Source organism: Haliotis rufescens, unplaced genomic scaffold (genome assembly GCF_023055435.1).
Source record: "Haliotis rufescens isolate VD_foot unplaced genomic scaffold, xgHalRufe1.0.p SCAF_16, whole genome shotgun sequence".
Taxonomy (NCBI): Eukaryota; Metazoa; Mollusca; class Gastropoda; order Lepetellida; family Haliotidae; genus Haliotis; species Haliotis rufescens.
In genome coordinates this window covers 20,364,658-20,436,746 of record NW_025963846.1, presented here as the reverse complement: position 1 = coordinate 20,436,746, position 72,089 = coordinate 20,364,658, and the positions used below count along the sequence as shown (strand labels likewise).

Sequence of the window (72,089 nt, the reverse complement as noted above, 5' to 3'; positions counted from 1 at the left end):
TGACATGCTCGCAGTCGTTGATCCAGTGCATCCCATAAAATTCGACTGGGTTTAAATCTGGAGACCTGGAGGGCCATGGCAGGACCTAGCCAGAGAAACAACAAGTACAATCTTTTCACGTCTTTTGGTATGACGCGGCCGGGGATCGAACCTCGGACCTTCCGCTCTCCGGGCGGACACTCTACCATTAGACCACGGAGGCGTCCTTTTAGTGTCGGAGTGTCGCTTCCCACATCATCGCACTACCACCACCAAATCATTTTATTTCCTGCATGTAGTTTCGTGCACAACGTTCCCCGCGACGTCTGTAAACACGACGTCTACCACCCAAACGTGTCTCCATCGCTGTTGTGGCCATATACATTGGACCTTGATGTAGGTCCGTCAAAATCACACCTCGAACTGGTCGTCTAGCGCAAAAAACATCAGCGCGAAAACGGTTCCTCACTCTCTGGGCTTATATCCTACTATATATTTTAGAGGTGGTCGTGATGGGTCTATCACGTGAATGACGTAACCGTTTGAATCTGTCCTGTGCTGATACGTGGTCGATACGTGGTCGACCGAATCTGGGAAGGACAGACACACACAGACAGACACGGAGACACACACAAACACTCACAGACACACACAGACACACACACTCAAACAGACAGACAGACAAAGACACACAGACACAGAAAGACATGGACACAACCGCCTCCGTGGTCTAGTGGTAGAGCGTCCATCCGGAGAGCGGAAGGTTCCGGGGTTTGATCCCCGGCCGCGTCATACCAAAAGACGTTTAAAGATTGTACTTGTTGTTACCCTGCCTGGCGCTCGGCATAAGGGGGCTAAAACAAGGAATGGTCTACCCGGAGTCAATATACTGTGTCTGAGAGGGGTATTCATGTTAAACTGCGGCACGGTATCAAGCACTATAAAGTCGGGATTGGTCCGGACTAGTGCATGCACACACACACACGTATGTACATAAGTGCAATAATCTTGGACGCGACCTTAAAACCCATTTCACCTCACCACACCCACACCCACACAGGCACTGAGACAGACATACGCATCCACACATAGACACACACATACACACTCAAACACACACACACACACACACACACTCAGACACACACATTCACACAACATAGAGACACACACACACATACACGCACAAACATACACATACACTCAGACTCAGACAAACACATACACACATAGAGACACACACAAACATACACGCACAAACATACACATACACTCAGACTCAGACAAACACATACACACATGGAGACACACACATACACACACAAACATACACATACACCAAACACACACACATACACGCACTCAGACACACAGACTCAGACACACACATACACACATAGAGACACACACATACACACACAAACATACACATAACCAAACACACACACATAACCAAACACACACAGACACACGTAACAAATCATCACAGTAACAATACATAGAGACACACACATACACACACAAACATACACATAACCAAACACACACATACACGCACAAACATACACATACACACAGACTCAGACACACACATAGACACACACATACACACACAAACATACACATACACCAAACACACACACATACACGCACAAACATACACATACACACAGACTCAGACACACACATACACACATAGAGACACACATACACACATAGAGACACACACATACACACATCGAGACACACACATACACACACAAACATACACATAACCAAACACACACACATAACCAAACACACACAGACACACGTAACAAATCATCACAGTAACAATACGTATCGTTTGTTTGTTTTCATCGTAACTACGTACGCAACGTACGCCCAGTAGATACGAGTGCGACACGCGACAAGGTAACCGAAACGTTAATAGCTATCCACGTAACATACGCCCAGTAGATAGTAGCCGAAAATGACTTAACATAAAGGTAACAAAACGTATCGTTGCTACACACGTAACGTACGTGTGTACGCCAAGCAAACACGAGGAGCGTGACATGACACCAGGCAAGCAAAAGCTGCTGTAATTACACGTATAATATAACTACGCCCAGTTGATACCAGCACGGCACATCGTCGTAACCATCTCACAGCACCTAACGCCCTGTGCAAGCAATCAATCCGCCCCGCCCAGTAGCGCTAACCCAGCCTGTCGCAGATACCCTGGTTGTGACACGCGTGTGGCTGAAGCTGTCGTCTATACAAATCAATGCTTTTGAGCCAGATAGTTAAGAGCGTACACCACGTGACAACTTGTCAGCATCAGAATCAATATGTAACCAGTGTTGTTTATAATACAAACACTTATTATTTCCCCTTTCATGTCATGTGCCCTCTATAATATATGCTCTTAATTAACACTCGGTGAAAAGGGATACTTATAAAAGAACAACAGTAGAATGTTTGTGTTCGTCGGCTAAACGGCGTAGAACAGGTAAGACAGGATACAGCGTCGTAATATAAATGCTTGTTATGGGCCGTAGATGAGAGCCATGTGGCCCTTCTCCGGCATTGCACTAAGGCGGAGGCGTGGATATTTTATGTTCATTAACCTGTTCCAGCTGTTGCTTCGTGGCTGGTCACGTAAAGATGACGAATGGAAGCGGAGTTCCTGTCGCTAATAACCAGCCCGATTCCAGGTGGCGAGGGTGGGCCAGGTGGGGCCGACTGGCGCTTTATATATTTTGTATTTTTTTGCTTTTAAATAAACCGTTGCGTACAATATTTTAACAAAGCCCAAGAATTGATATTTCAAAATGAAAATACTGAAACAAAGGAGTTGAAAGAAAACATAAATTACTAAAGTGTTACTAAACTAATAATATTAGTGATTCTGTTTTAACCGGTTTTAACCCTCACCCGTATATTGAATGTTATTTGCTCAGCAAGTGGCCATAACATTATCCATTATGTAACTATTCAATATGAAAATCTGTGATGTTTATCGTAAAGTTTAATAGGACAAGGAAAAAAGCTGATACTCTGATTTCAACGTGTTTGTAGATGAACATGAACATCTCATACGTATTCGAATTGGAATTGTAATTAAAAGTGACTTTTACTTTTTAATGAATATCCAAGTTCCGGGTAGCGGAGTTTGTTTTCAACTCTGACGGATGACGTGTCGTGGTTAGCATTGGTTTTTGTTAAACAGTGTCTTATAGGAATGGCCTAGTGGTTAAAACGTTCGCTCGTCACGCCGAAGACCCGGGTTCGAATCCCGACATGGGTACAATGTGTATTGCCCATTTCTGGTGTCCCCCGCCGTGATATTGCTGGAATATTGCTAAAAGCGTCGTAAAACCAAACTCACTCACTCACTCACTCTTATGGGAATGATGGCAGGTTCTCGTACACCAAACTTAGTTCTTGTGTTATACAAAATTGACATGTTGCCATGGAAACAGAAAGAATTTTTTTTATATCTAGTGACAATACAATGCAACTTTACACAATTCCTTTTACGTTTGAAATTAAATTGTAAAATATTTTCAGACGCGTAAAAACTGAAATATATAACGTCAACGCCAGAGAATAATCGGTCTCGAATGTCTGTCGATACATGGTATCAATCACTGGATTGTCTGTCCCAGACTCGATTATTTACAGACCGCCGTCATATAGCTGGAATATTGCTGAGTGCGGCGTTAAAGAACAAACATTTACCATTGTAGAAACAAGATAATTTTTATGGATGAGAACTTGTTTATTCTATAAAGATGCTATCATTCATAAACTTATCTTTACTGTTACTTACCAACTTCTAAAAATGCCAAACAAACAGTTCATATTCAACTGGGCGCAAAAGGCAAAATAGTGGGGAAAGTTATATGAGATTAAGTGAATATGATTTTACTCCGCTTTTAGCAATATTCAAGCAATATCACGTTGGGGGACGCCAGAAATGAGTAATTGTATGAGAAATTCCACAATGCCTTTTTGGCATAATAATAAGAGAGATGGTTTTATCATCGTTTTGAATTCTCAGGAATAGTCCACCTCTGCAGTCTCCGACTTCCGGCAATTACATCCATCGAATACTTCTCATGAGTTGTAGGTTACCCCTGAAGAAGATACTAGGATCAGCTCTACAAAGGAAACTGGTCCCCTGATCTGTGTGCATGATCAGCTCTTTAAAGGAGGTGGTACCCTGATCTGTGTGCAGGACCAACTCTATAAAGGAAACTGGTCCCCTGATCTGTGTGCATGATCAGCTCTCTAAAAGAGGTTGTACCCTGGTCTGTGTGCAGGATCAGCTCTATAAAGGAAACTGGTCCCCTGATCTGTGTGCATGATCAGCTCTATAAAGGAAACTGGTCCCCTGATCTGTGTGCAGGATCAGCTCTATAAGGGAAACTGGTCCCCTGATCTGTGTGCAGGACCAGCTCTTTAAAGGAAACTGATCCCCTGATCTGTGTGCATGATCAGCTCTTTAAAGGAGGTGGTACCCTGATCTGTGTGCAGGACCAACTCTATAAAGGAAACTGGTCCCCTGATCTGTGCAGGACCAACTCTATAAAGGAAACTGGTCCCCTGATCTGTGTGCATGATCAGCTCTCTAAAAGAGGTTGTACCCTGGTCTGTGTGCAGGATCAGCTCTATAAAGGAAACTGGTCCCCTGATCTGTGTGCATGATCAGCTCTATAAAGGAAACTGGTCCCCTGATCTGTGTGCAGGATCAGCTCTATAAGGGAAACTGGTCCCCTGATCTGTGTGCAGGACCAGCTCTTTAAAGGAAACTGATCCCCTGATTTGTGTGCATGATCAGCTCTTTAAAGGAGGTGGTACCCTGATCTGTGTGCAGGATCAGCTCTTAAAAGGAGGTGGTACCAAGATCTATGTGCAGGATCAGCTCTTAAAAGGAGGTGGTACCAAGATCTATGTGCAGGATCAGCTCTTTAAAGGAGGTGGTCCCCTGATCTGTGTGCAGGATCAGCTCTATAAAGGAAACTGGTCCCATGATATATGTGCAGGATCAGCTCTATAAAGGACGCTGGTCCCCTGATATATGTGCAGGATCAGCTCTATAAAGGACGCTGGTCCTCTGATCTATGTGAATCATCAGCTCTATAATGGACGCTGGTCCCCTGATATATGTGCAGGATCAGCTCTATAAAGGACGCTGGTCCCCTGATCTGTGTGTATGATCAGCTCTATAAAGGACGCTGGTCCTCTGATCTATGTGTAGGATCAGCTCTACAAAGGACTCTGGTCCTCTGATCTATGTGCAGGATCAGCCATACCAAAGGACGCTGGTCCCCTGATCTGTGTGTATGATCAGCTTTATAAAGGACGCTGGACCAATGATCTGTGTGTATGATCAGCTCTATAAAGGACGACGGTCATCATTGTTTATGCAAGACAAGTGTCATTGTGCTGAATCACACCACAAGCTTCAACAAACGGGACATATAAGGATTTCATTCTGCGTATGGTGATTTGTTAACAACATTATTTGAGATTGAATGGCGCTTCTCCTACGTGTAACCCGAAGCACTGAATCGATACTTTTATATCCACCAGCGTATGCATCCGGAATGACATATTGACGATTTACACAGCACGACTCAATTACAAAGCCTGTCGTACACGGCCCTATCTACCCCTAGTGTAACGTTAATGAATAATGGGTGTTTATATTGTGCAAACGATGTGAAGTGCTAAACATACCCTGTGATGTGTGAACAGCGTTAAATAAAATATTACACGATGATAATATGGGGATGCAGTTGATGCAGTGGAAGCTGGAAATCCCAGGTACTGAGACTATTGACACAAGGTGTACACTTAAAGCGCATGTCTCATGGGTATATTCAACTTCACAGATGCGGATAGACCGTAACATCGTTAATGCAATTATCGCATTAAAAAAATCGAAAGTAGCGCGTAAATAAGATTTATGTGCACGTTTGTCCTGTCTATTAAAGGCTGAAACGAAAATACAGCGGAGGTGGAGCCTTTATATACAGCGGCTCCATATATGGTCATGTAGGAGGAATTACCTCCAAAATTACACGCTTGATCGCACACTCGTCACGATATGGCTGAAATATTGCCGATGTGACGTAAAGCATAAACTCACTCACTCACTTGATCGCACAAGCCCGCCCCTCCAATGGCACACGAGCAGGCGAGTCTCCGTTCATGATCGGCTGCACACAGGTCTTTCCTTTCCTATGAATGGGATTAAAGGATTGAAACAAACTTCTCTTTCTTTCAACAACGGATATGAGAAAGGCCATTAACATCACAAAACGAGTTCACTTTTCGGTGAGAAAACAATGTGCGAATCATACTACTATTTTTTCAGTTTATTGTTCGCGTGTCGGTACTTTCATTTATTTTGCTACAGGCAACGACACAAGGCTACAGGTAACGATTGTATTGACACGGGGCTACAGGCAACGATTGTCTTGATACAAGGCTACAGGTAACGCTTGTACTGAAACCAAGCTACAGGCAACGATTGTATTGATACAAGGCTACAGGCAAGGATTGTATTGACACAAGGCTACAGATAACGATTGTATTGACACGGGGCTACAGGAAACGATTGTACTGACACGAAGCTACAGGCAACGATTGTATTGATACAAAGCTACAGGCAACGATTGTCTTGACACAAAGCTACAGGCAACGATTGTATTGACACAAAGCTACAGGTAACGATTGTATTGACACGGGGCTACAGGCAACGATTGTATTAACACAAGGCTACAGGCAACGATTGTATTGATACAAGGCTACAGGCAAGGATTGTATTGACACAAGGCTACAGATAACGATTGCATAGACACGGGGCTACAGGAAACGATTGTACTGACACGAAGCTACAGGCAACGATTGTATTGATACAAAGCTACAGGCAACGATTGTCTTGACACGGGGCTACAGGCAACGATTGCATGGACACAAAGCTACAGGCAACGATTGTCTTGAGACGGGGCTACAGGCAACGATTGTCTTGACACGGGGCTACAGGCAACGATTGTACTGACACCAGGCTACAGGCAACGATTGTATTGACACGGGGTTACAGGCAACGATTGTTCTCACACAAGGCTACAGGTAACGATTGTACTGACACAAGACTACAGGCAATAACTGTATTGACACGGGGCTACAGGCAACGATTGTACTGACACCAGGCTACAGGCAACGATTGTATTGACACGGGGTTACAGGCAACGATTGTTCTCACACAAAGCTACAGGTAACGATTGTACTGACACAAGACTACAGGCAATAACTGTATTGACACGGGGCTACAGGCAACGATTGTACTGACACCAAGCTACAGGCAACGATTGTACTGACACAAAGCTACAGGCAACGATTGTATTGACACAAGGCTAAAGGCAAGGATTGTATAGACACGGGGCTACAGGTAACGATTGTATTGACACAAAGCTACAGGCAACGATTGTACTGACACAAAGCTACAGGCAACGATTGTACTGACACAAGACTACAGGCAACGATTGTACTGACACAAAGATACAGGCAACGATTGTATTGACACAAGGCTACAGGCAAGGATTGTATTGACACAAGGCTACAGGCAACGATTGTATTGATACAAGGCTACAGGCAAAGATTGTATTAACACAATGCTTCAGGCAACGATTGTATTGACACAAAGCTATAGGCAAGGATTGTATTGACACGGGGCTAGAGGCAACGATTGTATTAACACAAGGCTACAGGCAACGATTGTATTGTCACAAAGCTATAGGCAAGGATTGTATTGACACCAGCTGTTCACGTAACGATTGTATTGGACGTGTTAGGTTATCTTAAGAAATATCTGCTACAGTGCACTGGGGTTAATCTTTGAGACGGTGATTTGCTGGCATGATGTAAATAAACATGCTGTAAATAGAAAACAGATAACATGGCTACACATCAAGATGTTTTCGATAAAAAGACGATATTATAATTCGTATTTCACTTCCACCCAGCGAACACCCTGTACCCAAAATATCCGTCCATCAAGACAAGGACAAAAGTCATTGTACTGACAGGGAAATAGCATAGTTAACACCAGTTCCCGCGCAACGAGATTGCAGTACAAGGGAGATAACTCAACCACTGTCCCTGACCTGACGATGCCAGGTATTGATCGGTGTGGCGGAATGCACGGAAATGCCAAGCTAAGCGTGTCAGCCCCTGCTGAAATGTAATGTGTAAAGATGTAAGCCGATTTACTTCTCAACAGGAGGTTCTGACAACACAGAGGAGAGGGGTCGTCACCGGTAGTTCAGAACATTCTGACATCAAAACATGCACGTTTTCTTCCTTCATCTGTATCGATCGGCCCCTTCTCTTTGTCCAGATTTAGATTAATTCAATGTGGTAAAAGGACCAGTTACTAAAAAAGTAAAAGTACTATCTTTTAGTTTTAATTACTCTCGCCTGAATTTTTATTGTCTTTTGATATTTTGATATTTTGGAGCGTTTTCGACTGTCCTTGAATGATGGATTTAATGAAACAGATTTCTCATAAAACTACTGTCTTCCACTGGAGTTATCGAGTGCGGGGATTAAGAGACATCTCCTTGGAGATATCGCCAAAACGTAATAGCCTCATAGTGCTTTGAAGACCATTTTCACGACATCGGTTACCATAAGATGATATGACGTCACTATCTCTCTGCCTCTGAAGTTGTAAATCTGTCCTGTTTACAGTGAGGGCACTGGGTGGGTACAATGCGTGAGTGAGTGAGTTGTGTTTAACGCCGCTTTTAACAGTATTCCAGTTATATCGCGGCGTGTCAGCTTAATGTGGGAGGAAAGCCCGAAGTGATGCAGGTCTCAGACGTTTATCATTTCGGTGAAACCCACGAGCAGGGGTTTGGTGCTGACAAACCTAGAAACATAATTTAGGCGAACCGGGATTCGAACCTACAATCATAGGTTTCTGGCGTGTCCACGGGACGCAACTCTGCACAGCGAATCGCGGCGCCCTAGACGACTGGGCCACCCGTACCCCCGGGTGGCAACAAGAAGCCTCCGAGAAATTTTATCAGCTCGTGTTGATATATTTGATATAAAAAGACAGTGGTGTCGGATTCTCTGTTTCTACTCCATGTTATGACTGGGTCAGACCACGGTGCAGCCTACATACGGTGTGGGTTTTGGAACAGTACTTCAGTTGCACGAGGGCGTGTCTGTTTACTGTAAGAGTGAGTGCGTTGGTGTTGGGTTTGATGCCGCTTTGAACAGTATTCCAGCTTAATGTGTGAGGAAAGCCCGAAGTGAAACCAACGAGTACAGGTATTGTGCTGACGAACCTAGAAACATAATCGAGGCGAAACGGGATTTGAACACACGATCGTAGGTTTCTGGCATGCCAAGGGAAGCAACTCTGCACAGCGAACGGCCAGAGAAGCGATATTGACACGGGTCGTAGATTTATTTCGCTTTGGTGAAATGTACCTGCCTATGTATAGTGCTGAGGGAAATACCTGGGTCATATGTCATACGTGGACTGAACGACAAATGATCAATAAATCCTGGCACTTCTAAGGGGCGCGACACCAATAGGAAAGTATAATTATAATAGGGAATGACATATATATCTCTACATTGACACTGGTCACATGATATATCTGTACATTGACACTGGTCACGTGATATATCTGTACATTGACACTGGTCACCTGATATATCTGTCCATTGACACTGATCACGTGATATATCTGTACATTGACACTGGTCACGTGATGTATCTGTCCATTGACACTGGTCACATGATATATCTGTACATTGACACTGGTCACATGATATATCTGTACATTGACACTGGTCACGTGATATATCTGTACATTGACACTGGTCACGTGATATATCTGTATATTGACAGGTCACCCTGATATATCTGTACATTGACAGGTCACCGTAATATATCTGTACATTGATAGGTCACCGTGATACATCTGTACATTGACAGGTCACCGTGATACATCTGTACATTGACACAGGTCACCGTGATACATCTGTACATTGACAGGTCATCCTGATACATCTGTACATTGACATGTCATCCTGATACATCTGTACATTGACATGTCATCCTGATACATCTGTACATTGACAGGTCACCGTGATACATCTGTACATTGACATGTCATCCTGATACATCTGTACATTGACAGGTCACCGTGATACATCTGTACATTGACAGGTCACCGTGATACATCTGTACATTGACCCAGGTCACCCTGATACATCTGTACATTGACAGGTCACCGTAATACATCTGTACATTGGCACAGGTCACCGTGATATATCTGTACATTGACAGGTCATCCTGATACATCTATACGTTGAGAGGTCATCCTGATACATCTGTACATTGACAGGTCACAGTGATACATCTGTACATTGACATGTCATCCTGATACATCTGTACATTGACACATGTCACCGTTATACATCTGTACATTGACACAGGTCACCGTAATACATCTGTACATTGACACAGGTCACCGTGATACATCTGTACATTGACAGGTCACCGTGTTACATCTGTACATTGACAGGTCATCATTATACATCTGTACATTGACACATGTCACCGTAATACACCTGTACATTGACACAGGTCACCGTAATACATCTGTACATTGACACAGGTCACCGTGATACATCTGTACATTGACAGGTCACCGTGATACATCTGTACATTGACATGTCATCCTGATACATCTGTACATTGACAGGTCACCGTGATACATCTGTACATTGACATGTCATCCTGATACATCTGTACATTGACAGGTCACCGTGATATATCTGTACATTGACAGGTCACCGTGATACATCTGTACATTGAAAGGTCACCGTGATACATCTGTACATTGACCCAGGTCACCCTGATACATCTGTACATTGACAGGTCACCGTAATACATCTGTACATTGGCACAGGTCACCGTGATATATCTGTACATTGACAGGTCATCCTGATACATCTATACGTTGACAGGTCATCCTGATACATCTGTACGTTGACAGGTCACAGTGATACATCTGTACATTGACATGTCATCCTGATACATCTGTACATTGACACATGTCACCGTAATACATCTGTACATTGACACAGGTCACCGTAATACATCTGTACATTGACACAGGTCACCGTGATACATCTGTACATTGACAGGTCACCGTGATACATCTGTACATTGACAGGTCATCCTAATACATCTGTACATTGACACATGTCACCGTAATACATCTGTACATTGACACAGGTCACCGTAATACATCTGTACATTGACACAGGTCACCGTAATACATCTGTACATTGACACAGGTCACCGTGATACATCTGTACATTGACAGGTCACCGTGATACATCTGTACATTGACATGTCATCCTGATACATCTGTACATTGACACATGTCACCGTGATACATCTGTACATTGACATGTCATCCTGATACATCTGTACATTGACAGGTCACCGTGATACATCTGTACATTGACAGGTCACCCTGATACATCTGTACATTGACAGCTCACCGTGATACATCTGTACATTGACAGGTCACCGTGATACATCTTTACATTGACACAGGTCACCGTGACACATCTATACATTGACAGGTCACCGTGATACATCTGTACATTGACAGGTCACCGTGATACATCTGTACATTGACAGGTCACCCTGATACATCTGTACATTGACATGTTATCCTGATACATCTGTACATTGACAGATCACCGTGATACATCTGTACATTGACACAGGTCACCGTAATACATCTTTACATTGACAGGTCACCGTGATACATCTGTACATTGACAGGTCACCGTAATACATCTTTACATTGACAGGTCACCCTGATACATCTGTACATTGACATGTTATCCTGATACATCCGTACATTGACAGGTCACGTGATATATCTGTACATTGACACAGGTCACCGTGTTACATCTGTACATTGACAGGTCACCGTGATACATCTGTACATTGCCGCTGACGACGATGCTGCTGCTGTTGCTGAACACTGCCAGAAGCATGCCCCATGAGCTACATTATTACCCCAGTCAATGGATCAGCTCTTTGGAGAGTTGACACTGATGGTCAACGTTTGACATTTGATAAACTCAGTCCTGTTGCAGCAACAAGCAGATTACTCTCCATGTTTAATCACATTTATTCAATGCTCCTGGAGAAGGAGATATTTTTGAGCACTCAGACAGATAACAGTCTGATGGAGAGAGCTGTATCTAAATCTTTCAAGTGATCAATATCTGGCGAATATCACTCCTTGTTGCCGTATAATGTTCATCGTGTCACGAGCTTTCATCGGGGGTGAAATGTGTGTTTGAAACTGGTCTGGTCAGAGGGTATATACAATCATTAGTCCCAAACCTACACACATCGCCCCCATATAGTACTTATGAACACCCGGATATTTGTCCCCCATATAGTACTTATGAACACCCGGATATTTGTCCCCCATATAGTACTTATGAACACCCGGATATTTGTCCCCCATATAGTACTTATGAACACCCGGATATTTGTCCCCCATATAGTACTTATGAACACCCGGATATTTGTCCCCCATATAGTACTTATGAACACCCGGATATTTGTCCCCCATATAGTACTTATGAACACCCGGATATTTGTCCCCCATATAGTACTTATGAACACCCGGATATTTGTCCCCCATATAGTACTTATGAACACCCGGATATTTGTCCCCCATATAGTACTTATGAACACCCGGATATTTGTCCCCCATATAGTACTTATGAACACCCGGATATTTGTCCCCCATATAGTACTTATGAACACCCGGATATTTGTCCCCCATATAGTACTTCTGAACACCCGGATATTTGTCCCCCATATAGTACTTATGAACACCCGGATATTTGTCCCCCATATAGTACTTATGAACACCCGGATATTTGTCCCCCATATAGTACTTATGAACACCCGGATATTTGTCCCCCATATAGTACTTCTGAACACCCGGATATTTGTCCCCCATATAGTACTTATGAACACCCGGATATTTGTCCCCCATATAGTACTTCTGAACACCCGGATATTTGTCCCCCATATAGTACTTCTGAACACCCGGATATTTGTCCCCCATATAGTACTTATGAACACCCGGATATTTGTCCCCCATATAGTACTTCTGAACACCCGGATATTTGTCCCCCATATAGTACTTCTGAACACCCGAATATTTGTCCCCCATATAGTACTTCTGAACACCCGGATATTTGTCCCCCATATAGTACTTCTGAACACCCGGATATTTGTCCCCCATATAGTACTTCTGAACACCCGGATATTTGTCCCCCATATAGTACTTATGAACACCCGGATATTTGTCCCCCATATAGTACTTATGAACACCCGGATATTTGTCCCCCATATAGTACTTCTGAACACCCAGATATTTGTCCCCCATATAGTACTTATGAACACCCGGATATTTGTCCCCCATATAGTACTTATGAACACCCGGATATTTGTCCCCCATATAGTACTTATGAACACCCGGATATTTGTCCCCCATATAGTACTTCTGAACACCCAGATATTTGTCCCCCATATAGTACTTATGAACACCCGGATATTTGTCCCCCATATAGTACTTATGAACACCCGGATATTTGTCCCCCATATAGTACTTCTGAACACCCAGATATTTGTCCCCCATATAGTACTTATGAACACCCGGATATTTGTCCCCCATATAGTACTTATGAACACCCGGATATTTGTCCCCCATATAGTACTTATGAACACCCGGATATTTGTCCCCCATATAGTACTTCTGAACACCCGGATATTTGTCCCCCATATAGTACTTATGAACACCCGGATATTTGTCCCCCATATAGTACTTATGAACACCCGGATATTTGTCCCCCATATAGTACTTATGAACACCCGGATATTTGTCCCCCATATAGTACTTATGAACACCCGGATATTTGTCCCCCATATAGTACTTCTGAACACCCGGATATTTGTCCCCCATATAGTACTTCTGAACACCCGGATATTTGTCCCCCATATAGTACTTCTGAACACCCAGATATTTGTCCCCCATATAGTACTTATGAACACCCGGATATTTGTCCCCCATATAGTACTTATGAACACCCGGATATTTGTCCCCCATATAGTACTTATGAACACCCGGATATTTGTCCCCCATATAGTACTTATGAACACCCGGATATTTGTCCCCCATATTGTACTTCTGAACACCCAGATATTTGTCCCCCATATAGTACTTATGAACACCCGGATATTTGTCCCCCATATAGTACTTATGAACACCCGGATATTTGTCCCCCATATAGTACTTCTGAACACCCGGATATTTGTCCCCCATATAGTACTTATGAACACCCGGATATTTGTCCCCCATATAGTACTTATGAACACCCGGATATTTGTCCCCCATATAGTACTTATGAACACCCAGATATTTGTCCCCCATATAGTACTTATGAACACCCGGATATTTGTCCCCCATATAGTACTTATGAACACCCGGATATTTGTCCCCCATATAGTACTTATGAACACCCGGATATTTGTCCCCCATATAGTACTTCTGAACACCCAGATATTTGTCCCCCATATAGTACTTATGAACACCCAGATATTTGTCCCCCATATAGTACTTATGAACACCCGGATATTTGTCCCCCATATAGTACTTATGAACACCCGGATATTTGTCCCCCATATAGTACTTCTGAACACCCGGATATTTGTCCCCCATATAGTACTTCTGAACACCCGGATATTTGTCCCCCATATAGTACTTCTGAACACCCAGATATTTGTCCCCCATATAGTACTTATGAACACCCGGATATTTGTCCCCCATATAGTACTTATGAACACCCGGATATTTGTCCCCCATATAGTACTTATGAACACCCGGATATTTGTCCCCCATATAGTACTTATGAACACCCGGATATTTGTCCCCCATATAGTACTTCTGAACACCCAGATATTTGTCCCCCATATAGTACTTATGAACACCCAGATATTTGTCCCCCATATAGTACTTATGAACACCCGGATATTTGTCCCCCATATAGTACTTCTGAACACCCGGATATTTGTCCCCCATATAGTACTTATGAACACCCGGATATTTGTCCCCCATATAGTACTTATGAACACCCGGATATTTGTCCCCCATATAGTACTTCTGAACACCCGGATATTTGTCCCCCATATAGTACTTCTGAACACCCAGATATTTGTCCCCCATATAGTACTTATGAACACCCAGATATTTGTCCCCCATATAGTACTTATGAACACCCGGATATTTGTCCCCCATATAGTACTTCTGAACACCCGGATATTTGTCCCCCATATAGTACTTATGAACACCCGGATATTTGTCCCCCATATAGTACTTATGAACACCCGGATATTTGTCCCCCATATAGTACTTATGAACACCCGGATATTTGTCCCCCATATAGTACTTATGAACACCCGGATATTTGTCCCCCATATAGTACTTCTGAACACCCGGATATTTGTCCCCCATATAGTACTTATGAACACCCGGATATTTGTCCCCCATATAGTACTTATGAACACCCGGATATTTGTCCCCCATATAGTACTTATGAACACCCGGATATTTGTCCCCCATATAGTACTTATGAACACCCGGATATTTGTCCCCCATATAGTACTTCTGAACACCCGGATATTTGTCCCCCATATAGTACTTATGAACACCCGGATATTTGTCCCCCATATAGTACTTATGAACACCCGGATATTTGTCCCCCATATAGTACTTATGAACACCCGGATATTTGTCCCCCATATAGTACTTATGAACACCCGGATATTTGTCCCCCATATAGTACTTATGAACACCCGGATATTTGTCCCCCATATAGTACTTATGAACACCCGGATATTTGTCCCCCATATAGTACTTATGAACACCCGGATATTTGTCCCCCATATAGTACTTATGAACACCCGGATATTTGTCCCCCATATAGTACTTATGAACACCCGGATATTTGTCCCCCATATAGTACTTATGAACACCCGGATATTTGTCCCCCATATAGTACTTATGAACACCCGGATATTTGTCCCCCATATAGTACTTATGAACACCCGGATATTTGTCCCCCATATAGTACTTATGAACACCCGGATATTTGTCCCCCATATAGTACTTATGAACACCCGGATATTTGTCCCCCATATAGTACTTATGAACACCCGGATATTTGTCCCCCATATAGTACTTATGAACACCCGGATATTTGTCCCCCATATAGTACTTATGAACACCCGGATATTTGTCCCCCATATAGTACTTATGAACACCCGGATATTTGTCCCCCATATAGTACTTATGAACACCCGGATATTTGTCCCCCATATAGTACTTATGAACACCCGGATATTTGTCCCCCATATAGTACTTATGAACACCCGGATATTTGTCCCCCATATAGTACTTATGAACACCCGGATATTTGTCCTGCAGCTATAAATTGCACATAAACCGATTGGGCAAAAGTAAGTTTATACTTGAAAATTGGATTGATAAAAAAGTTACAAGTTTTCTAGGATCAAAACGTCAAAACAAAAAACTTCAAACGTGAGGTCCAAAACACAACAATGATACCCGTATCAAATACATCATCACCGACTAACCATTTCATATTTGTTTCATCTTTATCCGCCCTACTTTCTTTTGCCCGGCATTGTAAACTGCTCCCCGGCAGAAAGCCAACATGTTGTGTATGGTAACAATATTTCATGTTCAATAAAACACTTGTCTGTTTGTTGTTTGGCGCCGCAGTCAGTGATATTCCGGTTATATCAAGGCGGTCTGTGACAAAAAGAGAAAACAGAAGGTTGATATAATGAACACCGTTCAACACCGTCGGGGCATGATGTCATACAAGCCACGGAGCCTGATCACCCGATCCATTAAGTCGTCTCTGTTCGAGCCGTGTCCACACTGTGGTGCTTTAGAAACAAACCGTGGATAACCTAGCTCGACATCGAAAACACAATTTTATCTCCTTTATTCCATGATAGTGAGTGAGTGAGTATGGTTTGACGCCGCTTTTAGCAATATTCCAGCAATATCACGGCGGGGGACACCAGAAATAGGCTTCACAGATTGTACCCTTGTAGGGAATCGAACCCGGGTCTTAGGCGTGACGAGCGAACGCTTTAACCACTAGGCTACCCGACCGCCCCTTATTCCATGATAAAATTAAACGCGAACTATTTGGTGTGAGCTTTGATATTTACGGAAGCGTAATGGGTCCAGTCTAATGTTTTCAGTGTGTTGGCCATCTGAATCACGGAAAAAGCGATATCCATTAAACAAAGTATGTTGTGTATTTGTTGAAACGGTTTCAGTAAATCAGTGTTCTGTACTTGCCATAAAAACATTGAAAGCTGAAAGCTCAGCACCTACGTAAGCCAAGTGGGAACCCCTAAATAGTGAAGTATGGCTCGCAAGGCCCGTGGCCGTCAAATCGGCTATCACAATCAGAGGTATTTATTGTGATTTGATACCTCTGATTGACTAATCGGAATCGAGTAATTTCCAAATCATGTTGAATAATATATATTATGGAATATAACGTTATGTATTTTTTCAGATTTTCAGGAGGTACTAATTATTTGATACCTGATAACTTTATAAAGAATCGACGTTAGTTTTAAAACGTTTCAATTCTCATTCATCGGTCAAATATTTTGGACACTAAACAAATATATGTAAATCGATGCGGCATAGATAAACATTTCAACTTTCTCACGAACTATTTGTCCTCAAATGATATATGAATAACCACTAGATTAAAAACTTCATGGTCAAAACCGCCGCTGACAATGCCCTTAACATTGACCTGACTATACTGGTGTTCGGCTGAGAGCGGTACCCGGGTGACATTAATGCCTAAAGCTGCGGGATTTACCTGTAGGACTGATTACAGGTATATACAGGTGTGTAGCGCCTCCTTGCTCGCACACTAGCCAGACTGTGTAGGTAGATAAACTGTATCTATAGGGCGGGATCCTCTCATACAAGGGTTGAGAAGAAACACACTGGCAGGACAAGGGGCGAGCTGACATGGAGAACAGAACAGGACTTAAACAGAGCAAGCTTGGTCGTTATTTACGTTAAAAGGTTTGTTGATAACAAATGATTTTTATTATGTCAACCCCGAGATTATTTTCGCTGCATGTCTCTTGAAACACATTTATCAGCTAGGAATTGTTTGTCGTAAATCTTGTCAAACGGAGAACCTAAACATTACTAAATTAAATAGCATTAAATATTACTTGTTTACACGTCTTGAAAGTCTGCGTTTTAATTCCTTTGAAAACGCTGTTATTTATTATTTGAATTTAAACAACACACACCCATATCACTGACTCGATATTTGTCTCGATTGAGGATCATTATTGGCAATTAAAATTCCAGGTATTGCTAAAAAGATTGAATTGAGAAAGAACACCGATAGCCTACGCTGGAGTGTAATGAAAGTTTCAAGGATAATCAAAGCGCCAATATTGATTTGCGATTTAAATATTTATTTACCATGACAAACCAAACCGAAGCGGGCGTGATTACTGGTAACGGCCGCCGTAACAACGTCCTCGTCAGCGTTCTTGACGTTGCCGACTGATTTACAACATCGACTGAAAAAAACTGCTAGTGACATACGGTAGACAACATCTTTTACAGGAGCTATCAGAATAGGCTGACGTGTGTATTACACATAAGTACATAGAAATACATGGAACTTTATTAACGAAACACTAAATCATCTAAGGAAATGTAAACATACGTATTTGGCTTCCAAAACGACAACACGTTTTCAGGCCAGAATGATAAAACTTATGAACCACAGACTGCAAACACTACGGAAGTTTAGGAGCGTAATTGCTTTCTCAGTAAACAGCTAACCCTGGGAATTGTCCACCTGTACCGTTATTTGAATCAGATGGCCAGTTCCACTCCAGACTTTGTGCACCGTGCCAGGATGCCATCGGTCGATTCTGTGCTGGGCACGTGCAGAGCAGACGACATTGCTAAACGAGATCAACATACCGTCAGACGACATGCTTATTCAGACCCGGAGGTGCGTTTACCCATGGGGAAGAAAAAAAGCGATGAGGGGACTAACTTCCGGTCTATCGTTAGTCATTTGCTGCGCAGGCGCAGTACACATGTATCAGCCCTTTCAAATGAAGAGGCGGACAACTCTGGAGCACTCAGAAAGGTGATGGAGAGACTATATCTTCATGGAGAGACAACGTCAAACAAAACGACGGAGCCTCGACGCCGCCTTTCTTTTGCTGACGTCATCTACACGCAGACGACACATCAGCGCGTGCTGGAGAAAAGACGTGCAAGACTGACACAGATGAAGAAAACAAATAGCAAGGTTGGTGTATAACGAAGTGTCTTTGATATACACAAGTTGTGTGTGTGTGCGCGTGCGTGCGTGAGTATGTGTGTGTGTTATTTAACGCTGCACTTAGCAAATCACCGAAACTGACCATTAAGTCGCTTCTTTCGTCCAGCTCGGGACAAATTCTTACCCGATTGAGTGAGTGAGTGAGTATGGTTTTACGCCGCTTTTAGCAATATTCCAGCAATATCACGGCGGGGGACACCAGAAATGGGCTTCACACATTGTACCCATGTCGGGAATCGAACCCGGGTCTTTGGCGTGACGAGCGAACGCTTTAACCACTAGGCTACCCGACCGCCCCAATTCTTACCCGAAATCCATACAGGGACACACAGGAAGTCACCTTTATATATGTTTGAACTAAACTTTGTAATAATTATTGAATCACTTCAAAAATGATAAGGGGGCACGGGTGGCCCAGTCGTCTAAGGCGCCGCGATTCGCTGTGCAGAGTTGCGTCTCTTGGGCACGCCAGAAACCTATGATTGTGGGTTCGAATCCCGGTCCGCCGCGATTATGTTTCTAGGTTTGTCAGCACCATACCCGTGCTCGTGGGTTTCGCCGAAGTGGTAAACGTCTGAGACCTGCATCACTTCGGGCTTTCCTCCTACATTAAGCTGACACGCCGCGATATAACTGGAATACTGTTAAAAGCGGCGTTTAACCCAACTCACTCACTCACTCAAAAATGATAAAATGCGACTTTTCAGTATTAATTATAATATTTGGTTCCAATTGATCCCAAGTTCTAGAATTTAACAATCCGTCTCGAAAATTTGCCGAACAGATTCCATAGCACGTAAAGGGCCAAATACTAGTGCTAGTCCCATGTAAGAAATAAAATATGTAAGGACTTTTAATATAAGTTACCCCTTGTTTTACGATGTTGTTGTACGGAAACGTTTCATCAGGTGTTGAAATAGGATAAATATTGAACTGAAAAAGTAAAGTGAACTCTGAAAAAATTGGCATTAAGACGTCTAATCGGACCATACTCCTGTTGTGTTAGACGGTTCTCATATCAACTATATATACTATATACGCCCATATGTGGGGAATCGAACCCGGGTCTTCGTCGTAACGAGCGAACGCTTTAACCACTACGCTTCCCAAACGCTCCTTTTTGTATGAATGATAGGCACGTAATGGGAATATAGATAGATGAATAGATATTGAACAGTTGTCACTGTGCTATTATTATATTGACGTTTGTAATGCATACATGTCATCTGTACCAATCTCATTAAAATCAGGGCGGTCGGGTAGCCTAGTGGTTAAAGCGTTCGCTCGTCACGCCGAAGACCTGGGTTCGATTCCCGACATGGGTACAATGTGTGAAGCCCATTTCTGGTGTCCCCCGCCGTGATATTGCTGGAATATTGCTAAAAGCGGCGTAAAACCATACTCAGTCAGTCAGTCATTAAAATCAGATGTTAGTTCTCGCTTCCGCTAAACAAAGATCTGAGGACATCCCATTACGGGTCACGTCAGGCCGACCTTGCGCGTACTTTGACCGACCAATGGAATGACCAATCAGAAGGCAGCTTTCTCGTGCTTTACGGCTCTAATTTCAAATTGGCGACCACGCTTCGAAACATATTTTGATAAATTCTCGATTACAAATTTGAAACCTGAACAAAAACAAGTATTCTGGAATGGCTAATAGATGGTCTAGATTGTAAGTATTCAGTTGTTAAACCCGTAACTATCGTTCGGAATACCCCATGTTAAAGTTTTCGAGATTGCATGATTAGAAATCACATTCCGACTGTCACTTTCATAATCTGGTAAGCGATGCACTGATTGGTCGGATGAAAGGTCGTTCTAACGTGACCCCTAATGGGATGTCTTCAGATCTTTGTTTAGCGGTAGCGAGAACTAAGGTCTGATTTTAATGAGATTGTATCTGCACACAAATGTCGGACAATCTTCGATCGGAAATTCAAACCAAATTGTCAAGAACCTTAGCTGAACAGTTCTTTTTAGAATTTGAGACATTGAACGGAGGTTTGGTCGGTGCCAACACGTGTAAATCCCCTACGACTGACATAAAATGTTGCCCATATCGACACATCCTCGCCATGAATTAATTCCACCAAAGCCATACCTTACAGCCAAAATAGAAATTCGTAGCCTGTCGTGCATGACTAAAGTGCGCTCACAGTTTCCTTAGAGCTCAAAAGGCAACAACAGTCACAATGTTCTTAGATGTACAACTAATCCTTCATAATCTCTAATCTCTAAGTTAAACAAATTAACTTGGTAAAATACCACTGTAGATTAAAAAGAAAATATTTAGGTAAAGCCATATTCATAACAACCAAGAAAATATAGGCTTAATGACCGACTTCAAGTGGTGCCTTTGTTGGCATTAGTTCTGGGTTCGTGGAGTTCCACGGGGGCGTTGATATAAAAACGGGAGGAGCGTAATTGTTCACCGTAATATGGTTTCTAATTGGGAATGCGATCAGAAAAACCACGTCGGCGAACAAAACCGCCATCAGCATGGTGAGTGTTAAGTGCGAACATTATTGAGATTGTGGGGTGGGGGTCTGTGTTATAAAATGTTTTGTTGTATGGTCTTACTGATGACATTGATTATTTCTGCTTGAAAGACACTATTCATATCTACAAATCTGCCTCACCGGCTTTGAAAGAGACACTCTTTTCATGTTTGTTAAGCTAGGTTTCTCCGGTCAACAAAGTACGAAAATCACCAACACACTTTGTGTTGAAATTGTGATGAAATATCTCTCCTGTTGGCGTGTGGACATGCTACCTTTTTCGCGAACACCTGGAATCATCACTGATTTTCAGGGATCCATTCATATATTTTCACCGCTTTTAAAACCTTTTTCACCCAAACTGTTTCGGCGGATAATCGAGAGTGGTTATTATCTGTTATTGACGTTTTATATTTACTGACCGCCTCCGTGGTCTAGTGGCAGAGCGTCCGCCCGGAGAGCGGAAGGTCCGGGGTTCGATCCCCGACCGAGTCATACCAAAAGACGTTTAAAGATGGTACTTGTTGTTACCCTGTCTGGCGCGTTCGGCATTAAGGGGCTAAAACAAGGACTGGTCGCCTCGGAGTCAGTATACTGTGTCTGAGTGGGGTATGCATGTTAAACTGCGGCATGGTATCTCAGTGAGCTAGCACTATTAATCGGCATCAGTCCGGACTAGTACAAGCAACCACACACACACACACACACACACACACACACACACACATACGTGCATGCACGTCGCTATATAAGTGCATCAATCTTGGACGCGACGTTTAACCCCATTTCACCTCACCTCACCTTATATTTACTGTTTGAAGTATCAGTTTTGTTCTTATTGCTGTTGTCGCATGTGTAAAGTTTTCATTCTCCCTTTTTTCATATATCCAGTATATTCCATGTGTCTTTGGGCAAAATATGAATATGACACTGATCTCATTATGACCAATGTCTCAGATACCGATGGTAGTACATTAACACAGGTTTCTCCAGATGGTCGCAATAAGAAATATGGCAATGTATACTACTCCGAAGAAGTTAAAGAACACCCGATTCTTTCACATAACTACAGCCAATATGTCATGTGATGACAGATCAACTATGGTAATAGGAAATATTCGGGCGTTCTTGAACTATGTTCAGTAGTATATGTTTTATGAGGGTGTGCAACTTTGCACAAACATAATGTCATAACACTATACATGTATATGCACGACTATTGTTGCTGCTGTAATTTGCCATCTTCCCGAGGCAAGAGAGTTAACTGACTTTAAAAGTCCAGTTTCCACCCTTGCCAAACTAGGCTGGAATTTTTGGGCTCGATCGTAGCGCCACCAGTGGTTATTACGAGTTATGTCCCTTCTAAGCCACTCCTATGGACCTATCAAATTCCATCACTTGCATTTGTTTCAAACAAAAGTCAAGACAGTCAAGACGATCTGATCAATAATCAAGATCTATAATGTGATAAAACGGGTCTTACATCGCGAAGTGCATCAACTCACGCGAGCACCTTGATTAAAAACATGAAAGGTTTGGAAAATAACTGTTGACAGCGAGGTAGCGGTGCACATACTTGCAAATCCTGCAATCGACAGAAATCTGGACGACAGTTTACGAACCGGATTTCGTTGCGCGATTTTGATTGGACTATGCACAGACTCGTTAGTTCAAAATGTAACTTCATAATACCAACCTAGTTCGGCAAGGGTGGAAACTGGACTTTCATAGTCAGTTAACTCCCTTGCCATGGTAAGATGTAATTTGCTGTACCATGGGCCGATGACTTACGTCTATGCTGGAACAAAATATGATGATGATGATGATGATGATGATGATGATGATGATGATGATGTACCACTGCCATGGAATAGTTAGAAATCAGGTCAACAGATAAATTAGTTTCGGGTCATGTATGTCAATTGAATACATATATGTTACTTTGTAAAGAAAAATTAATTCATGTCGTCAGTAAATTAATACAGGGAACGATTATAAAATAAATGTCTATTTTATATAGAAATATATCAGGAAGTTGTGTTTAACGTTTTTTTCAAGTTGTGCATCGAACCCACCATTGTAGTCAAAACCAACAACAAAAACTAAGAAACCCGTGACAGAAAAATCTCATTAAAACCAGTTCTTAGTTCTCGCTACCGCTAAACAAAGCTTGGTTTAGCGGTAGCGAGAGCTAAGATCTGATTTTAATGAAATTGGTGACAAAATTGCGTGTATATTTCTTTCTTCAAATAACCCCTGCCCTTTTTCATAAAGAGTGTTTGGTTCTCAAATGTCATGAAAGTTCATATGTCTAATAAAGTTTTATACGTCAGTGGATAAATATTAATGTGAAATTGACTGGAGTATGAACTTTTATAGCGCGAGGACCTAACTGTATGAACGTCGGAGCTTGCGAGGTTCTCGTGAAAAACGCATGGACGTCAAATATTGTGTCTTGTATACACTTATGAACGTCAATTTCGCGGTATTGTGACCGACCTCTTGTCCCATGGAACTTCAAAATTAATTAAAAGATTATAGCAGAAATATTTCGAGTAATGATCTCCTCACAAACAGTAGGTCCAAACATGAATTATTGGTTCTTAGGAATCGTTGTGTAGTTTGTCAAATTAAAAATAATAAAGATTTTTTTTGGTTTGCATGGCTAAAATCAGAGACCATATAATAGATGGTCTCTGCTAAAATGAAATAATTTATCTCCCATCCTCCAATTCAACAAATCATTTCTACGAATACTTTATGTTTATTCATAATAATGTAAAACACAAAATAGGCAATAAGTTTGCATGCCCACTTTACCCGTGAAATATGTAGACTTCTAAATCTTCTGTTCATGACAAATTTCTCCGCCAAATCCTCACATTTGACCCAAATGAGAAAACGTCCGAGTCACAATGTCATATATCGGTGGTATTTGTGACTCCGCGTTATTATAAGCTACACTGTACTGGTGTACGGGATTTTAAGAGATGAACGGGCTTGTAGACCAAACGTTCAGCTCCTAAAATCCTCTACAAACCGCTATTGACTCATTCAACTATTTCCGTGTGCCAATTACATCTACCAAAAGATAGTAAAAGATGACACTTGTTGTTACCCTTCCTGTTACCCGCTAGGCAGGCATTAAGGGGATAAATCTAGGACCGACCGGCTCGAAGTTAGTATCTATCTATCTATCTATCTATCTATCTATCTATCTATCGATCGATCGATCGGTCTGTCTGTCTGTCTGTCTGTCTGTCTGTCTGTCTGCCTGCCTGCCTGCCTGCCATCCGCATGTCTGTCTATCGAGGTAATTAATTTCAGTTTGACCAAGACGGTATGATTGATAATGCACTTTGTGTGTCAGCTTAGTGTCACTTGACAGATACAGCCATAATCATTTGCTGAAAAAGGAATATAATCCTGTATTTCTGACAGACAGACACGCACGCACACACACACACACACACACACACACACACACACACACACACACACACACACACACACACACAGCTACATGTCGGACATGGCCTTCCATATCTGACACATTCCTGACAAGGTCTCTATATATCCTACGTATACAGTAATCCTAAAATCAATTTGAAAGACTATGGGCAATAAGTCATTGGTTTTATGAGTCGATAACATTGATCGTTTGTTATTCTTAGTATCCCTTTGATCAAACGTGTTTTATCTCACGACTCATGCACTGCCGGGCAAAAGTAAACTGCCGGGCAAAAGAAAGTATACGCCTTTTGATGATGGCAAAAAAATAAACAAGCACGAAATGGTGTTTCGATAATGATGTATATGAAAAGGGTATCATAGTTGTGTTTTGGGCGCTGACTGTTATCAGCCTAGTAACGTTTTGATAACGTTTGTAGTTTGTTGGTCAAATTTAGTTTTCAAGGGTATACTTATTTTTGCCCGGCAGTTTACATTCACTGCACATGAGTGATCCTTTTATCCTTTTCTTAAATTTTCACACAAATAAAAGTCGTGTATGGCAAAGCGTAGGGCACACACAGTTGAGTACATGCAACTCTAAATGATTCTTTACTATTTCTTTCGGCCCCCTGCGTGGTCTAGTGGTAGAGCGTCCGCCCGGAGAGTGGAAGGTCCGGGGTTCGATCCCCGGCCGCGGAATACCAAAAGACGTTAAAATATGGTACTTGTTGTTACACTGTCTGGCGCTCGACAGGACTGGTCGGCTCGGAGTCAGTATACTGTGTCTGAATTGGGTATTCATGTTAAACTGCGGCATGGTATCTCAGTGTGCTAGCATGCTCATAGCTAGTGAGCTAGCACTATAAATCAGCATCAGTCCAGACAAGAACAAGCAGCCACACACACACACGTGCATGTGCGTCGCTATATACGTGCAATAATGTTGGACGCGACGTTAAACACCATTTCCCCTCACCTACTATATCTTTCGTATTGGGTGGTGAGTTTAGGATGATACATAAATGACAATAAAACTGTAAATTAATCTTCGGGGACAAAAGCAGCCAAACAAATTTTTTTACAATTAGAGCAAAACCTTTTCATAATGTCTATCAATGGGCATGTATTATTCAATAGTTTTGAAGAAACATATAACTCCATGAACAAAGAGGAATATGAAATTTTAAGTTTTGATAGTTTTAATACGGTAATTATCTTTTTATTATACCAAACAACAAAGATCATCTTACAGATATTTATCATTCGAATACATATCACTGCATGCAGAAATCAATCATTAAACATTGAGTAAAGCTTATCCACACCCTCAGATATATTTAGGAATAATTATTCTCTGTGCAGAGTAACGCCCCTGAGACGTACCAATAACTTATCCAGGTACGGTCCGTTTTTGTTACTCGGTTTACCAGCACCACGTACACCTGTGTTTGTGGGTTTCAGCAAAGTGGTAATCGTCTGGGACCTGCATCGCTCCCGGCTTTCATCCCAAACCAAGTTGACTTGCCGATATAACAGAACTATTGTTCAAAGCGGCGTTAAACCGAACTCACTCACTAGCTCAATACAATAACCGTTAAACCACTTTTGAGACCGCCCCTGTATGTGAAGGTCATGCACTGACTACCCAGTACATCAGGGGGAGCGACATACACAGTGTCAAAATGTTTTCTCTGATAACAGTGTTAAGATTAACACTATAATATATCAGTTTCGATTTTGTGGTGTAACAAGTTTAATATTGACCGGCTAAGCTAATATCACAGATCACGTCGCAACGAGATAAGGCCGTAGCTGTAGCACCGTCAATGAGAATTAGATGTCGTGTGTCATGGCCTAGATATGATACCGTAATGCAGCTCCACAAAGCTATTTTATTGCTACAGCTATAGAGAGAGAGAGAGAGAGATAGAGACAGAGATAAGGAGATGGAGTGAAATGGAAAGAGATACAGAGATAGATAGAAAGGGATAAAGAGAGAGAGAGACACAGAGAGAGAGACAGACAGACAGACAGACAGATAAGGAAATAGAGAGAGATTGAAAGAGATAAAGAGAGAGATAGGTAGAAAGAGATAAAGATATATATATATATATATATATATAGAGAGAGAGAGAGACAGACAGAGAGATATAGATAGAGATAGAGAGAGGTAGAGCGATAGATAGAACTATATATAGACATAGATAGATAGAAATCTGTTTTTATCTATCTATGTATCTCTATATAAAGAGAGATAGAAAGAGATAGAATGAGAAAGAGAGATAGATAGAAAGAGAGAGACAGATATAAAGATAGAGAGATACAGATAGAGACAGAGAGAGGTAGAGAGACATAGAAATATATAGAGAGAGATAGATAGAAAGAAAGAGAGAGACAGAGATAAAGATACATATATATATATATATATATATATATATATATATATATATACATATATATATAGAGGGAGAGGGGAAGAGAGAGAGAGAGAGAGCGGTATATATATGTATGTATATAAACAAGTGATTTCATCAGGTGTATAAGTATTAAATATACAAAAAAACAGAGTTCAGATATTCGTGCTTGTCAAAACTTTATGCCGCCACAAATACTACTGTTGTGTGTCGCCTAGGACTACAATGTAAGTTAAAGTTTTCATTACACCAGAAGAGCCGTTGAACGGCTAAAGATCTTTCCTTTCGAAGTTATAAAAGCCATGTTACATGTCACATCACGAACATCATATTTTCAGTGAGTACATGTTTATTCAAACATGCTTAATGTAATTGTGGCATTCATGTATCATATCATTAAATATTCACAAACGACGCGTGTTTCTTGTGGGTGTTTTGTATGTATTAGCCCTGGAATCCCTAATTCTGAGCGCCAGACAGGGTAACAACAAGTACCATCTTTTAACGTATTTTGGTATGACGCGGCTGGGGATCGAAACCCGGACCTTCCGCTCCCCGGGCGGACGCTCTACCACTAGACCACGGAGGCGGTCATACACGTGTAGAAACATGTGTGATGTGGCGTTGAAGAACAGACATGATCTTGCCTTTGTGTTTCGCCAGAGATTGCTGCGCCGGAAGTTCCAGCGAGTCGCCAAGATGACCATTTTCTGTATACGAGAGTGCCACGACCATTGTTTAAGGTAACATGATCAATTTGATATCAGATAATACCGATTGTTCCACACACAAAAACACAGCTTGTTCTTTGTTATGCATTAAAAAAACAACATCTCAAAGTTTTCAGGGTATGAATGAATGCGTGCGTGCGAGCGTGCGTGCATGCTTGAAGCCGCTGTATGCAACATTTCAGCAAATATCAGCTAGAGTTCCCTCCCTTAGTCCCACCAGAATACTGTGCTATTATGATTTGTCAGCACACGCTACTCGTTGTAAAATGCTGTCCCACATGAAGCTGGGAGGGTGAGAACACTGTTCCAAAATACTTCTACAACTGTCATTACACATGTGTCTTTTTGAAGGAACAACGACGACGATGAGTTATCTCCCTTTCTCAAGCCTCTCAACTTCCGGGACTACCCTGCAATGGCGGGAGTAGAACTTATGTTTGACCCGTCAAGGTTCAAGGCAAATAAACAGGTGAACATTGTCATAACAACCTTGAAAAAGTACAACAACTATATAACCTTGAAAACTGTATAAAAGAAATATACAAATGTATTTAAACTCTTCCGTTGACAAATTAACTGCAGTTATGGGAAAGAGTCGGGTGGTCCAATTTGTAGTAGTATATAATGTCGATCTAAATAGATCATCACATCTCTGTATGGAGCTCATTAATAGTACCTCTTGTTAGGTGGCATCGTTTGCATGTGCATCAAATCGATGTAAGATATATTAGAGTGAGTGACGCCGCTTTTAACAGTATTCTATTTATTTCGCGGCGTGTCAGCTTAATGTGGGCGGAAAGCCCGAGGTGATGCAGGTCTTAGAGGTTTACCACTTCGGTGAAACCCACGAGCACGGGTATGGTGCTGTCAAACCTAGAAACATAATCGGGGCGAACCGGGATTCGAACCCACAATCCTAGGTTTCTGGCGTCCCCAAGGGACGCAACTCTGCACAGCAAATCGCGGCGCCTTAGACGACTAGGTCCCCTAAGATATATTACTATGTATAAAGTTACAGCTGTTACCTAGTAACACAAAACAAAATGTGTTATTCAGACGAGAATATCAGACGACATCAAACGCATCCTGAGTAAACCTCATTCCGACAGAACGGACCAAGAGCTGTACACGGTAAGGCTTTTCAATCGTCGAAAGTGAGTTTTAGCCGAATGCGTATCGTATAATATATATCACGTATCACCGCCTTTAACGAGCAAATTCACATCTTCAATTCCTAATGCATGCCATTTACGATACGGAATGACACTAGGGTTATAATCTTTTTATCATATAATACCATTCTCTTAATAATCGATGTCGATGTCGTTATTTCGGAAAATGAAATAGCTTTAGAACGTGCGTTTGAATACAATGTTTTAGTGAACCGCCACCTCTATCACACATGGGGAAAACCCTATCTTAACTTATAAAAGAACCTGCTTGATTTTGCATCCATGCAAGACGTATAAAAGTAGATCCTGCGAGGTGACCACATCGCCCGTGAATTTCCCGGGTAGACTAGGTCTTAAGCAACCCATGCTTGCCGTTAAAGGCGACTATATGCTTGTCGTAAGAGGCGACTAACTGGATCGGGTGGTCAGGCTCGGTGACTTGGTTGAAGCATGTCATCGATCCCAATTGCGTGGATCGATGCTCATGAAATTAATCACTGGATTGTCTAGTCCAGACTCGATTATTTACAGACCGCCGTCATATAGCTGGAATATTGCTGAATGTGGCGTTAAACAACAAACAAACAGACAAAACGTTTATCGAATCCTGATATCAAGCTTATTAAGTTTATCAGACTGGTTTATCACATCGATATCACACTCCGTTATGGAATACATATTGATACCGCTCAAAACCTATTCGCGATAGTGTAGAATCCGTGGACATTCTTTAGTTACGATATATTTAGATCGATATCGAATATTTAGAAAACATTTAACGTTTATAATGCTGGGATTTTGTTTAATGTAAAATGATTATCAAAACAGGAACCTATATATGTGGAACAAAAGCAGCAACCGGTTTCAAGAAGCCTTGGCAAATGTTGGAATATAAATCACTCTTGTTGTTCTCTTTACAAGGCTCAAATAGCAATGCGGGATATCAAGTGTTTTCAAGAATACCCAGCCCGGATGCAGCGCCTCCTAGCTGAAGTTGGCAATTACGAAAGGTAAGAGTGAGTGAGTGATGCGGGATTGAACGCAGCGTGGTAGATGCTTGGAACAATATTTAAAGGAACCACAATTGTTTCCGAAATGATATGTAAAGAAATGACGTTGTGGAATTCAATGTTTATATTAAATCCAATCCCCCTTGAGCTCCGATGCAGGCACGACATCTTCTGGGCATACTGGACATCAAACCCTTGGTTTTCTTCGTCCTTCTCCTTGTGAGGTTTCCTGTTGCAGATTCTGGGAACGTTCGGTTGCGAGCCCTTCGGTCCAGAACATGCCAAGGGTATTCAATCGGTGAAGTATCTGGACATTTGGCTGGCCAGGACAACGTTGTGACACCTTGCTGCCTCAGACACTCGACTGCGACACGACGTCTTTGAGGACGTGCGTTGTCATTTTGGAACTCAAAGGTCTGACCCACGCGCTCGGCAAATGGGATGACCACGGGACGTAACACTTTGTCCACATAACGTTGACCGGTCATGTTCCCTTAGGGGGCACGGGTGTCCCAGTCGTCTAAGGCGCCGCAATTCGCTGTGCAGAGTTGCGTCCCTTGGTCACGCCAGGGCTTTCCTCCCACATTAAGCTGACACGCCGTGATATGACTGGAATACTGTTAAAAACGGCGTTAAAAACCCAACTCACTCACTCCCTTATATACACGATCATCAGATCCGTCTTCTTGTCGTATCTGATGTCACCTGAGACCATGACGCTGCCACTACCGTACCTGTCATACTCTTGGACTGCTGTCGGATAGAACCTCTCTCTGCGCCGTCTACAAACACATTGTCTACATCTGTAAAGTGTAAAGAGAACCACGATGCACCAGAAAACATGATGTACCTCCAATGCCGCTGTTGTCGACCTCTAAACTGTTGTGCCCACTGTTGTCTGAGGCGCTTGCCACAGTTAGACGCTTTCCCCCGGAAGGACGTCTTACTTTTAGACCCGCACTTTTCAAACCGTTTCGTATCGATGACGTCGAAAGTCGGCTTCATGTGGCGGCCCTGAAGCTCTTTCACAGTTCTGGTGCTAAACAATCTGTTCCTGTACCTATCGATCCTGCCTGGGAGTACTCTTTTTTAGGCCTTGCTCTAACCAGCCTAATCTTAACCCAACCTGTTTGCCGATATCGTTCCATCCTTCGGGACATCACACTTTTTGATTTACCAAAGTGTCTGGCAACTGAATTTTTCATTTTCTGTTATGTGCACGTTTGGCAGCATTTTCCTTCTCTGTACCCGATCAATGGACCATGTGGCTGTGACGTGTATTGGCACATGCAAGTAACCCGGATGTGTCACCGTGGACGGCATGTGCAAGGTTCAAAGTTTGAGTAACTGTGTCTCGTGCAACAAAGATGGTCATTTCATTCTGATAGCTGAAATGACAGGGGTTCCCTTAAATATCGTTCGTTCCTCGTATACTAGTATTTCATTCATATCACGGCATGCGAAAGTGTAAATATAGGCGTGTGTGGTTATTTTCTATCGTGTAACCCAGTTGGAAGTTAACAGTTTTAAACGCATCGGCAATTTCAAGTTCCTCCTTGATAAGACTATTTACGTTGCTGGTATAACACTCTAGTACAAGCGTTCGCTCGGCACGCCGAAGACCCGGGTTCGATTCCCGACATGGGTACAATGTGTGAAGCCCATTTCTGGTGTCCCCCGCCGTGATATTGCTAGAATATTGCTAAAAGCGGCGTAAAACAATACTCACTCACTCACTTTAATACAACATCGTCAACGTCAACACTCCCGACTGAAGACCCGGGTTTAAGGTGTAGCCGACTGTTTGAGCATTCATCAGTCACGCCGAATACCCTTGTTCGATTCAATGTGTGACGCCCATTTCAACTTCAACACTAAGCTCATGTTCTGCTTATATCGAAGTCGGATATGACGAAACATAGGCCAAAACGAACATAATTTTACTTCTCCAAGAGAACTTCAGATATAACGAACTGATTTTGCCACTACTCGGGCGTTACTGTGCATGTTCTCGCGTATTTATTTACTTGCCATACGTACACCTACAGTGTGAAACCAAATCAGACATATAGCCAACTTGCCTCGTTTGTTTCTGAAGGAAAGTCCGCAGAAACGTGATCTGAACTCACATGTGTAGATATTTATAAAGATCACAAGATACGAGTTTATTGATTTTTGTAAGTTTCTCTCACATGATTACCTACAGCCAATGGAATAATGTGATATATAATAGTCTAGACCAGACCACAATCTTATTGCAAAATGTCAGATATCTTCAAGAATATCCTACAAGGGAGTACATGTATTGTCTTACATTATCAAGTCTTGTAGTACCGAGTTGAGGCTTGGGGGCGTACAGGTAGATTGTCTGCTTGTACCCAGAACAATCTTAAGGAAATTTCCAAGACCTATCGAACTTCGAGGAAGGCCATACACCATTTATTGTATAATATTACTTTGTAGAAGAACGCATATGTCACAGCGCACTCTGTCATTAAAGCTGCAAATAGAATATAATAGTCATACACTATTCAGAAAGGTTATGCAAGGATAAATAAGGAATGGTAAGAGAAAGTGGTTACAGATGTCACCCCAGCATGTTCGTTAAATGTATATGACCCATTAATGCATGCATTACTGGCTGAGTGGACAGTTCATAATGCATGGTAACCAATGCCAAAGCATTATTAGTAACCATTCGGAACATTGAGGTCAACGGTCGAAGCTCCAAGACATCATTATACACAGCAGGTCAGAAATGGACACTGTACATATTTGCTGCATATTTCATAACTATGCATACCTGGGTAATGGACCACATGACATGTTTATGATGGCTGCCATTGATGCTATTTTTATCGGATTCGACAGTGTTAGCAGTACTACAGACTATTCTTTCATCTCTATGAACCAAGAAGTATTAGAGGAGATACCAAATAAGCAGCATCACTTGGACATGGATCCATTTGAAGATCAAGGCCTAGCAGCGTCAACAACCGAAATGCATGATTTCACCCCCATCCCTCCCCTCCCCACCCCACCCAAAACAAAAATATAATAAAAGAAAAAAATAATATTAAAAAACAAACAAAACAACCAAGGAAAACAAAAAAACAAACAAACCCAAAACAAACTTATTGTATGTTATTCCGTGATACTGTATGTCAAAATGTCACAATGATACATGCAGGAATGGCATTTGCAATATGGCTTTCGTGGCGGCCATATTAAAATGAGATCTGAATGCTGTGAACATATTTTAGGGACATGATGACTGTGATCATCCATTAAACGTTTTAGCTAAACATCTTGTACAGGGAACTAATACAGTTTTGATGTGTTATGGGTAAAAACATACTTCGTTTCAGAAATAATGGGCAACTGTAGTTTTTATACAGCCTATTATATTGAAACCCATTTCACGACAAATGTCGTTTGTTCTGAATTGAATTGATCATTTTCTTTATGAGAATCTTAACGTGTGCGTGTTGTGCTAAATATGTTACGTTATGCACATATAGGGTCGATTAATTAAAGAGGTTACAAAGCAATTTCGTCTATCTTCCGGAAAGGTTTGAGGCGAGACGAGTGCTGGTTCGTCAAGGTCATCCTGCGTCATCCTTCTACTTCATCCTGTCAGGAACAGGTAGGTGTTCTAAAGTCTGGCTACTACGTCATCCTGTCAGGAACAGGTAGGTGTTCTAAAGTAGGACCCTCCCCGTGCGTCAACTTGACAAGGTCGCCTTGCATCCACCTACTTCATCCTGTTAGGAACAGGTAGGTGTTCTAAAGTCTATCCTCTACTTCATCTTGCCAGGAATAGGTAGGTGTTCTAAAGTGTGGCTACTACATCATCCTGTCAGGAACAGGTAGGTGTTCTCAAGTCCACCTTCTACTTCATCCTGTCAGGAACAGGTAGGTGTTCTAAAGTCTGGCTACTACATCATCCTGTCAGGAACAGGTAGGTGTTCTAAAGTAGGACCCTCCCCGTGCGTCAACTTGACAAGGTCGCCTTGCATCCACCTACTTCATCTTGCCAGGAATAGGTAGATGTTCTAAAGTGTGGCTACTACATCATCCTGTCAGGAACAGGTAGGTGTTCTCAAGTCCACCTTCTACGTCATCCTGTCAGGAACAGGTAGGTGTTCTCAAGTCCACCTCCTACGTCATCCTGTCAGAAACAGGTATGTGCTCCCAAGTCCACCTTCTACGTCATCCTGTCAGGAACAGGTAGGTGTTCTCAAGTCCACCTTCTACGTCATCCGGTCAGGAACAGGTAGGTGCTCCCAAGTCCACCTTCTACGTCATCCTGTCAGGAACAGGTAGGTGTTCTCAAGTCCACCTTCTACGTCACTCTGTCAGGAACAGGTAAGTGCTCCCAAGTCCACTTTCTACGTCATCCTGTCAGGAACAAGTATGTGTTCTCAAGTCCACCTTCTGGTCCTATATACCATCCCCGTGCGACAACTTGACAACGTCATCGCTGGCATCATCTTTGTATTTCACCTGTCACGCCGGGTTCCAACCCTGTCACAAGAAGATTATTTAAAGCTGATCACTAGTGGACCCCCCACTTTGAACGGCATTCCAGTTATATCACCGCGAGTCAGCTTAAAGTGGGAGGAAAGCCCGAAATGATTTAAGTCTCAGACGTTTGCCACTCTGGTGAAACCCACGATCACGGGTATGGTGCTGACAAACCTGGAAACGTAATCAGGGTAAACAAGGATTTGAACCCACGATCATGGGTTCGTGACGTGCCTTGGGGCGCAGCTCTGCACATCGACTTGTATGATAGAGTTTGATTATGTCCCAATATCTGTCTAACCGTAAAACCGTACTAAGTAACACTTTTTACTGGCCGTGTTTATTATATCCAGTGGTTGTCATGGTGATGGATTGTGACCGGAAGTACGCTCGACCCGTGGCCTATTTGTACAAGGGACAGACATTTGGGGTAAGTTCATCATCAATTTTGATTCAGCAGAGGTGTTATATTTGAGACTGTTTATTGTGGTAATAGAGCACTCGGATTAATTTTATCTAATATTTTTTCTTCTCCTTACTCTCAAGGCGATTATAAAATCAGACCCGCTATTCCGATCCGACACCGATCTACGTGACGATCTGACAAACCCTTCATGTGATGTCGTGTCAGGTGAAGTGTGCAATCAGCCAATCACAGACTCCTAACGATGGCTATAAGCAAGCGAAGCATTAAAATATTATAACAGCATAACAGATTGTTGTATCTCAAAAACGAACATAATCGTGGAATTCTAAATGCAAAAAATAAAGACTGTGCTATTATATTTGGATATTGTGTACTCTTTGTCGTTCTGAGACCGCCTCCGTGGTCTTGTGGTAGAGCGTCCGCCCGGAGAGCGGAAGGTCCAGGGTTCGATCCCGGGCCGCGTCATACAAAAAGACGTTAAAAGATTGTACTTGTTGTTACCCTGTCTGGCGCTCGGCATTAAGGGGCTAAAACAAGGAATGGTCGGCTACTGTGTCTGAGTGGGGTATTCATGTTAAACTGCGGCATGGTATCTCAGTGAGCTCGCACTATAAATCGGCATCAGTCCGGACTAGTACAAGCAGCCACACACACACATACACGTGCACACGTGCATAAGTGCAATAATCTTGGACGCGACGTTAAACCCAATTTCACCTCACCTCACCTTTGTCGTTCTGAGCATCATGGCAGCCAAACAAATAGGTGTGTCCTGATTTGTGTTCTGTGTTGATTTTCCTTTGCTAAGATCGAAATTGCCAAATCGAGGTGCTGACCAAAAGAAGCTGATTCGTTTTAAAAAGTTGACATCGTACTTAAAGAGCCGACACATCCTTTACTGAGAGGTCAAAATGCCCCAGGGCGCACCGGACACGACCTCACTTCATCACGTAGAGATAAAGATCTGATATCCCCATAATCATGATCGCAAATACTATTATTATTAGGAATGATATTTTATCCCCCACGTGTATGTTGTGAGAATTATATATCAATACAGTAAAACGAATGCGTGAAGTTTAGTTTCTCCCCACAACAGGAACTTGCGATTATCAACAGGACGTCTCGTCAGTCTACCGTACTCGCCAAGGAGAGTTCCGAGTTCCTCACGATCTCCGTGGAGGTGAGCTGGTAAAACTCTTGTTCATGTTCATCGCGATATGTAAGGTAGGTGAGTTTATAGCTTAGGTATATACTGATCCTCGCTGTTTGCAAGGATGTGAATTTATAAAACACTTGCTTATCATGTCCACCGCAATTTGTAAGGAGGTGGGTTTATGACACACGTGTTTATGATGTTCCTCGCGATTTACAAGGAGGTGAGTGTGTAACACATGTATTAACACATGTATTCACAGTTAATCGCGAATTGCAAGCTTTTTTTAAGGGGGGGGGGGGGGGGGGGGGGGTTTCAGAACACACTAATTCCTAGTTCCTATGTTCCTCGCGATTTGCAAGGAGTTAATACCATCCCTGTGTATAAAATTACTCTAAATCTTCGTCAAGGGGAGTTAATAGCCTTATGTACAATGTGTGATTGTGATGTTTTGATGTCAGAGACATGCTCAGTATCCTTTTACGGGATTATCATTCATGGCCATACTCGTTGGTTTTGTAATAGTGGAGAACGACCTGCATCACTTTGAATTCGGACTTTCCTCCCACATAAAACTGACGTGGTGGATCTGGTAGTAAAGTTCAAAGCTACTCACCGACCCATTAGTTATGAGAACACTGATCTTGATATTGGCTTATCAAGTTTCGAAAGCAATCGTAAAATATACTTTCACAATGCGGTTTGTTGTGAAAGGGAGACAACTGAGGCAGGACTATCTCAACGAAAAACTGATAGTGTGCATGACAAGTCGGGAATGTTCTAAAAAATTGGTATGCGATATAGGCACACCCACACTCATTAGGCCTCAGATTGGTTGATTTGAAATAGCTTTTTAATGTCATTTAAGAGGAGTGAGTGAGTTAAGTTTAACACCTTTATCATCAACGCAGGCATATCACGCTGGACATCAAGAAGGGGATTCACACATTGTTCCCACGATGGGAAATGAACCCGTGTCTTAGGCACGGTGGGCGAACGCTTCAGTCACAAGTCCACTCGCCGCGCTCTGTGATGGAAGTGAGTGAGTGAGTGAGTGAGTGAGTTGGGTTTAACGCCGCTTTAAACATTATTCCAGTTATATCACGGCGTGTCAGCTTGATGTGGGAGGTAAGCCCGAAGTGATGCAGGTCTCAGATGTTTACCACTTTGGTGAAACCCACGAGCACGGGTATGGTGCTGACAAACCTAGAAACATAACCGGGATTCGAACCCACAATCATAGGTTTCTGGCGTGTCCAGGGGACGCAACTCTGCACAGCGAATCGCGGCGCCTCATACGACTGGGCCACCCGTGCCCCCTGTGATGGAAGGGTAGGATAGGTGGGCAGGCAATTAAAGACAGGCAAGCGGTTGATGTTTGGTCTGTATTACCGATATAATTACAAAATTTTACGTTGTTCAGATTCCGGGTACATGAACTGAATTTCTTTGCATAAAATAGTGTAGCAATTGTGGTATACGGCTTAAAATATAATTAAATATACTTTGACTTACTGTTACATTTTACCAATGAAGAGCGCCGTCAAAGCGTGATGATTCATGGACGGTTTCACTAATAAACTCTGTCACTTTTTAATCTTTTAACCACCATTCGATTTTCAGTCGGTTTCCATGGTAACCATATTTTTAGTCTACCATTGGACACGGTGGGTTGGGCGTTATTCAATATGATGATTAACGACTTAGTTGATTTTCCCCCTCAAATTCTATTTAATTTTTAAACATGGTGAGCTACGCAACCAGTTGCTCTAAATTTGTCATTAGCAATATCAATATTTCACAAACCTGTCTGTTGTACTTTCAAGGACTTCGACGAAGCGTCGAAATCTGACGATTGTATCATAATGACTCACCATTGTGGTCCCCAGTGAGTATCCAACAGATAATGATATACAGCTTGATGAATTATGTGTAAGGCCTTTATATATCATTTTTGTGTGTAAATGTTTAACAAGAATCAGCGATAATAGCATAACCATTGCTAGGCATTCTGAACAGTTGACAATTGAAACGAATAACAAGAATATGCATCCTCGGGTATCCAATGCATCACCATTCTGCTGTGATAAAGGCTCTGGACCTATTGTCACCACAGCTTCATCTTGAACCAGATTCACATAACACAACCCTAAAATTAACCGCCCAATCTGGTTTCTATCGTGAAGAGCGACTGAAATTCTGAGCTAAGCTAGATCTATGAGAGATGGAGATAGTGACGACACTGCGGAAACGAAGCTGTGTGGATTCGGGGGTATTTATTAAAATAGAACAGCGGTTTGTGTGTGCCCTTGTGATGTGGAAATAAAGTGCAATGTATATTGAATTAAATAATAATAATAATATCAACAACAACAACAACAATGATAATGATATTATTATTATCATTATTAGATTAAAATATATAAATGCAGCAAAGAGGGTTTGGGTGAACCTGGCACAGTCAGGCTGCTTAGGTTCATCCTCATGGTGAAAACAAGGCATTCCACAGTTTTCATAAACGAGCCAAGGATGTGGGACATAACCTTAATCAATGTTGATTTTGTTGATGGTTCTGTACTGCTGGGTGGTACAGAAATGAGTGTCAACCAAACGAAGTGCCATATCAAATCGGCCCAGACTCAGACTCAGACTCAGACCCAGACCCAGTTTTTCATTGAGAGGCTATCTATTAGACCACTGCATCGAGTTGATGTGCAGTGTGTTGAGAGGATCAGCAACCCTGCAGAGTTGTTCACGTAGATGAAGTCGGCTAGCCTAAAAGGTGAAACAGAAGGCTTTGTTTGCTGCTTAATACCAGTCACTTCCCACTCGAAACCGTCAATGTGTGATTTTGCACCAAAATGTGAATATGAAATGTAGATTATGTAATGAATTTAATGAGACTGTCCAACAAATTGTCAGTGGATGCCCAGCTTTGGCACAAACACAGTATCTTAAGCGACATGATGGAGTGGCTTGATCATTTTTCGCCTTGCTTGTGGTTTTGACACAGAGGTCTATCCATAGTTCGACCCAGAATATGCAGAGGGCGTCATGGAAAGTGATAAATACAAAATTCTTTGAAATAGGCTGTATACAGCCTCGGACATATGCAGGCCAACAAACCTGATCTTGTCCTTTTGGGTAAATCCAATAAGTTATTGATTTTTCCGTCTATTTTTGACACTAATGTGATTGTCAAGATTCAGGAAAAACATGGCAAATATGCGGACGTCGAAATGTCACACTTTCATCCTAAGTACCCCAAGTTGTCCGACTCCCCATTGTTCTCTGTGCCTCAGGTTTGGTACCTCCCAATCTGTTGACTGACATTGGGAGAGTACCCAGGTTTGCTACCAGGAATACAGCCCTTCTCTTTATCTGGGTAATGCAGAAGAAGGCTGCCGTGTTGGGGAGTCTTTACATTCTCCAAAAAGTTCTGGGTGGGTTTGACGAGGCAGCGCTTCCTGTGAGAAGTCCCATTCGCTGTCTGGGCTGCGTGTAGAGGGGGCAAGGACCCTGAGCTGATGATGAGCCTAACCAGCCTGACTGTGCCAAGATCACCCAAACCCTCTTTGCTGCATTAATATATTTTTAAATATAATAAAATTAATAATAATAATAATAATAATAACAACAACAACAACAACAACAACAACAACAACAACAACAACAACAACAATAATAATAAATAATAATGGGTATGGTGCTGACAAACCTAGAAACATAATCGGGGCGAACCGGAGTAGAACTCAGGATCATAGGTGTCTGGCTCGACTAAGGGAGGCACCTCCGTACAGCTGACGCGATGCTGGATAGAAATCTTGTCTCAGTCCAAATGCGCGAGAGTTGGCAGGTATAAGAGTCTCACAGTGCCTCTGTTCCTTCATCCCCAGGACTACCACCGAATCTTCATGGCGGGGGGCGTCAAGTGTCTCACAGACCCAGACCACGAGGACTTCATCAGGTAACCTCTGCTTACAGTACATGCATGTCCCTCAAGTACCAGTATGTAGAGATTGTAGTCTTCAATACGTTGACATCGTTTTATGGAAAATCGTCCTTGTCTACAACGAAGCATCCAAGGGTGTGGTTATATTTACATAATTATTAACATAAGGGTTGAATAATAGTGTGAAATTTTCAATATTTGCACATGTGCATTTTGTGATTCTCAATGCCATCTGGTGAGTTGACGCAATATGACATCACAGTGCTACATTGTTCAGAAAAATACGATATGAGGTCATCCATTGACGTCACCAGTAGATTACAAAGCGCCATCTGAACAATAGGCTGCTTTGGGTGAAGTTAACCGTAGATTGACATTTCAGGAGTTTTTATATTCATGTCCTCGTAGCTGATTGGTTATTCTCAAAATATTTGCGCACGTGCTTTTGAGAGATTGTCGGAGGTCAGTTGTCGTGACATGATGTCACTTTACTCCATTGTTAAGAACAATAAGATGTGACGTCATGAACAACACATTCCTTTGTAGGGTTGACATTTCATTCGTTTTTTCTTCATTTTCTTGAAAAAAATGCCATTTTTGGTAATAAATGGAATAACCTCCTCCAATTCAGCATCCTAGATTATCTCCTTTTCGCTAATGAATGCTGTTAGTTGCCGCCAAATGTTCGGGACTTGCACTATTCAATCACTCGGGACACTCCGTAAGTCCTCACAGGTTGTAAGTTATTCTGTAATCCCCGCACATAATCTTCCTACATTCACAACAGAGATGAATCGAGCACCTTGGGATGTTTCTTTTCATTCTTCTTGTAGAAGTCAGAATGTGAAGGAAATCTTACACGCATTTCGTAAGAAAACAAAATCAAGAACTAATTTTCTTCTTTTATCAATACCATGAGCGCTGTGACATGGTAAGGGTGTAGTTACTACTAACACTGGGGGGCACGGGTGGCCCAGTCGTCTAAGGCGCCGCGATTCGCTGTGCAGAGTTGCGTCCCTTGGGCACGCCAGAAACCTATGATTGTGGGTTCGAATCCCGGTTCGCCCAGATTATGTTTCTAGGTTTGTCAGCACCATACCCGTGCTCGTGGGTTCCACCGAAGTGGTAAACGTCTGAGACCTGCATCACTCCGGGCTTTCCTCCCACATTAAGCTGACACGCCGCGATATAACTGGAATACTGTTAAAAGCGGCGTAAAACCCAACTCACTCACTCACTCACTAACACTGCCTTCTTCCCACAGACATCTGAGGTTCCTGGAGGGCTGGCCGTTAGGGAGACTCCTGGAACACCCTTCCAAGTGCCTCTTCCTCTACTTCAAGTGAGTGAATGTTGTTTTACACCACGGTCAGCACTACTTCAGCTATTTCACGGCGACTTGTACATAATCGAGTCTTGACCAGGAAGTCGTTGACTGAAGCATGTTCAACGCCACCGGGATGTAACAGCATCACCTAATGAAATAAGTCCCCAAGCCCGACCTCTCGATCCTTTTCAGTTGTTTGTTTGTTGCTTAACGCCGCACTCAGCAATATTCCAGCTATATGACGACGGTCTGTAAATAATTGAGTCTGGACCAGACAATCCAGTGACTGACATCAGGAGCCTCGATCCACGCAATTGGGATGTAATGACAACCAGGTCAGCGAGCCTGACCACCCGATCCCGTTAGTCGCCTCTTACAACAAGCGTGGCTGCTGAAACCAGTTCTAATCCTGCTCTTCTCGGACCCCTCTTGAGTCTTACGACATGCATTAAAACTGGATACCTACTTTCTTGGAATACTTACGGAATGCATGGTATATAGAGTGCTAATTAGCTAGCCCAGATACAGCATCATAGAAATACCTCCCGGAAATAAAGAAAACCAATAGATCGTTTTGGTAAACTCTGAGAGAAAATGCAAAAGTATTTTTACGAACTCTCCTAGTGAGAAGGTAGTACAACACAATCCCTGTTGACATATTGTGTTAACCAGTGTCTTGTCTCATTGTCGTTTTTTTATCTTAAAGCTTAAAACGTGGATAGAAATTAATTTAATGAATTTAATAAGCATGTCCACACATGCATATTGATTATTTCCTCAATTTACAAAGTGAAGGTATATATATATATGTTCTGAGCCCCATAGCATTTATTCACCTGGGTGTCGTTGTACAGAGCGATCTTAGCGCTAATATGATCGTAACTCCCACACCGTAACCCAGACTTACGACAGTCGTAGCGCTGAGGTTGTTTTGTACAACGACACCGTGATGGATGAGTTAGCATATACTCCGTAACGTTGTGTTCCTCATAATAAAGAAGTTGACATCCATAAATTCTCTTCCTTATGTGTATCACTTCTAAAATGTATTTCAAACACTTAATTTACAAAGTCCTTTTAATGTGAGACGTTTACATTCCCGTGGCCTCCCTAGACGTGGAGACGTACTGGTCAAGGACAGCAACTACTCCGACTGGCTTATTGTGGTCAAATCAGTGAGTTGAACTCATTCCTTACTTCTACAAAGTAAAGGTAAGATCCTCAAAGAAACATGATTGCTTTATACAGTTCGGTGTCCTTCTCCAGGTGACCGCCTCCGTGGTCTAGTGGTAGAGCGTCCGCCCGGAGAGCGGAGAGCCCGGAAGGTCCGGGGTACGATCCCCGGCCGCGTCATACCAAAAGACGTTAAAATATGGTACTTGTTGTTACCCTGTCTGCCGCTCGGCATTAAGGGGCTAAAACAAGGACTGGTCGGCTCGGAGTCAGTATACTGTGTCTGAGTGGGGTATTCATGTTACACTGCGGCATGGTATCTCAGTGAGCTAGCGCTATAAATCGGCATCAGTCCGGACAAGTACAAGCAGCCACACACACACACACACGTGCATGCCCATCGCTATATAAGTGCAGTAATCTTAGGCTACCCGACCGCCCCTACACCGTGTAAAACATTTTCCCTGTGTAATATACTTTGGGCAGTCATTTATTGATAGATGGATACATCACGGTAAGACGACGCTTAATTTGGTTTGGCAGGAGTACTGCTGTGCGGTGTTAGGCAACAAACACAAACTTTTAAAGGCAAATTGTAGGAGTGGCGGGTGCTACTAGTAGCTCAGGACATGCCTACCCGTTTCGCGAACACCTGGTGCCATCCCTGATTTTCAGTGATCCACTCTTATGGCTTTCACAGCTGTTTTGCCTTTTACGCCCAATGGAATCTGTTTCGTCAGATAATCGAGACTGGTTGCTCTCTGGCGTTGACGTTTTATATTTAAGCACCTGTCTTCGGCAATCACTGAAACTGTTGATTGAAATATGCCTTTATGTTCACGATATTTTGGTTTAAATGGTAGACGGTGAAAATAACTTTCAGACTCATAAATGAAATCTTCCATGTCTGTCTTATTTTGTTATAGAAAAGAGAAACTAGGCTAAGACTAATTGACAGGTTTGAATCCACACAAACTCATCCAAACCCAATTTAGTGTCTGGTGTATCCTTCCAGAAATTAATGACTACTCTAATTAAAAAGAGACCATGGCTTCACTATCTACAACTTCCAGACCTGGAGAGGGCTACTGGGCTGTAATGCAATCATCTTTCTTTAAGGATCATACCTATTGTTGTAAATTTTAGTTCAATTTTTTTCTATTACTCACAGTTAATGCTTAAGTCATAGTTTCTTCAGTGTCTTATGTTCTATGAAACGACGTCTATTTTCTATATACGATCGTATAGGGCATAAATTGTGTATATTTTCTGGATGTTTTATGACTAATGTTTTACTGTAGGGTATAAGTTGTATATGTGTTCTAGGAGGTTCTTTGTCTTATGGTTTAAAGGAGAGTATATTTCTTTTTTATTGAACAGGATTTAGTCCCATGTTCTACCTACCCGTCCATGTCCTATAGTTCACCTTAGGGTCTGTGACTTAAGCGTTATCTTCGTGTCTAGGACTTCGGTGTCACTTTAAAGGGCAAGTTCACACGGAAATGAACCTAATTTTCTTGTACTTTTTCCACAATAAAAGTGTTAACCTAGAAGTGTCATAGACAAAAATATAAAATATATAATATATATCACAATTAATTAACATATGTTGTGCATTAAAACGATTTATATTTTTCACATTTACCAAGTGTTCTATTTCCATAACAAAAACACCATGGCTTATGCCCCTTGCAATATGACGTCATTGGTGCCAATTGATAAACATTATGACGTCATCATGCTTTGTTAGAGCCGCTTCACGTGGTGTAGGTACTGGTGTGTGATTCTAGCGTCTCAGATGCCAGCCAGCATAGTGTTATGCTGAGTCACCACTGCGCCGGAGTGTGTCGTAGGCCATGTTGTTTTACCGAAAACTTGTACTTGATATCTTTTGCGTTCAGAATAGACAGGGACCCAGTTGAATTGGCACCAATTACGTCATAATCTAAGGGGGATAACTCAGGCCTGTTTAGCTCGAAAAACGAAGGCCTCATAACGGCATATCATTTTCACACCATTGTGAGCTTCCTACTTTCACTGTGAAAAAAATGAGTGTATATTTTCAAACACAGATACTAACTAATTCTAAAATTGCGTTTTGTTTAGAAAAAGAAAGATAGTAATTTTTGCGTGTACACTTCCCCTTTAAGATCTATGTCTTATGTTGTACTTGGGGTATATGACTCATGTGCCACCTTAGTCTTGTTTTATTCCAGGGGTCTTTATCGGTGTTAAAGAAACTCAGACGGGTAGAGGCATACGAATGGAGACGAAAACACGGTACGTGGCTTCAAATGAGAGTAAGTGGGTTATTAAATAAATTATTGCAGCGAGTATTAAATACCTGTCAACGAAGGGCAGTACAACAGAAAAGTAAATATCACAACTGTAGTATAACACAAATCAAACTTTAAAACACATCATCATTCAATAGCTTAACTGTCATCGGTTCTTTCAAACATTAGATATAGCCACATGCAACCAAAGCTAGACCACCTATCTTGTAAATAAATAAAATAAACGTACAACTTTATGGATAACAACTTCTGGTTTATTGCATATAGCGACGTTTTCGATGTTGATTCTTACACCGTTATCAAGCTGAAGTGACTACGACCAAGCACAGGAGTCCGTATCTAAAAATAGACGCCCTCATGCCTCAAAAATAGACGCCCTTCGGGCTCGCGTGTGGAGATGGTCATGAATATGCATGAGGGCGTCTATTTTTAGATACGGACTCCTGTGGACCAAGTGATGAGAGGTATATGTCCATGATATGTTGTGATAAGCAGCAGATTAAAAAAATTGAATATAAGGTGGTGAGTGAGTGAGTGAGTTGGGTTTAACGCTGCTCTTAACAGTATTCCAGTCATATTACAGCGTGTCAGCTTAATGTGGGAGGAAAGCCCGAAGTGATGCAGGTCTCAGACATTTACCGACGAGCACGGGTATGGTGCTGACAAACCTAGAAACATAATCGGGGCGAACCTTGATAACTATATAAAGAGGGTAATGGATAACAAAAAGTACACAGATAAACTGGATAAAACCAGATGTACAGTAAGAATAACATATGGTTCACGGGTGATGAGACCAGATATACAGTGAGGATTAAAAACAGGCTGATTGGATACTAATTGAAAGGTCTATTGCTTAATTAGATCTTCCTAGGCTGTCGGGTTGTAATACCCTTGATCTCTGTTGATCAAAGGTTTGTAATCAACGGTTCTATGGCTTCTGAGAGTTTTCTGTTTGTTGTTATCCATAAAGTTGTAAGATTTTGTTATTCACTCACCAACTTCTAGATTTTATTATTCACTCACCAACTTCTAGTGGCGAGGTGAGGTGAAATGGGGTTTAACGTCGCGTCCAAGATTATTGCACTTATATAGCGACGTGCATGCACATGTGTGTGTGTGGCTGCTTGTACTAGTCCGGACTGATGCCGATTTATACTGCTAGCACACTGAGATACCATGCCAAAGTATACTGATTCCGAGCTGACCAGTCCTTGTTTTAGCCCCTTAATGCCGAGCGCCAGACAGGGTAACAACAAGTACCATCTTTTAACGTCTTTTGGTCTGAGGCGCCCGGGGATTTGCTGTCCGGGCGGACGCTCTACCAACTTCTAGAAGGCCAATCAAACACCTTACTTGTACTTCCGATTTCTGTTAAAAAAAGTGAATGTCTTGACGTATCGAGTGAGAAAACATCATATTTCAAAAAGTTCCAGGATCCCCCTCCCTGCGCCAAATATTAAATAGTCGGTCACCATTTATCCTTCAGGGTCGCTGTATCTGTCCGAGAAGCAAAAACAGGAACGAGAGTTCAAGCTGCAGCAGTGGCGGAAGTCGATCCTGCACGAGCTCCACGTGCCGCTACGTCAGTCAGTAGATAACGAAACAGATGACCATGACAACGGGACGCCACGGGAACTTCGTTCTTCGACCTCGGTAGAGGCGCTTGATATAAACACTTCCACGTTTTTTGACTCGAAGGTTTGGCAATTTGGGAAGCCTAGATACGGGAAAGGGGCCGGGTTTTCAATAATCCATTTACCGAATATCAAATCGGAGAAGCTACTCGGAAGTGTTAACACAAACTGCGAAGAAAGTGAAAGACAGCGGCTTCGGCGCATGCGGATGAGAAACAACTTCTGCAGACCACGGAGTCTCAATATCCCAGATGAAAATAGTGTGACGTCATCAAGTGGTAGGTATCACAAGGAAGTCTGAGTCATCGTGACATGGTGTGTCAAAAATTTCGAAAATATTTACGAAATTGCTCGAATTTAAAAACATGAGTAAGATAGACATACAACGTCTGCATGTGTTACGTCACACGTTCCATGTGGGTATTCAATATACAGTGAATCCTACGGCCTTGAGATAAGACTAGGGCACTTAACAACCTATGCTATTCTTAACGACTTAATGGATCGTGACCAGGCTCCGAGACTTGGTTGATGGCGTGACAAGATGTTCATGCTATCGACCACCGGTTTGTTTGGCTCAGTGTATTCAATTCAATTCTTTATTTCTGTAATTCAGTCCAGTGGCCCAATTACAAGAATAATATACTCACCGCCGAAAAAACCGCCAACTATATAAAAATATAGAGAAGCATGTACGTTAAGAATAGCTGTTTCCAGTGTGTACTAATAAATGACAAAACTAACAATCAGTCAAGTGTTACCACAGAGTGTCTTTATTCTTATCACGCGCGTGATTTCCAAACTTTACGCGCTTATCCTGCACGAGAGAAATTGTTCATCTCAAGTCATGGATCTATGACGTCACAGGTGATGCGTTCATGAGCGTCGGTTCACACAACATACCAATACGTGCATCAAACCAATCATTTATCTCTGGAATATGAGTAATTCTTCATATATTAACCGACATGTATGGTATTCGCGTTTCTTTTTGTCGATGAGTATATATCACTGAATTATCTGGACACACATGGGTTACACGAAGTGGATCGTTTCTACTTTCGTGTTTGGGTGATGGGTGATGTGAAAAGGGGTACGTCGCGTTAAGATTATTGCACACAGTTCTATAAAATTCTATGCAACACCCTCATTTTTGATCAGATACCATTAAAAATCCCCTAGTTTCGTAAAACTGATATCTGTCGAGAACAAGATAAGTTTGCTGGATTGGTTCCAGCGTCCGGAAGCTAAGTGAACCAGCGATGCACGTGAACAATGGCAGGTGACAACCTGTGACGTCATCCATTATCACGTGACACATGACGTCAACAATGCTGTATAAGAACACGTATGTAACTATGAAATATCGTCATCACGTTTGTTTCGAAATGCGGATCACTTGAAGTATTTTACATGGCCGTCGAGACATGTACAAGACGATGTAACACCGCACGGTATAGCCGTATTGGGTTATATTTGATGTCCGCGTGTTTCGAACATATTTTACATGTTTTACAAGGTGGTCGAGGCTTGTTTTAAAGAATCGGTATGGTGGAGCAGTGTTGTCATATATCGGCACTCCGCTTGTTTCGAACCTCGGATAACTCGACGAATATAAGATTTTTTTACCGTGTTTTCATCGTTATTCCCCTTCTGTCAACGGGCTGTGGAGTAGACTTGTTGTTAAAGACGAAAACCCGGGTTCGAATTCCCACATGGGTACAGTGTGTGCTATCCATTTCTAGTGTCCCCCGCCGTGATGTTGCTCACTCACTCACTCACTCACTCGCACACTCACTCACTCACCCACTCACTCACTCACTCGCACACTCGCTCGCTCACTCACTCACTCGCACACTCAATCACTCACTCATGTATCGACAGCGTTATACACGTGACAACGTGCAATTAAATGTTAACAATGACTCGCGCATTTAGAACAATGAATAACTCGACATATTTTTAACGGTCCTCGTCATTTCGAGTTAATTAGACTGCCATTCGTTCATCGACAGCTAACGGCGTTATTCATGTGACTCACAGTCAAACATCCACAACGTCAAGGTCATCGCGGTGACATAATGAACACGACCAAGGTCGTCTTTTCACGAATATATATGTTTATTTACCGTTGATTAACTGTTTTCAAACATGTACAGTTATTTCAATCACAAAGCCTGAAAGTATCGACTGCCTTTAAAAGCTGCATTCATTAAAACTGACAGATCGTTTAAAGCTGCAAGATTATATTTGCACAGATGATGATTCTATTACGTTATATCTATTTTTGCCGCTTCTAGACGAGAAATGTTTCTGTGGGGGAATTCTTATTGTCTATGTTTTTTTACGTAGAGGTGAATGTCCGAGTAACTCTCCATTCCTTAAAAATAATGGAGCAGAGGCCCCGCAGCGGCCGAGGCCAATTATTTTTAAGGAATGGAGAGTTACGAGGATATTCCCCTACTTAAAACTCATCCCTACTTTTACACTTTGACAAAATATTCTGTAGTTGAAAATATTTGAAAAGTTCAAATGCTGCTTCAAGATAATGTACGGTTGACAAGCAACTCTCCATTCTTGAAAAATAATGGCGCGTTCAAATAATAGAATGACGTCACAGATGTGTTTTAATAATACACATTCACATTTATTAATTAACCATCAATCTTGACCGCATCCATTTTGTGAGTACACATATCACAAGCTGGTCAAAGTGATATCTCGTATAACGTTCATGGTTTCCAGTTGGTTTTGCCCTGTGAAGGCTTGATGACGTGTAGAGAAATATCTTGTCGCGACCCCGATGTATCTGCCTCAGCCGATAACTGTGTTATGATTGCCTTTCTATATAATGTAACATATCATAGGGCGGTCGGGTAGCCTAGTGGTTAAAGCGTTCGCTCGTCACGCCGAAGACCCGGGTTCGATTCCCGACATGGGTACAATGTGTGAAGCCCATTTCTGGTGTCCCCCGCCGTGATATTACTGGAATATTGCTAAAAGCGGCGTAAAACCATACTCACTCACTCACTCAATAGAGGCTAAGAAATGACATACAGTAAACTACGGTTGTAACGAAATCAAGGGGAGTTCTAATTATAGTTCGTTATAACCGTAGTTGGTAATAAGCATGTATACAGCAAGTTGCCGGGACCAAAAAGGTCAGTTCGTTATATCCGTCAGTTGGTTATAAGCGTGTTCGTTATAAACGTAGTTTCTTGGCTCTTGTTGCCCTCGTCGAAAAGACTTAATCGAGTAAGGGGCGGTAGAAATATTTTTGTGACATGTAGACACCAATGCCTGAAGCTGTTGGAATATTTCTAGACATAAGGGGAAAGTTGACTAATGGAAATCCCTCTTTGTCATACAGCCTTGTGGATATTTATTGTTACTCTATATTTTGAATATGTTTGCATAGATCTAAATATGAAAAATATCATGTGGTTTCTCTGTTCTCTCTTATTTCTAGTTAAGGAGGGTAACGCTGTAGAAGTGTATTGGTTATATGAACATTATAGAACGATATCAGAGCGATATACCTGAAACTTAAGTTTAGTATCTTGGCCAAATTCCCGTGTTTTTAAAAGTTCCAATCCGAGCTGAAATTCCGATTCATATGCATGAAGAAACAGACCAGCAAAGAGGGAAGTACAATTGGCGCCCAAGGGGATGCCTACCTCTTACCTAAATGTTCTATTCCCAAATTCTACATATATGTAATCAAAGAAACTGTTACAGGCAAGCGGGTTTTTGATGATGTCACGAACCCTCGCCGACAGAGCGTCGTTGAGAGAGAACGCGAGATGATGGGATTCGCCCAGCACGTGCGGACAATCAGCGAGGACCTAGATGCTGGCATCAAACGGAAGGTGAGGGGTGGATTTGTGAGGTCGTCAGTGAGCATCTTGATGCTTGGGACGGAAGGTGAGGGGTGGATTTGTCAGGTCGTCAGTGAGCACCTGGATGCTTGGGATAGAAGTTGAGGGGTGGATTTGTGAGGTCGTCAGTGAGCGCCTGGATGTTGGGTACAGAAGGTGAGGGGTGGATTTGTGAGGTCGTCAGTGAGCATCTTGATGCTTGAGACGGAAGGTGAGGGGTGGATTTGTCAGGTCGTCAGTGAGCACCTGTATACTTGGGATAGAAGTTGAGGGGTGGATTTGTCAGGTCGTCAGTGAGCGCCTGGATGCTTGGGATGTTAGGTGAAGGGTGGATTTAAGAGGTCGTCAGTGAGCACCTGTATACTTGGGATAGAAGTTGAAGGGTGGATTTGTGAGGTCGTCAGCGAGCGCCTGGATGCTGGGTACAGAAGGTGAGGGGTGGATTTAAAAGGTCGTCAGTGAGCGCTTGGATGCTGGGTACAGAAGTTGAGGGGTGGATTTGTGAGGTCGTCAGCGAGCGCCTGGATGCTGGGTACAGAAGGTGAGGGGTGGATTTAAGGGGTCGTCAGTGAGCACCTGGATGCTGGGTACAGAAGTTGAGGGGTGGATTTGTGAGGTAGATACCTTTTGAAGAATGTCTCATGATCAGTGTGTGAGAGGGTTTGGTTTAACGCCGCCTCGTAAAATATTTAAGTTATATCACTGCACTTACCACTTCGATTAAACCCACGAGCCAGGGTATGATGCTGGACTATAGCCAGGGCGAATGTTGAATTCTTATCCACGACCATAGGTTTCTGGCATGCCTTAAGGACGCGACTCTGTTCAGCGAATCGCAGCGCCTTGGGCCACCCTTACCTCCCACGATCAGTGAGTCAGCGTATTATATATACATAAGTTAAAAAAAGATGTTTAATTTTTTACTTTGATGACGTATCTTGCGAATATCGGCGATCACGATCTCGAAATACTATCGACCTTCACAAACCGACGCCAGCTGTGCTGCTTATGGTACTGTCATGCAAAGATCAATCGACATAATTTTACCACGGAGTCACAACATATTGCTCACAAATTAATCTATTGTTAAAGTAAGCTGTTGTTAACAAACATAGAAATAACGCCGAGGCACGCTGGTGACGTTGTATTGCAGCACGTGCAACCAATCAAAACATCCCGCGATGCCACGTGACCGCATATCTTTACTCGCCATCTGTGAAATATCAATAGCTCAAGCTAGAACGAAGATCGATTCACTTTGTAATCGATACGTGATAATGATATCAAAACATAACAATTCAAAAAGATGTCCATCCATATTTACAAATTGTTCTCATGAAGTGGCGATAATGTTTATATTGTATGAAATTTAACAATTTTCGACCAGAACGTCATACGATTTAATGTGCACTTTGTATGTGATAAGAAAATTGCTTTGCGCACAAGATAACAAAATGTGTCTCACGGAGATACAGGCCACACAGACCGCAGTTTATGCATGATGAAATGGTGTTAAGAAGAAGTGTAAGGTTTGAAATAGTCTCCTGGTTTATAATGATAATTTTGTAATGTTTGATGAATCTTTGAAATTATTCTCATTCTCGTGCTTTTGTTTGGAGCTACAGTTGCAAAACCATATATGTTTTAAATTAAAACTATGGGCCTAAATATTTCTTCTCTCTAAAATCACCCGCAGCAATGTAATGTTTTTGGCAGACATTTTTTATCAATAGTCTGAAGCAATTTACATGAAATCCCAGACCCTAGTCCCAGCCTGAATATCAAATGATCGGTCAGTTATTCAAATTACAGTAAACACCGTTTATAACGAACTGGTGGATATAACGAACTTTTTTTTGTCCCGGCCATTTGCTGTATATATGCTGTATATATGCTTATAACGAACTACGGTATAAATGAAATAATAATTGTGGTCCATTTGAGTTCGTTTATAACCGAAGGTTGTAAATAAGCTTTAAATTATTTAAATAACTATGTCATTTGACATCACCGAGCAATATCTTTAACTCGTACATTTATCATATCCGTAATAATATCCCAACATTCAAAAGAAAACGCGCATGATATTGCGTAATACAGATTTGAACACTTAGAATCAGAATTGTAGTGAGTGAGTATGGTTTTATGCCGCTTTTAGCAATATTCCAGCAATATCACTGCGGGGGACACCGGAAATGGGCTTCAAACATTGTACCCATGTCGGGAATCGAACCCGGGTCTTCGGCGAGACGAGCGAACGCTTTAACCACTAGGCTACCCGACCGCCCCTCGTAATACAGATTAGAACACTTAGAATCAGAATTGTAGTGAGTGAGTATGGTTTTATACCGCTTTTAGCAATATTCCAGCAATATCACGGCTTTAACCACTGGGCTCCCCGACCGCCCCCTCAGAATTGTAGATTTAGCAATAAGTGTTAATAACAGGGATTAACCTGGGCATATCATTATCGAGTCCAGGGAACTCTTAGTTATATTTTCCCGGTCCATGGTACGAACATGGGTGTCCAAGGTTGGTAGCATGTCCCACTTCGCTTGATTTCCAATAATGTTATAAACGTATTGCACATGCTCAGAAGCCTTTAACCTACAGGACCCCGTTCCACAAAACATTCGTAGCACTACGCCAATCGTAAGTCTATGTTAAGGAATAGGAGTTACAGTCACCTTAGCGCCACGGCTGTCGTAAGTCTATGTTAAAGTATGGGAGTTACGGTCACCTTAGCGCTACGACTGTCGTAAGTCTATGTTAAAGTATAGGAATTACGATCATCTAAGCGCTACCTACGACTGTCGTAAGTCTACGTTAAAGTATAGTAGTTATTTAAACCTTAGCGCTACGGCAGTTGTAAGTCTATGTTAAAGAATAGGAGTTACGGTCACCTTAGCGCCACGACTGTCGTAAGTCTATGTTAAAGTATAGGAGTTACGGTCACCTTTGCGCCACGACTGTCGTAAGTCTATGTTAAAGTATAGGAGTTACGATCATCTTAGCGCTACGACTTTCGTAAGTCTATGTTAAAGTATAGGAGTTACGATCACCTTAGCGCTACGACTGTCGTAAGTCTATGTTAAAGTATAGGAGTTACGATCATCTTAGCGCTACGACTGTCGTAAGTCTATGTTAAAGTATAGGAGTTACGATCATCTTAGCGCTACGACTGTCGTAAGTCTATGTTAAAGTATAGGAGTTACGATCATCTTAGCGCTACGACTGTCGTAAGTCTATGTTAAGGAATAGGAGTTACGGTCACCTTTGCGCCACGACTGTCGTAAGTCTATGTTAAAGTATAGGAGTTACGATCATGTTAGCGCTACGACTGTCGTAAGTCTATGTTAAAGTATAGGAGTTACGATCACCTGAGCGCCACGACTGTCGTAAGTCTATGTTAAAGTATAGGAGTTACGATCATGTTAGCGCTACGACTGTCGTAAGTCTATGTTAAAGTATAGGAGTTACGATCATCTTAGCGCTACGACTGTCGTAAGTCTATGTTAAAGTATAGGAGTTACGATCATCTTAGCGCTACGACTGTCGTAAGTCTATGTTAAAGTATAGGAGTTACGATCATCTTAGCGCTACGACTGTCGTAAGTCTATGTTAAAGTATAGGAGTTACGATCATCTAAGCGCTACCTACGACTGTCGTAAGTCTACGTTAAAGTATAGTAGTTATTTAAACCTTAGCGCTACGGCAGTTGTAAGTCTATGTTAACGAATAGGAGTTACAGTCACCTTAGCGCTACGACTGTCGTAAGTTTATGTTAAAGTATAGGAGTTACGATCACCTAAGCGCTACGACTGTCGTAAGTCTATGTTAAAGTATAGGAGTTACTAAAACCTTAGCGCTACGGTAGTTGTAAGTCTATGTTAAAGAATAGGAGTTACGATCACCTGAGCGCTACGACTGTCGTAAGTCTGTGTTAAAGTATGGGAGTTACTATCACCTTAGCGCTACGGCTGTCGTAAGTCTATGTTAAAGTATAGGAGTTACTAAAACCTTAGCGCTACGGTAGTTGTAAGTCTGTGTTAAAGTATGGGAGTTACGATCACCTGAGCGCTACGACTGACGTAGGTCTATGTTAAAGTATGGGAGTTACGATCACATCAGCGCCATGATCACTCTGTGGAATGGGGTCCTGGGCCCACTTGAACAAAGCGATCTTAGCGCTACAACTATTGTAAGCCTATGTTAAAGTATGGGAGTTACGATCATCTTAGCGCTAAGATCGCTTTGTGCAAGTGGGCCCTGGTGCGGATTTCAAGGCTTGGTTTAAGAAAATCAACCACTGATACTTCAACTTCGAGAGAACTTCGAACTGGAACAGAAATATCAGTTTAATCTAAAATTTTGTAAAATACTTCCATTGGAGTATGAACTTACACTATATGAAGGTTCATACAAAGTGAACGTCAATTCTTATTAAAGAAATTCGTCACTATTTTCGACCTGGAAGGATGTAGATCTACAGACAATTGTATTAAGTGCGCGTGACTACTTGTTTACACCGACATACAACAAGCTGTGTCGCGGAATGAAGTAGTTCTTTAAAAAGAGAGGTGACGTGAGCATATGTATGCTCAGCATGCTCTACAGGAACATCTTTTGTAGTTTGTTTACGACAAATGTATCAAAAACATATCATCTTGGATGAGAAAGGTCTTACCTCAGTTAGTCGGTCACAATGACTGCGCGTCGTAATACATTTACATCAAGGACAAAACGCCAAAATGGCCAACCCGATAAACGTGACGGGAGAGATTTCAAGTTGTTATTGAACCTTCGGCATTAAATTGGCCGATCATTGGAAGAAGATTATAAAGATGTGTCAAATATGTACTAAGGTAAATGCATAGATTGCTGTGGACTGACACTGTCAGTCTAGACACGGATCGAGTCGATACTACGGTAGCTTGGATATGCATTTCTTCGTTTTGTTTACTTGGATGGGTCGTAGCTTAAACGCTGAGTTCAAGATGAAAGCGTCTAAATGATCAACGCGTCTGTATGTATTCGTGCCAGGGAATTCTCGGGGGTTCCCCTAGGATTGTGTAAGTAGTCCGTCAGTGTTTACGTCATTTCAAGAATACGGCCTCGTGAAAGACGCATGAACGTCAAATTGCGTCGTTCACTTGTGAACTTCAATTTTGCAGTATATCGTGTAAACATTAAAAAATGTAAAAACTTGACCTATCGCTCGGATAAACTATTGTGTGCATGATCTTATTGATATTGTTAGGTTTTGTGTATGTTGCATTTGCCTCTGTAATCATCTGTTACATACTTTCAGTTCTGTTTTTGTACACCCTTTAGTGTATACGTTTGTATGACGCGAGCGCGATGGTATTGCTCTGTTAAGTACACATACAAATTGTGATATCAATCGTTTTGCGACATGCCTATTGTTTAAGTTGTTTATGATTATATCATTTGTTATAAATCCTTAATATACCAACATATTTATTCACGTGACAAAAGTGTAACAATGATGATGATGATGATGATGATGATGATAAAGCTAAATATCAAACGAAACCATCGATCGCGATGTTAAATGTCTTTGCTTGCGATTATATTTAGCGCTGTTAGATACATTGTACATATTTCTATTTTCGACCAGCTTAGATTATTGATCATTCATGAACGTAAGGATTTAAAAGCCCTTCACATGATATACACGTCTCCCTGTTATTTTCTTAACGCTGTCAAGACCTCGAGAAAATCATTTTTGGGGGGTAAATGTAACATTATTACATTTGGCTTGTTGAAACTATTGTAGTCCATTGATGATGCGCCAGATTCCGTACACCAAGATCAGTGTGCACTCAAATAGTTTTGATTCTCGGAGCCATGGGGAGTATACACTCGCTGTACAATGCATGTACAACGCCTTATCATGTCCCGTTGTGATTTGCAGTTTTAGTGCTCTTGTTATTATTATCTTTATAAGCAAACCACGACACTTACAATTCTGAAGGTAAAATATCTTTATTGAATCCTGTTTAATTGAGACACTGCAGCTTGAACCAAATCCGACTGGGGGACGATTGTGATTATCGATATAATATTTGCCATACATTGTATAATTATGCTTTTTAAAATATTAATTGTCGGGATGCCATATACCATGCTATACCATCCTTTATAACTCATTGTAGGATCCTGCTGACGTCACCCCAGCTGATCTCAATCCTGAATTCGTGAAAGTTCAAACTGTGACGAAAGGCCAAGTGTTTGTAAGTAGAGACTCTTCAACTTCAACAATACAAAACTGAGTTGTGTTTTCTTGGCGCAGAGTTGCGTCCCTTTGGGCGTGCCAGAAATTCATGATCGTGGGTTCGAATCTCAGTTGCCCCGATTATGTTTCAAGGTTTGTCAGCACCATATTCTTGCTTCTAGGTTTCACCAAGGATAAACGTCCGAAACCCGCATCACACCAGGCGGCCCGTCCACATGACGCGCCGTGATATAGAACTGGAATACTGTTCAAAGCAGCGTTAAACCCAACTCACTCACTCACTGTAGTGTGTGCTGTGTGGTGTAATCAGTGGGATAGCCCAGTGGATAAGAAAGTGGATTGGTCTAGCAAGCTATGACATGCTTCAACTGGCATATGACCGCCTCCGTGGTCTAGTGGTAGAGCGTCCGCCCGGAGAGCGGGAGGTCCGGGGTTCGATCCCCGGCCGCGTCATACAAAAAGACGTTAAAAGATGGTACTTGTTGTTACCCTGTCTGGCGCTCGGCATTAAGGGGCTGAAACAAGGACTGGTCGGCTCAGAGTCAGTATACTGTGTCTGAGTGGGGTACTCATGTTAAACTGCGGCATGGTATCTCAGTGAGCTAGGACTATAAATCGGCATCAGTCCGGACTAGTACAAGCAGCCACACACACACGGGCATGCATGTCGCTATAGAAGTGCAATAATCTTGGACGCGACGTAAAACCCAATTTCACCTCACCACCTCAACTGGCATATTACGGTCCATATGAATGTGCTTTCATAGACTCAAATCTTAAAAAACCCAACTAGATTTGTATTAGTGGTTCTTATCCCAGATTCACCCTTGTAATGATGCTTGCTTGCTCAGCACCGTACATGTGCTGGTGGCTGCCTAGGACCTGCATCGCTTCGGGCTTTCCTCCAACATTGGTTGGTTGGATTGTTGTTTAACGCTGCACTCAGCAATATTCCAGCTATATGACGGCGGTCTGCAAATAATCGAGTCTAGACCAGACAATCCAGTGATTAATTAATTTTTATTTTAAAAAAAATCTTTATTCACATTCAATCCAGTGATTAAGATCATGAGCATCGACCCACGCAATTGGGATCGATGACATGCATCAGCCAAGTCAGCGAGCCTGACCACCCGATCCCGTTAGTCGCCTCTTACGGCAAGCATAGTCGCCTTTTACAGCAAGCATGGGTTTCTGAAGACCTATTCTACCCCGGATTCTCCCACATTGAGCTGACAAACCTTCATATAACTGAAACCCGTTCAGATCCCGGGATAGAATAGGTCTTCAGCAACAATGCTTGCGGCAAGAGGCGCCCATGCTTGTCGTAAGAGGCGACAAACGGGATCGGGTGGTTAGGCCCGTTGGCTTGGTTGATGTACATGTATGTCATCGTATCCCAACAGCGTAAAACTCATCTCACATGATGGAGCTATGTGATGTGAGGTGAGGTGAGGTGAGGTGAGGTGAGGTGAAATTGGGTTTAACGTCGCGTCCAAGATTATTGCACTTATTAGCAGTGTGTGTATGGCTGCTTGTACTAGTCCGGACTGATGCCGATTTATAGTCCTAGCTCACTGAGATACCATGCCGCAGTTTAACATGAATACCCCACTCAGACACAGTATACTGACTCCGAGGCGACCAGTTCTTGTCTTAGCCCCCTAATGCCGAGCGCCAGACAGGTTAACAACAAGTACCATCTTTTAACGTCTTTTGGTATGACGCGGCCGGGGATCGAACCCCGGACCTTCCGCTCTCCGGGCGGACGCTCTACCACTAGACCACGGAGGCGGTGATAGGGCTATGTATAATGATGCACGCTTCCAAGCACCTGTATAAGTTGTGGTATAACTTCATAACCCTTAGGGAGGTGAAATGGTCCAGTGGTTAAAGCGTTGGCTAGATACGCCGAAAACCTGGGTTCGAATCCCCGGATGGTACAATGTGTGAAGCACATCCTGTTGTCACCTCCGTGGTGTGGATGGAATAAGGCTGAATGCGGCGTAAACTCACTTATAACCCATGTACGTTAATCATTCACGTGACATTGACTCTATCTCAGGGCTTGGCGGACCTACTCCTGGGACAACAGACAAGTTTCTGTGTGGTCAGCAATGGCGCCGATTGTCTGCTTATCAACAAACAACTCTACATGGATCACGTGACTGATGATCTCGCGCGGAAAACGAGTCAACAGGTACTTTATACTTCCTTCCTCAAATAAACCTGACTGTGTGGAGAGGACTGCGTCGTCATTAACATTAAAATTACATATTTTCACTCGTTCAATAAGGATTTATGTGAAGGTGTTCATTCAGTCTGTGAGTGAGCTGTGTTGCAGAGAAGCTGTGATCAGTGAGTGAGTGAGTTGGGTTTAACGCCGCTTTGAACAGTATTCTCGTTTTACCACGGCATGGTTGGGAGAGTGAGTCAGTGAATGAGTATGTTGGGTTTAAAGCCGCTTTGAACATTTTCCAGTTATATCATGGCGTGTCAACATCATGTGGGAAGAAAGCCCAAAGTGATGCAGATCTTAGACGTTTACCACTTTGGTGAACCCACGAGCACGGGTATGGTGCTGACAAACCTAGAAATATAATCAGGGAGAACCGGTATTCGATCCCACAATCATAGGTTTCTCGCGTGCCCAAGGGACGCCTGAAATGGGATTCACGTGTACCTATGTCTGAAATCGAACCGGATTCCGAGCGTGACCCCAAGGCTACCCCACCGCCAATACTTGAAGGATGATAAGTGAGATAGATTTGGGCCTATATCTCTAGTTATGAAAATGATCGGCCAGTCATGGGATGCATTTCATCATGGCTTTTTGCGGCGCGTTCGGCCAATGAAAAACAATAGTTGATGTTTAATAAGTCAAATTATGTTTTATTTTTTAACCACAAATGCTCTTTAATTTGAATGCAATACACTACAGTCCAGTATATATGTACAAGACCCGTGAAAATCCTGGTTGGAATTGGTCTTCAGCGACCCATGCTTGTCATAAGAGGCGGGTGGTCAGGATCGCTGACATGGCTGATGCATGTCATCGTATCCCATTTGAGTAGATCGATGTTCGTGATATCAATAACTCGACTGTCTGGTCCAGACTCGATTATTTACAGACCGCCGTCATATTTGAATATTGCTGAGTGTGGCGTAAAAAACAAACAAACATATGTCAAATGTATTGTTAATGATATTTTGTAGTATTGAAGACAAACATTGAAAATGTATTTTTTGAAGTGCTTGAAGACAGTCATGAGCTGCGTGTTTCAGCTGTGTCCCTATCCAAGCGAAGAAACCCTGCAGAGGAGTCTTCAGACCAGCGTGGACTGGAGTGCCTACAGGGAGGTAACTCTCGCCAACACACTCAAACTCGTTAAGGAGAGAAAAACAGGCAGCGTGGCATGAGATCACAAGGTCGAATCCCAAATGCACGTCCACATCGGTTGCTTGTAGTTTATCTTTGATGTACAAAGTGAAAACGTGTCGTGGTAAAGTTGACTGATATCAATACTTAGTGAGTGAGTGAGTGAGTATGGTTTTACGCCGCTTTTAGCAATATTCCAGCAATATCACGGCGGGGGACACCAGAAATGGGCTTCACACATTGTACCCATGTCGGGAATCGAACCCGGGTCTTCGGCGGGACGAGCGAACGCTTTAACCACTAGGCTACCCGACCGCCCCGATATCAATACTTAAGTCAAATAATATCCGATCACTGTATATTAGTAAATAGTTCCTTAGAATCCGGAGTAAGTTTTTTCAATCCCTTCACGCAAAGTGGACTGGATAATTCTTGCTCCTCTAAAAGAACGCCTTCCAGATTAACACGATTCCAGGTAAAAGAACCATGCGTTGTCAATGACTACATAATAAATGTACAGTGATTCCGTGGCATTTGATTGGTTTTACCATTCAATCTTGTTTGCGTTTCCATAAAACCGAAAAACAGGCCACGCCCGCTAACGGACTAACGGACTAATCTTTGACTGGTTGATAAAGGAATGGGCGGGGCTTGTGGTAATTGCGCTGAACAACGTCACTGATTTTTGTGTGTTGATGATTAAATTAGTAGTCTGTGATGTCTTCACCGCTGACGTATGTATACTCAACTACAAAAGAAACGCACATGCCGGATAAGTGTGAAGGGTTATATCTTGGAAACTACATGTATATGAGCTGGAAAGATATTATTTGTAGGTGATTAAAGCTAAAATATTGCATTTAACAAATCTATTAGTAACGACCAAAATTGATCATGCTAAAGTAATAAACATTAATTTTGCGTTTCTTTGAGTAATGCGTTTCTTTAGCAGTTGGGTATATTTGTAAGAATTGACTTCAATATGTTTATGGAATTATAAACGTAAAAGCCGGCATTTACACTTTGCGTAAATACCTCCAAGAATGCAGAAGACGTGTTGAAGTCGGTTCCTAAACATCGCCTTCTCTACCAGTAGTCTAGTGGTTAAAACGTTCGCTCGTCACGGAAACATCCTGGTTCGATTTCCCATATTGGTAATATATGTCAAGCCCATTTCTCCCGCCATTGATGGAATGATTACATAAATACCGTCCCTACTGAGATGGTTCGAAGTTCGGATTAACAAGGTCCTGTCTGACGAGGTTCCACTCATATACAAGTCATAAAGGTTGAACCAGGAGGTGTATATCCCTAAATGAGTATCTCTGTATTTATACTATGTATTTGCATTGCCTTCAAATGTGTGCAGGTCGATATGCAACAATACAAGTAGAGATTGCATCGAAGTCAAGTGATACGTGGTGAGCCGTGTAACGTCAGCGAGTGCAACACTGCCACTGTTACATTAATCAGTATTTCTGTGTATGCCTCGTTTCATACCGCTGAAAAGCGCTCATTCGTCACCACTCGCCCCTTTCCGTGACCTGCAAGAAGGCATGTCCCGGAATAACACGAGTTGGTCACGAATGATAAGCGCTACGTCGAATGTAACTCAGATACTTTAACAGAGACTGACGAGAGCCGTAGCGCTAAGCTCTGGTGCCCTGGTGCTCTGGTGCTCTGGTGCTCTGATGCCCTGGTGCCCTGGTGCCCTGGTGCCCTGGTGCAACTAATATTCCTGCAATCACACGGCCCGAAATATGGCCACACTTTATATTTTATGGTTTGGGTTTTCTTTGCTAACCCATTAGTTTGGATCGGTCGAAATGAAGTAATAATTGTGATGTAGGATCTTTACTAGTTATACATTAACATTGCATATAATTACGTTTGTTGGTGAAGGCTGTTTGCAGTGATAAGAGACTGTCTATAATGTAAATTAAAATATATTGATAAATTATTGTTTTAGAAGTTAGTTATTGTTTGATTTTGTAATTTATTAATTTCTCTTATCCATTAAAGACGGTATAACAATTAAAATGAATTATGGTTTTATTTTATCATACTTTGGGATTTTGTTTTTTATTTCGGTTGTTGAATAAAAATGATATATAATAATATATATAAATGGTGCCACCTAAATGTACCAGATTGTAGTTGAAAGGACGTTGAATTAACCAGGTGCTCCTGTGAATATATTCCCTCGTCGCCAGCTGGGAACTGATAAACTGATGGACCGACGTTGAACCCCAAGTCTTCTGTAGTTTCTAATATTTTAAATATTGCTATGTAAACAGAACCAGCTGTAAACACACATCATGCCATAACTGATGTTTACTTTACAGGATGGTTAAAACAAAATGTCGTGTAAACAATTCCTGACAATGATTGCATCAGAACACGACTTGAATGGGTTGATGTACCAAAAGGTAAAACATACCTGAAAAAACATTATTCAGGTTACAATTTCAATAATGTCGATTTTCCGAGAAAAAAAAAAGTTAAAACAGTTTAAAAAAATTTCTTCGATTTCTTGGCTTTCTACATCATTATGGAACCAAGTCTTTGATGATCACATAGATGTTGGATAAACATTAAACTTTTATGGATGACCGGAAATGTCAAATTTTAAAGTAAATAATAACACTTTTATGGATGACCAAATTTTAAAGTAAATAACAACACTTTTATGTATGATCAAATTTTAAAGTAAATAACACTTTCATGGATGACCAGAAATGTCAAATTTTAAAGTAAATAATCACACTTTTATGAATGACCAGCAATGTCAAATTTTAAAGAAAATATTCACACTTTTATGAATGACCAGAAATGTCAAATTTTAAAATAAATAATAACACTTTTATAGATGACCAGAAATGTCAAATTTTAAAATAAATAATAACACTTTTATGGATGACCAGAAATGTCAAATTTTAAAGTAAATAATAACACTTTTATGGATGACCAGAAATGTCAAATTTTAAAAATTAATAATAACACTTTTATGGATGACCAGAAATGTCAAATTTTAAAATAAATAATAACACTTTTATGAATGACCCAAAATGTGAAATTTTAAAGTAAATAATAACACTTTTATGGATGACCAGAAATGTCAAATTTTAAAATAAATAATAACACTTTTATGGATGACCAGAAATGTCAAATTTTAAAGTAAATAATAACACTTTAATGCTACTTCTTGCCGCTTCATCAGGGGAATACGAGTATGTATGTAAAATGTATATACGTGCTGGTATGCTTACAAAGGTAGGATTAATGTACAAAGAAACAATGTAACGGTAAATCGAACGAGCCTCTGTTAGCAGAGTGATGGGACTGGGTGTGATTACAAAGATATGACTAGAGTAACACTGTAACAACCTAACAATCAAGCTGTCCATTTTAAACCCTCGTGCTTTAAATTTTAAAACAAGGTGGGCTTTTCAGGTAATTGTCTATAAGAGTACGGGTATACCCTGGGTAGGTAGGCGCCTTGGTCACTGAAACGTCGTTAAGTTGGAAGTGGCTAAAAATTAAACCATCTAGAAATTGTCATTCGATGGTGATGAATTTGTATGCTGGAATAATTGGGTTTTTGGAGCCTAAGTTTGCACTGATTCGGCGACTGTTTTCCGCCTAGTAACGTTCAGAAAACGTTTGTAATTTTTTGTTCAAATTCAATTTTCAGGTGTATACTTCTTTTGACCGACAGCTTACGTCTACAAACAAGGTATAAATCATGTAATATGTGGTCTTAAAATTGTACATGCACATCTGACTAAAGTTTTCCTGTTTGTGTTCAGGGGTAGACAATATGACCGGCACATGTTTTTAGGTTTGAAAACACTGTGGCTCAGGTGGAAATTGTCAGATGGCAGTTTGTGTCTTTGTAGAAGTTGAAGAAATATTGAAAGACCAGTTCCTGCAGAATTGACCCAGTTTCATCACTGAGAGTTTTAAGGTGTTGTACTATAAAATGTTTAAAGTTTATCACCCAATCTTACAATTAAGAACCACAAACCAAACCTTACTCATTGAAACCGGACGCTGGTCTGATATCCCAAGAGTGGAACGTTTGTGTAATTTATGTAGTTCTCCCGCGGTTGGTAACGAGTTTCATTACCTATTCAGGTGTGAAGCTCTTCACCAGTGGCGGTCTGTGTACATACCCAAAGATCTCTCTGAATGGCCTAATATGTATAAATTGAAAAAAAAAAATGTTTATCAAGTATTGGAGTAAGAGATATGAAAAACGTGTCCAAATTCATCAATACCATCTTTAGAAATGTTGAAGCTGTTAAAAACGTGTATGAGATGATTGTCACTTTCATTTTGTCATATTTCATTGAAACTGTTAATCTCAATATGTATTTGCACAATACTCCTGTCATGTTGATATTAGTATTATGTATGAATTTATATTATATATTTTTTCGCATGTATCACCGTTGGTGGGTCTTTCTGAGAGAACTTAAACTCGTAACCCGATAGTGTGGACTGGTGTTCATGCTATCGTCCACCGATTTGTCTGGCTCAGTGTCAATTCAATTCTTTATTTCTGTACTTGAGGCCAGTGGCCCATATACAAAATAATATACTCACCGCCAAAAGAAACGCGAACCATAGAAACATATAGAGAAGTATGTACGTTAAGAAGGGATGTTTCCAATGTGTACTCTCAATGACAAAACTAACACTCGCTCTTTAGTGTTTCCACAGTGTGTCATTATTGTTATCACGAAATTCTGCACGTGATTTCCAAACTTTACATTCTAACCCTGCACGAGACAAATGGTGCTTCTCATTGATCCTAACGTCACAGGTGATGCGGTCACGTGCCTCGGTTCACATACCGTACCAGTATGTTCGTTTGTGCATCGAACCGATCTAATATGTCTACCATTACATGACAGAAATGTTCTCGTCCACGTATTAAGATAAGATCGACCATAATGCATTTCACTGTGATACAGAAGGGGCGATTGGGTAACGTGTTGATTGAAGCGTTCGCTCGTCACGCAGACGCCCGGGGTTCTATTCCCCACATGGGTATAATGTGTGAAGCCCATTTCTGGTGTTCTCAGCCATGATATTGCGTCAATATTCCCAAACCTCACTCACTCATCTAGGTTACCATCCCCCCTCCCAAAAAAAAAATAAAAAAAAAATAAAAAAAAATAAATAAAAAATAAATAAAATAATTAAATAAATCTACTGTGCCAATGTTATAACTATTCTGGTTACTATTCAATTAACTAGTACTCTGTTAATTGTAGTTCATGATCTGGTAGGCTACTTGAAAGAATTATATCTGTAAGGAAGTTTTGAGTGCCTGCCACAAAAAAATACATTGTTGTGAGGTGTTTTAAAAAAAAAAAAAATTCAGATAAAATACCTAACCTCGATAGAAAATGCCCAATACACACACCTACATGTCAAATGGTCTGTGCCGGTATGGGTCCATGTGGCGTGCTGGAAACATGATCGTAGTTTCTAGGTTCGTCAGCACTGTTACTGCGCCCGTGGGTTACACCAGTGTGGTTGGTGTTAAAGACCAGGGGCCTGTTCCACAAAGCAATCTTAGTGCTATGATTGTCGTAAGCCTATGTTAAAGTATGGGAGTTACGATCATCTTAGCGCGAAGATCGTTTTGTGGAACGGGGCCCTGGTCCCACTTGCTCAAAGCGATCTTAGCGATCGTAACTCCCATACTCTAATATAGACTTAAAAAGTCGTATCGCTAAGGTCGCTTTGTGCAAATGGGCCCTGCATGACTTCCTCCCACATAATAAATCTAAACTTTAAAAAGTCTGCCATAACGTCCCTGTTGGATACAGGTTGTATTCACGGTGTGTATTGTCCACGACACCAAACATCGAGCCATGCAGATATTGCGCTTCTCTAAGACCAACAGCATCGAGTGGATTTCATACACGCACTGCATTATGTACAGCAGAACAAATGGTCGTAGATATAATGTTTATTTTGACAACACATCGGTCGCGCGACACCATATTTCTCCCGAAAGAAACCATCTCAATCCAACCCCAACTAAATATCTTGACTATGCCTCTTCATACAGATCTAAATGTTTTAACGTGAGTCTCAAAAGCTTGACTTTTTTATGTTCAAAATGAGCTGTTGCATATATGTGGAGGGACCTCCCATGGTTAATATGTTTCTAAACGCTCAGATAGGCCTTTGCAAAGGCAAACACTAGTAAACAGCTGTCCTTTAACCTCCCTTTCTCGGCCTACCAGACAATATTCAAATACATAGGCAAAGAAAGCCACACGAATCTGAATAGAGAGACTGGTTCCAGTACGATCATGCATATGCTAATCAACCGCGCTGCTCCCCCGCCCGATCCAATATGTCTGCCGGGTGCATAGAAAAGTCACCTCGGGCAACGCATCTGAAAGCGGAGGAATGCCTGTCGGAAGAAAAAATATCGATTTGGACAACAGTGCTATTTCTTAGCATTTTATCTGCATAAAGAGAGTTTAAGCAATATCGTTTGAATATTGTAAGGACCGTAACGACTTTGGGTGACTTGTGACCTACCACGTGTGCACATGCGCAGACGTGACGAAAAAGGTGGGCCCTAGCGTCGAGACAGGCACAAAGACCCCCCTCCACGGTCTAAGTATTCAGGAATGATATGAAGTGTCACTTTCGTGTATTCGAATTGGGTAGGTATTATGAAACACCACACATGACCGTTCTCCTACCGCTTCATAAACTTTGAAGCAACATATTGAACATAGCTATGCTACGGAGTTCGGTTGGATCGGTATTGCTAATTTGGAACATCCCGAGCGCATCTATATTTCCACAGTCTTGGCAAAATTACACACACAGAAAGATAGAAATAGTATAGATACAAATACGTCTGGATGGAAAAAATTAAAGGAGATCGGTTGAACAAGTTAAGGGGGGTCTTGGCGTGTGCCATGGGCATGCTACCACGTAATTTACTTATAGATCAATCTAGCAGTTATTGCACTGGGTTATTAACTAATGTAATTAGAGCGGAGAGCGGAAGGTCGGTGGTTCGACCCTGTGGTCCAAGCAGCACACACACACACACACACACACACACACACACACACACACACACACACACACACACACACACACATGTACGTCGCTATATAACAATGAATGCGACGTTAAACCCAATATGCCCTCGTTGATAACATCACCTTGGCCTAGCAATGTTGATTCAAGTTCGATGATCACCTAGACACATGTCTAAATATCACACACGGCGCTAGTTGCAACGTGTGGACCTACACTGGAGATGGGTCCCGGACCTGGAGGACAGTGCCCCTTTAAGAGGTGATCTTGTACGAAGATGCTAATTCATGATACGCTTGGAGTTGAACCTTTGTGTAAAGTGAGTGCACGTTAGTTTGGCTTGAGCATCGTCCACAGCAGCTGTATCCGAACCTAAAAACTAGCTATACGCAATGTCATGGAACCCAAGCATTGTGAACTGTGAAAACAAGAGCACCTGTCAATCCATATTGCATTCGGTGTGAAGCTTAGTTTCTGTTCTTCCCTCTTTAAAACCGTAGTGTATTGTCCATGTAGACTGATACACAGAGTTGAACATGGTGACGTCATCTCATCAGTACTGTTAAACCTCGTTAATCCGGACGGTACAATTTTTAGGGACATTGTTGAGATAAACACATTTTAGATGATCGAATCTTCACGCAGTGATGCCCTTTGTGTACTATACTACTCAAAAGAAGTTAAACAACACAATTTTTTCACATAATTATAGTTAATCTTTCATTGCTGATGGGTATCGCAACACACAGCCTTCCAATTGGGGGTGTTCCTTAACTCGTTTTGAGTGGTATATACGCCCTATACAGTATAACGCAAATGCGTTGATGCACCTGTCCAGCTGTGATCATAGTGTCAACAAGCCGGCTTGGTTTGTTTCAATCCCGAGGAAGAGATCTAGAAGCACGTACGCTGCAGACATGTTGAACTACCAACCTCAGCCCAGTACTTGTGCCTCTATACATGCAACTGGGGCATGGATGGGCGAGAAGGTGAGGTGAAATTGGGTTTAATGTCGCGTCAAAGATTATTGCACTAATATAGCGACGTGCATGCACGTGTGTGTGTGGCTGCTTGTACTAATCCGGACTGATGCCGATTTATAGTGCTAGCACACTGAGATACCATGCCGCAGTTTAAGATGAATACCCCGCCCACACACAGTATACTGACTCCGAGCCGACCAGTCCTTGCTTTAGCCCCTTAATGCCGAGCGCCAGACAGGGTAACAACAAGTACCACCTTTTAACGTCTTTTGGTATGACGCGGTCGGGGATCGAACCCCGGACCTTCCGCTCTCCGGGCGTATGCTCTACCACTAGACCACGGAGGCGGGCATTGGACGAGAAAGTACACGTTCCTTCCAGCAGCTGTCCGTAAAGTGGAGTTGACTGTTTTAAGGAGGATTCACTGTACTGTACCGGATGTTTTTACATCTCATGTGTTACTGTGTATAGAAACACAGTTTCACTGGTGTATTTAGCAATGATAAATCATTTCCCAATGCACAGCACAGAAAGTCGATTAACCAACACTATAACCACCCAAACACCAAATAAAGCACCTATTACACGGTAAAATTCGGACAGCGATAGCGGTTATTCAGATATCATTATACAATTAATAAGCAGAACTGCTTAACAATGACTGAAAGACTTGGCTTTTCTCTCGAGGATCCCTTGAACGCGTTGTCATGGTGACAACCAATCAGTAAGGCTGATACAAAGGACGAGTCAGGAAATCTAAACATCAAGGCTGTTGTAATTAAAGTGGAGAACAATGATCTAGCCTATAATGATCATGAGCTCCAGTTGTTTAATATCCGGCTTTCGCTAATAGTTTTCCGATACGATAGGATCGTGATCAGTGTGTGTGGCAACAAGGGGAGGTAACTTAATACAAATAAGTATTGATTATCTCCCTTGAATTTCAAATATGCACTTAGTTAACTTTTTGTCTCCATACGAGATGATATGGTAGGCTAGCTACGTGTGATGTTGGTGCACTGTAGAATCAATACTTGCAGGTGTTTTCATTGAGTTATAAATTAAACTGATACCCTAGGCGAAAATGTTCATTAAACATTCGAATCCGTGTTTACTAAAACCAACAGTAAAAAGGATAAATTAACACCACATAAGGGAAATATTATTTATTCACTTGGTCTCATGAAGGTTGGTACATTCAATATGAGCACGTATCAAATTTACAATAATCAGTTTTGTCTTTTTAAAAATAACCTGAAACAAAAACGGGAACAAACAAAACTATGAATTTCACACTTCAGAAATAAACGTACGACTTACACGTTGTCCTGTATACCAGGCAGGTCTAGGGCTGGCTTGGTTTACACTTCAACGTAATACAGCGGAACAGATGGTGCAAATGTTGATCAATTTTGAATTTATAAATTTACGCAAGTGTGACATTCAAGCTGCGGGCTTACTGTCGCGCATGGGTGGATACAGATTTCAATGCCAGACACGTTGAAATAGTCTACAAAGGCTGGCTCGTATAAGAGCTGAAGGGGAAGGGGTGTATCCGTCCGTCGACAGCTGGTGATATGTACACACAAGTCTAGACTTGCTGCAAGGACGTTTTGACTCGACAGAAACAAAACTCCTAGAGTTCATATAGATTAAAATAAAAGTCAATTCCAGGTTAGAGAAAGTCGGTTATAACCAATGGTTAGATATATGGAACGGTCGGTTGTTATGAATGGTCGGTTATCACGAATGGTCAGATATAAACTAAGGTCAAATCTAACGAAGAGTCAGATACATAGAGTTCTAATTAATGGTAAGCGATACCTTAAGGTCTGTTCTAACGAACAGTCAGATATATCGAATTGTCGGTTGTAACGAATGGTCAGATATTACGAAAAGTCGGTTGAAAGGAATGGTCAAACGTAACTAAACGCCAGTCCTAACGCATAGTCAGATATAACGAATGGTCGGTTCTAACGAAGAATGAGCTTTTTTGATGTTGATGACACCAGTTGTTTCGCCTTTGTTATTGAGTTTTTTTTATACTGTACTTATATTTAGATGGTAACAGGTGCAATAAAAGAAATCGGATGTGAATTTGTATTCTGTTTGTTAGTTAAACTTTACATATCAAAATCTGTGATGCTGTAAATAGGGGGCGAATGACATGATCCCTAATTTATAAACGTAACATATGCAATATAATAGTATCGATGAAAATAAAATATTAAAGAAGTGATTGTTAGTGCATTTTTTATGCAGTCACATGATTTATGAAAAGTGTGACAGAAAATCACCTTCATTTTGACATGGACTTATCAATGATGTATATGAACCCATCAACTGTTAAACAATAATTCATCTGATCTACTGCGATCGAGGACTTAAACGGCTGATTACAAACTTGTTTATTCTTAAATAACAACAGTCGAAAAGTTCAACAAATTGAGATTCTGACATTGCCTCAACTAAAGCACTCTTAAAAATACCTATCTAATACAAGGCTAGGTGGGGTATTTCATTCTGACGTATAGACACGTAGTGTATTTTCATTTAAACAAATTCTGGTTTCTACAATAAACAGACAAATCGACATAACTGTAGAATTTGTTTTTTTTAATAAAATAATGAAATTCCCACACGTTCTTGTGGCTTCAGTTCGATTTGATTATTTTATTAGCGTGGGTATGTTTAGAAGGAGCCCTGTTGTAAGTCTAGCCCTTCTGTCTCATATACGTGGGCGTTGGACTGGCGTATCACAATTTATAGTGTAAAAAAAATAGAGTGTTTGCGTCGCCTTGTTCAAACAGTGGTTTTAGTACAGGTTCGGGCTGAATTAAACTGAGAAGGTCGGGGGAACGGGTAACTCGGTTTATTACAGAACCCGATCACAACTTTCAACACGTTCAATGACACATGTTTGTAATTGAAAATGTTTGAAGGACAATTGAAATGCTAGTCTACTCTATTGATAGACGCAAATGCATATGCATAGAAGCGGTGGAGGACACCCAAGCTACTGACAGTGAACAGTAGTGCTTTATACCACATGAACTACTTACTTATTCCGACACAATGTATATGACGAGTAAGAAGATATAAAGACATGGCCCAGGTGACAATGCGTCTATGTTAGGGTGAGCGAGAAGGGGAAAATATGACGCGATGATGTT

At 41.7% G+C, this 72,089-nt stretch overlaps 1 protein-coding gene across 1 annotated transcript; it reads left to right on the top strand.

The window, feature by feature from the left end:
- The first annotated feature begins 18,111 nt into the window (after positions 1–18,111).
- On the top strand, positions 18,112–62,887 carry LOC124121969. Its single transcript, XM_046485107.2, has 18 exons — positions 18,112–18,257; positions 19,078–19,521; positions 28,586–28,665; positions 29,005–29,122; positions 29,710–29,784; positions 30,747–30,835; positions 34,408–34,481; positions 35,716–35,792; positions 36,889–36,972; positions 40,842–40,912; positions 42,162–42,239; positions 43,339–43,399; positions 45,614–45,677; positions 47,184–47,609; positions 51,070–51,200; positions 57,389–57,466; positions 59,534–59,668; positions 60,754–62,887. Exons 2-18 carry the CDS (start codon positions 19,078–19,080, stop codon positions 60,886–60,888), a joined length of 2,220 nt encoding a protein of 739 aa, XP_046341063.2. The 5' UTR covers positions 18,112–18,257; the 3' UTR covers positions 60,889–62,887.
- Positions 62,888–72,089: the final 9,202 nt, after the last annotated feature.

Bases quoted from the DNA above. Each gene is read 5' to 3' on its own strand.
- LOC124121969 (XM_046485107.2), top strand. From the start codon at position 19,078: ATGGCCAGTTCCACTCCAGACTTTGTGCACCGTGCCAGGATGCCATCG. The intron at 35,793-36,888 runs GTAAGTTCATCA...TCCCCACAACAG, and splicing joins ACAAGGGACAGACATTTGGG to GAACTTGCGATTATCAACAG. The intron at 36,973-40,841 runs GTGAGCTGGTAA...CTTCATCCCCAG, and splicing joins TCCTCACGATCTCCGTGGAG to GACTACCACCGAATCTTCAT.